This window comes from Rhea americana, unplaced genomic scaffold (genome assembly GCF_003343005.1).
Source record: "Rhea americana isolate MKP2758 unplaced genomic scaffold, rheAme1 scaffold_28, whole genome shotgun sequence".
Taxonomy (NCBI): domain Eukaryota; kingdom Metazoa; phylum Chordata; class Aves; order Rheiformes; family Rheidae; genus Rhea; species Rhea americana.
Window position 1 is genome coordinate 5631056 of NW_028186401.1, and position 70998 is coordinate 5702053.

Here is a 70998-nt window from a genome sequence, read left to right on the forward strand (position 1 = left end):
GTGAAGGTGAAGGCACCACCTGTATTTTCAATCTTTGGATAAAAGATTTCTCAGTCCTTAATTCTCTACCCTRGCTAGGACAACCAAGTCATAGGAGGCCCACCACTCCACCCTACATGGTGACTCTAATGCCCTGTGGCCACTGACGTCTTGTGGACCTTCATCTAGGTCTTTGACTGTTCCCAGATCCATGAACAGGCCTTCCTACCACCAGAAGACTGGTCTCAGTAGGGTCAATAGCCCCAYTGAATTTTTCCCAGGAACCTTCCTGATGCCAATGGGTAAAAAGAGGATTCCTCTGAGGTGGTCCTTAGCATAAGCCCATATAACCTCCACCAAACCTGGTGAAAACAATGTGGGGAAAGTCAGTGCTCATCTCTTGGAACTTAGAACCAGTTCAATGCTTTGAAACCAAAACTGAGGAAATAGTTCCATCTTTGGGCATAGTTCCATCTTTGGGCATAGTTCCATCTCATATAAGTGCTTCATCTTTCATAAAAGAACTTCTCTATGAATTACCCAGCAATGAACCATGTGAGACATCAGGTGGTCACCAGAGAAACGTTTAGACTAAATGTAGGCTCTCCAGTGAGTCAGTAGCAAAGTAGGTGAGAAAAAAAAATGCTTTTAAAGAAAGTGAGACATTCTGAGAGGAAAAAAAAAAAAGGGTATTAAAGCATATATTTAATAACACAGCCACAAAAGAGTGGACTGAAAAGGGGGCATGAAATAACAGGATTAGTGCATTTTGTTTTCTAATTTTTGAAACACCATCCCTTCTGGGACCCATTAACATATATGAGGGAGTCTGCATGAGCATACCTAACCTAGGTAATCAGCCAGATATCCACATTGCTATCTTCATCCCCTTAGTCCTTTCTCAAATATCCCCCAGAGCATCCTATCCACAAATGATGCTTCTCCAAACCCAGGATGCATCAACGTGGGGATGCTGATTGGAAGAGTAGCAATGGTTCAAGATGGCTCATTCTTGCTATTCCCAAATAGCTACCTCTGCGTAGACACTCTTTCTGGGAGAAGAGAGATTTCAATTCCAGAATAATTACTCTACTCTGCTTGGAAGCACACTAATTAGCCCAGAACAAAGTGACTTGAGTGTCCACATGGGGAGCTATTGTGGAATAGCTTATTCTGTCAGAGCTATTCTAGGCAATTTCCTCTCACAAACAGGCCATGAGATTTAATTTTCCTTCTTGCTACAAACAGGTGAAAGGTCTTTGCTAATCAATCCCAAATCATCCCAGCCTTCCTTGCCATGTGTACTTCCCAGTACTAGGTAGAAACTGTCCCAAATTCTTCTCATTCTGGGACTCTCTAAATTTCATTTTAGGGGGAGACATAAATCAGAAGATTTACGTCACCAGAACTCCGGACCCATTCCGAAGAGGAAGGCCTAGCCCAGCATAAATTAACCCACGTGATGGCAAGCGAAGGCGACGTTCTGAGCACCCCCTGAACGCACACAGGATGTGTGTTACACGATACGTGTTTATAAGACAAAGGAAAAGGCAGAGAGAAAAAATCCAAGTATCTATGTATAGAAAAGAACTCCTTCTTAAATCAGATTGCTATTATTTCCAGAAATGAATTATGCATTTAATTAGTCAGTAATTAAATGCACCTTTTCCAGGCAATTGAGATGAGAATGAAAAAGAGAAAGGAAGGCAGATACTGGGGCAAAAGAGAATTAAAGCCTGCACTGCCCATGGGACTGGAACAGCCTGGAAGGTTATAGGGCAGGAGGATTTGGGGGGTTTTGTAAAGCCCTTARCACCCAACTACCTCAAATGATGCGCAAATTGTTGAAAATCAAGATAGACCCACCTTTAGCAGTACCCCAGGCTCCARAACACCATCACATCCTGCTCTTTTGGCATCTTCTTGGCCTGTTTCATTTTCTTCATCTCCTTCTGCGCACAACAGGTCCCATAGAAACGGAGAGCAAAGCAGAAACACAACAACCACTTTGCAACAAAGCAAGAGAGATGTCAGAAGGACCCAGATCAGCTGCTTTGAGAGGCAAAGTGACTTCAGCTGTGAGTCTGGAAGGGCAAAGGGACCAGGCTGAGATAACKGGGAGGACACCTAGGCATTTCCAGTAACCCACCTGCAGTACTTCACCTGGTGACTCAGGGATGGCAGAGATCAGCTTGTGCAGGTGTGAAATAGAGCAGTAACAGGCGCGTTGAAGGGCTTTGGAGAGCAGAAGACAGACAGTTCACTTCTGTCTTAGTAAAAGCATCACCACTTTGGTTTTACTTGTACCTGATCTTCTCAACATCTATTCCACTTTATGACAGCTCCCTTATTTAAAAATAAATCCTTGCCAAAACAACAACAACAAAACCTCAACAACTCTGCAATTTGTTCCTCCAAGCCAGGCTGCCTTTCTGGCTCTGATTTTATCACAGTGGAGACAGGCTGTCCTTGCAGAATGATTTTACCATCTTGAAAATGATTACAGAACTGCACAATGCCTTCAGCTTGCCATGTAACAATATTTTTATATACTGTCTCATTAGAACACCGCCCGGGTTGAGGATGTTTTCAAACATTGTCTCTTCATGGTCGACATACTGCAGTACCGGGAATAGAGTGATGAATTGGAGGCAGTTCAGAGGGCAGTGGCAATAATCAGAAATCTGATTTACAAGGAAACACTAAGAAAACTGAATCCATTTTGTTTGGCTAGAGCGGGGAACTGAGCATCCACCCACAAAGATCTGGAAGGACAAGAGACAGGCATTGGGGAATGTGGTACCTGCTGTATAAGTAGAGAAACACTTATCCAATGAAAAACTATAGGTGCAGTCTCCAGAATATTTCATTTAGAGCAGACCTKCTACGGATTCCTGTCTTGCAGGACAGAATGGAAGGCTCACTGCTGGAGGCATAAAAACTAGGCTGGAAATATTAGGAAAAACTACCCACAGGGGAATAGTTCTGCCTAGGCAGAGATGTAGATCACACAACTTTCTGGGTCTGCTTCATCTCTAACCTCTCTGGTTCCTAAAACAGCTGTTAAATGGCAATGACAGTGAGTCATTAGTGACCCAGACTGTAGCTGAACCTATATTCAAAAGGTGACAGATTTCGGATCTCATTCTCACCTCTCAGAGCCACCCAGGCCCCCATGCCCCTGCCTTCGTAGGTCACATTGCGTGCCCAAATGAACTCACATTATCCCTGTAAATAGAGTTCATGGTGTGTTGCACACTTTTTCTTTATAAATGCATGTGCTATAGCATGACTGCACTCTGTGAACCAAGGGTGTGAGCAGCCTGTGATTAGTAGAGAATGAAATGCTGATCATGGGTTAATTAGCTAGGCTAATAAACTGCCTGCAGCTTCTTCTAGGAGAAAAAATGTATTTCATCAAACACAAAACATTGCAAAACATGGAAGAGAAGAGTTTTGCTTAGAAAGATTAAATTCAGCCTCTGAGAGGGAGGGAGGGATTGGGAGGGGGGGACTGGATAGGCAACAGTTGGCAGAGGCCTGGGCGCATACCCTGCTCCTGGGAAAGGCCAGTGTGGCCCGGCTGCAAGGTCAGGCCCACGCTGGTGGCAAGGCTGAGAGGGAGAGCGGCAGGTGGAAGAAAGCGTGGGCAGGGTCAGGGACAGACTGAAGCCTTGTAAGACATGCACYGCAGAGAAACGTTAACCCCAGACATGGATTTAACCACCCTGGAAGCCCTTTTGCAGTCAAAGGCAGGTTGTGGGGGTCACAGGACAGGCAGGGAGAGCATCTCCACAGAAGAGGGGTTGGGGGAACCCTCGCRGGAGCTCCGGTGAGGGCAGGAGCTGGCAGGCAGAGCAGTTTAGTTTGGCTRCCAGAGAAATGTAAGCGGTTTAGCTGAACTGAACCAGAGAAGTGGAGTGTGTGAGAATGCAGAAAGAAGCAGTTATGCCCGGGGGAAGGATCTACAGTGTGYACGTAAACCAGTTGTTTCCATTTCTCTTCTCCCTAAATCAGAAATTTAGAGCTTTATCTGGAGCTGCTTCACTTTCCTTCTTTCTTTTTTGGTGGAGAGGAGAAGGAGAGCTAGAAAACCCAGCACATGCCTTTCACCTGCAGTTTCCAACCCTTCCTGATGACGTTTCTACCACTAGATCTCGCCAGAACAACCAAATGCCCTTGGGAAAGGCACACCGACTTCCCCAGGCTCCTCCCAGGAACCTGGGCCCCAACTAACCTAGTGCCGTGTGAACCACGACCCCTCTGATGCTGCTTTCACTAACTCAGCACCTTGGGCCATAGCTCAGCCAAAATTTGGGAAGGAGGATGAAGCTGATCCTTCCCTTTCTGTGCAAGTGCTTGGGCAACGTTCCTGTTTCTCCAGGCGGGTTTGTTGAGTGTTTTGATGTTCTCAGACACATASAGTCACTTTTTCCAAGCAGCCGGTGTTTAGACAACGCCACGTCATTAGCTCCAGCCCAAGAACGCACCAGGCAGGGACCAAAAGCAATGTACCGAGTAATGAAACCRTCTCAGATCTGCTTTGTGTCTGACGGCACGAGGAGAACGATYGGTGTATTCACCACCGTCCTGTCTGCTCTGTGCTTACAGAGGCGGCCGGCGGAGCCTGTTCCCTCTTTTATCCTGTCGTGATGGGAGCGTGTGTGTGAGCCTCCAGTATAAAAATAAATCCTCTCCTGTCACATTCCAGCGTATTAATAACAGCACTTAATAACTTCTGCTTAATAGCCTCCATATTTATGTGGGAAACCGTGATGCTGAGGACTGGACATGCTTCCTCGGCACAYGCAGTGCAGTCATCCCATATGCCATGCAGCTTGTGAAAGAGGACAGGGAGAAACAAACAGCACTCCAGGAAAAAAAATGTAACTTTTAATTGAATTTAATGTTGCCAGTAAAAATKAAGTTGACAGCTTTGGAGACCACGGTCTTCTCTTTCTGTACAGAGCCCCAAATGTTCACAAATATGGACAAATCCTACTTTGGAGAAACTTTGCTGAGGGTTTGAGAGGATTTCTGCTACTRTGCATCATTTCACTGCCATCCTTCAGACATGAATGCTGTAAGTACCAGSAAAAGGGCCAGAGTTACCTAAGAATGCCCAGACGTTGAGGGCTGTGCCTCTAGCAGTGCCCAAGCCGTGCTTGCTGTTTTGTTTGCTCTAAGTATGYACAACAAATCTGATCTTAAAGGCAGCCAAAGTGCATCCCTCAAGGGGCAGCCTAAACATACCGTGCGAGTCTAATGAGTCCATTAGCAAGCTGGACAGCCACCAGATAACCTCCTGTGACATTGTTTTTAGGATCACACATAGACAAGGGGGATCTGGGCATAACCCCAGAGGTGTTTCTCTCTACAAGAATGGGAGACCTCAGTCTCTCCCGAGGGCAGTGCTCGTGGCCCCAGCTGGCCTGTCAGGAGGTGAAYGCTCGTGAGGTACGTAGGCACAGTGAGAGATGGGCCTCCTGCGAGGAGCTCAGGTGAAGAGCAGGGTCTTCATGCTGTAGGCAGGAGACCTCACAGAGGTCCCCCCAGTTTGCAGCCTTACTCCTCCTGACTGGATTTCAGGCATGCGTTATATTTCTGGCTATGCTCACTGAGTAATTAAAAACATTCATTTAAAACAGAGCAAAAATAAACAAACTGCAAATCAGTCAAACCTCATAATCAAGACTGCTTAGAAGCAATCAGCAACTATAACCACAAAAAAGCTTTGATTCCCAGCCCATCACCCTAAGTTTGGAGCAAAGGAGAATCACCTTCCCCAYGTAGAAGAGGCTACTGTTAAAACTATTTTGCAGTCAAAGGCTCCTTTTGTCAGAGCTGTACAAATTCCAATGTGTTTTATGGTAGCAGCAAGGGAGAAACAATCCCACGGTGACTCACAGATCTTCACAGCCCAGAGAAGGCCACCCCACAAGACCACACTGCTACTTTTCACCCAGCTTTAATGGTCTTGGGGAGAACTTCGTCACCTAAACCCTACACAGGGGACTTAAACCACTTAAATCTCCTTCCTGTACAATAAAGATGAGGCTAGAAATAAAAGCAATGTAACAAGGGAGGGGGGGAAAAGGAGAAATTCAGACATGGTGATTCACAGGTCTTCAAAATCCTTCTAATTGGGCATTTACCTAAGCTGCATTCCCTGCTGCACAAAGCCATTGCTTAAAGCAGTGCATGCAGTGAGGCAATTGCTTTTTTATTTTTGCTGGTTATTATCCCTCACTGGAAAGGAAGAAAAGAAAAAGCTATCACTCTGGATTTTTTTTATCAGGTTTCAGCCACTCTGGCTGATGTTCAATAAAAGAAAAGCTATCTCTATTAAGAGATGAGTAGCCCTTTACAGAACAGTCATTGCCTACAAAGTAACCTTTAAGCACCTGGCTCTCTTAAGTTAATGCAGGTAGAGGATAGAGAGGAAGTTAGTCACTTCTGTATGTTTGAAAAATGCAGCTATTTCTCTTAAAATTCAGCAGCCATACACACTGATTGGTTTTCTTGATGTTGTTCTCAGTTTTCCTGAAATCACTATCTGTCACCTTTCTCCCACCCAGCTCACTCACCTGGGCCTTCATGCTGATAGGAGGAGAGAAGCAAAGCCAGCTCAYGCTTAGGAGATCCAACATCTTGTCCTGTTCCCATGGCTGATGCTCGGAGTGGACAGTCCCTGAAGCATCCTCCTTATCAGCTCTTTCAGGAGAGCCCAAAAGGAGCCAGAAGGTCCAAAGCAATGGTTTCAGAGGCAAAGACAGCGCAGTCAGCAGTGAGAGCTGATTTTTCCACTGAAGTTGCACCCTGCTCACTGAGCAGCTGGGGAGTGGGGCAGATGAAACCTCAGCAGTGTCTCAGCTCTCCCCATCACAGGRGGCATTTGCCTGGGAGGACAAGGAATAGCTGGGATATTCATTAGTGTGACCACTGTGCTCTATCCACATACTGCTGAATTTGACCATGGCAGCTAGAAGTGGTTTGGGGCTGTCATACCATATCCTTGTGCAACACATCACTGGACAATTTGGTCCTGCCAGGAGGGAGATCCAGACCGCTGTGTGCCAAGATCTGCAGATGCACCCCACACCTTTCCCCAGGTTTCTGTGGCTGTTAGCCCTCTGAGGGGACACTCCTACAAYCATCAGTCCAAAAAGACAGGTTCATAACTAGGCTTGTTTGCACGGGGAGGGATTCCTAGGTCTTTATGAGGTGCCACGTTAAGGCCTTCAGTATAGTGCAATGGGGACTCTGCAGGTTTGAGCAGACAGATTCAGCAGAGGGCCTTTGAGGTGGCTGGGGAATGTGTGAATGCTCTACAGTTACCCAAGGCAGGTACAGGAGGACTTACTGTACACACAATTTGCCTAAGGAAAGCCAGACCCTGCAGAACGGTTAAAGTGGGAGCCTGTGGCCTTGGTTTGGGTGATGGGGGGGTTTAAGATGGCCCCCCTGTGTGGAGTCTTGCTGCAGCACCTGCCTCCTTTGGGGACCACCATCAGCTCAAGAAGAGCAGCCCCAAGATGAAGGACTCCAGGCCTTGGCCAAGCAAGGAAACGCTTATCTCGCCCACTGCCTCCCTCCACCTACCTCCACCCCCAGCAGCTCTGAGCTATGTCAGCATGGGAGAAAAGCCCCAGCAGCTTTGCTGGCTTTGCTCTACAGACAGGGATGGCAGATCCTGGACACCAAATACACACGTGCCCAAGGAAACATAAGCCCTCCCCAGGCGACCTGCTCATGGCTGTGGCCTGTGTTAAGAGGTTCAGGATTTAAGACACCCTTGGCACCTACTGCATAAGTGACAAGCAGCTGTCAGCAGCTTACGGGGGTCTCCAAATGCCTGCAAATTTCCGCATTAAAGCCGTAAGCGCTCATGCCTCACTTGAGACCAATAAAACAGCATAGGGTAGAGGCTGTCATGATAAATGGGGCATAAATCACATCTCCCCCTTCTCCTTTCCCTTCCTTGGGGGGAGGTGGTGCTGCCAGAGCCTTCACAGGCCCTGCTTCAATATGCTCAGACAGGTCCTCTTCTGACTGTGCAGTCAATTAGAACTTCATCAGAAATCAATTTGCGAGGCCCAGCTGAGATGTACCTATAGATCAGGCAATGCCAAGTGATTATTACACTAATGGAATATTCCATTGATTAATTGAATATTTAAGTCCTGAAACGTAAGCCCCACTGTCTTGTGCACAGCTTGTTACGGAGCCGAGCAGCAGACATTTCACAAGCACGAGGGGCTAACCTTGATCCTTGTTCTCTTGGGGTGAAAGGCAGAGATTCTAGTCCCAGTCAGGCAGGGGACATTTTTGCCTCACCCACCCTGAGACACTCCTCTTCCCTGTGGCAAGGGGCRGRAGGGGSAAGGGGGAGAAGAAAAAGTCCTATCTGTTTGATAAGGAGGACGAGGACTTGGATGCTTGTCCTGACTTGGATGTTCTGGCTGATGAGTGAAGTCTGGGCAAAATAACCCGTGTATCAACAAACACAAAGAATAAATAATAAAATGGAAAATAGCGCTGGCTTCATTCCCCGAACTGTCTGTGATTGCCCCTCATTCACAGGGCTCAGCTGCTCTCCTCTGCAAAGCAACACCTACCACACCAAYCACTTTCTCCCATGCAGAGCTATTTGCTCCAGAAGCTCAGCTTTTCCATGCCTCTTGCTTAGAGCTAGCTTTGACAGCTCAAACTCATCCCAGGGTTAGCAGTGCTAATGTTCCCCAAGCCCAGGAAGGAAATCCTAAGTGATTTATTTTCCTTTTGCACACAAGCAGACATCAGGACTGCAGACCATAGCTAGTGGGTCAGGAGAGCATTCCAAAGATTTTCCTAATTAYTCTACCCACATACCTAATGCTTTTCCACACCACTAAAGTCCCAGGTGCATGGAGGGCAAAGGTGGCCAGATGTCTCCTGCCTTAGGCTTCCAAATTTGCCACATGGAGAGGGCCAAGTTACTTGTTCAGTAAAACACCTGTTTAAGTGCTTTGTTGGACAAAGGCCATAATGACCAAGAGAGAGAGAAACAAGATAGACATGGGGAAGAAGGGGGTGACAACGTCAGCAGCTGGAAGAGAGGTGTGCTGCAGCTGGTGTGATCATCACTTAAGGGCCCAGCAGCAGCTTCAGGAATATTACCACCAAACTRTATTGTAAGAGTAACTCAGTGGAGCACCATTAAGCACATGAGCAAGAGGGAGAACTACAGGCCTCTCCATAGAGCTCTTACTCCCGCACTAGATGATGAGGCCTTCTTCTTCAACCTGAAGGGCATCGACTGCCCACATCCAAACCCTAAAAGCTAGCTCCTGGAGAAACTGACAGCTATATGCAGAAAAGTAATCATCATGGCAGATGTCCAAAGGACTGAAGAACCTTTTGCTTTACTCACAGTGGAGATACAAACATTCCCTTGAAGAGTCCTTCCAGGATGGCAGTAGAGGCTGCAGCAGCAATCGCTCTTTCCGTCGTTACAGTGATGAACCTTGACCCTTGATTCCACTTGATACTTATCTGTAAAGCCTAACGTGATAGCTCTAATACACCTGTAAACAGCAGGATGCCCATAAGTCCCCCCAGACTCCCTGTTATTCCCACCTTCTCAAATTCTTATGCCCAGAATCTGCCCTTCCTCCTACCTCTAGATATTGGAGAAGATCTGCAAGCCACTCCCAATCTCCATCATTGTCCCACAATGGACAGCTGGAGGGTCTAACACTGCCTTTGGCCTGAGCTCTGGTAACAGATCCTGATTAGCCAGTCATGGGAAGCATTTTTTTTTTCTTCTTCCTTGTGTATGGCTTTTTGGACAAGAAGGTAAAAATAAACCGAGAGGAAAAACAAGTATTGATGGAACAGCTAGAAAGGAGAAGAAAGCTTTTTCTTTCACTAAGAGACCTGACCTTTCAGTGGTAGATTCAAGAAACCTCAAGCAAATGTGCTTTACTGGCATTTGCTGCAGGTGAATCATTGGGAGTTTTCATCTCCTCTCTCAGGAGATAATGTTTTGATTTATTAACTTGTTAGCACTGGGTGCCTTGGAGACCTGAGAACCTAGAAACACCCAGGATCATGTCACCTGCCCAGTGGGAACAGTCTGCCTGGCAGAACCACTTAAAGGCAAGGCAGCCTGCAGGAAGGTTCTGACCATGAGGAAGAATTGTGAAGAAACCACAGCCTGGCTCTCTGCAAAGGATGATGGACAGGATCAGGACAGGGAACATCATTTCCAGATGAACAGTCAGCCATGGATACTGCTGTGCCTGGGCTCTCAGGATCCATCTGCAGCTCTTGAGAATAGGCTCTGAGAAGTGGTCTGAAGCTGTGATTCTCAGCTTTTTTTCAAGCTGTGGATCCTTGTGAAATATGGCATTTCTCCTGCTCAGCAGACTCTCTTGCCCCCATTTGCTGCTAACAATGCTGCAGCGGAATGCAGTTCTGGGCTCATGGACTGCTTGTGGTCTGCAAACCACCCTTTAGCTACAAAACACAACAGGGTCATAAAATCATCGTGAGAAACTGGGCCAGAAATGAAATATGTTCATTGAGTTTGGGTCTGCTTTTGCAAAAGAGACAAGAGAAATTAATCTGCGGTAGCACAGCCCCTTCTCTTCTATAGCAATGATGACCAAACAGTCCAGACTGCCTTCCTCATAGGCGAGGTAGGAGACCAGTGTTTTTGCAAGACTCTGTACAGTCCTAGGAGGCCTCAGCGAACTGCTAGCCAGGGACTAGGAGAGACAGAGGCAGAGGGAAATTTGGCAGCATCCCCAGAAAATCAGTTCRAGGACATCGAGACCCCATCAGGACTCTTAACTTGCCTTTGGCAGGTCCCAGTCATTATTGTTAATGGGAGGAATCAAGAGAGGAGCTGGAGGCCTTGAGTTCCTTTAACCTTTCCTTAACCAGAAGGATGTGGGAGGCTCATGGTGGAGATATTACGGCAGCAGTAGCCRAACACATACTGGGGGAGGCATGCAATCCATCCAGACGCAGGCCTCCATCTCCCGCTGTGCGCCAATGAGAAATCTCTTTGGTAAGCCCTGAAATATGGCCCCTGGGGCGGAAGAGAGCAGTAGCTTCACAGGGTACAGCAACACAGCAGGTTAGCGCCATGCAGAATACCATAGCCGGTTCAAATAGCGGTCGCTGCCTGCGTATTTGTGGGGGGAAGAGAGAAAATCGCTTGTACTGGATTTACTTCCCCCTAAGCAGTGCAGAGGTCAATGCTGTCCCAATGGCCTCTGCCTCCCACACAGCTTTCTATTGCCAGGGCTGAGATACCGCGAGAGCACCGAACAGCAGGCCCTCCCGCAGGCTGCACCCTAAGGGGCGTGCAGGGTTTGTGTTACGGCCTCCGAGTGCTCATAAACACACGCACCACCTCTGATTTTCTTCTGCAAAGAGCACATTGATCCAACAAGTAGAACCCTCGGGCCTCTCCTCAGAGACATTTGTACGAAGGTAAAGCAGCCAGGGTGGCTTTCTCGTGCTGCTGGGCCCGCTGGCCCCTTGGCAGGTAAAGCGGAGCAGCAACCACGCTCCTGTCTCTGCCCTGCCTGGGTACCAGCCCTCTGCATCCCACMGTGGGGGGGCTGCAGGGCTCATCGCTGGGGGCTGAGGAAGCTGCTGACAAGCAGGTGCAATGACTGTTATCGCTCGCACAGCACCAGGGTCACACCAGTGCCACTGTCCCAGCCCTGAACCTCGCTGGAAAAGGCACAGCAGAGAGAAAGGAGACAGAGACTTAGGCGAGACCCATCAGACTGGGATCAGAGCCACAGTCCTACTTGCTGCAGCCCCTCCAGAGAGCTGAACTTTCTCCTGCCCAGGGACCCTTAGTGTCAGAGTTGGAAGGTGGGGAGAAAAATGGAATTATCAAACATGACATGAATCACAGGGAGATTTTGGACTGATAAATATTTCAGACTGACAACTATTCCTGTCTCTGAGAGTTCATTTATCAAATTCTCAGCAAGGCCTCCACATCCCAGGACCATAAATACTGAGACCTATTTTAATAATCTACTTTCAGCGTGGCTAATACCAAAGCATAGAAAATGGTTACAGTTCAACACATGCACTTACATATTTCAGTGTAATTTAATACACTTAAAAAGGACATACTCAAACATATTTCTGTGGTAATTACAATGCCTGATAATGTGTGCCAATTTGTGAGCTGATTGTACCTTGTTTTGAAATGATTCTACATAGTGATGACAATTTCAAAACAAGGAATTAGTACGTCGGTAAGATAAAAAGGCTCTGTCACACACTCAGGAAGAATGCGTATTTTTTTCTCTCCACAAACAGATAGTTTGTGGAGAGAAACTTTGATCCAAAATCAGTAAAAACAATTTTCCACCRGGAGAACTGTAAAGTTGGAAGCTGATAGCTCGGATCCTCTCGGGCTGGCACAGCCTCTGCGGGTGATGGTCCATCAGCTCCTCCCTGACACCTGGCAGGGCTGTCACGAAGCAGGCAGCCGTGCGTCTGGCTCCCAACTTTCTGCAAGCCTCAGACCTTGCTTGARAGACCAAATTTGGGGGAAAATGAGGGTTTTTTTTTAAATCAACCCTGAAACATCTGGCTGCCCAGATGCTCCTCATGTGGCTGACAAGCCCCAGTGACACACCAGGAGTCTTTCTCAGCACCTCTGTTGTTCAGGAGCTGGGGACACAGCGCTATCCTGCTCTCCCAGGGCCAGGACCACTGCTGCCTCTCCTACGTGCACATAGGTGCACACACACACASAGAGGACAACATGAACAYGCATTTCAGCCTGGGGAAAGTGCCAAAGAGAAAAAGGCAGGGTGGAAAACTTCTCTGAGAGAGAGCAGGGTGGGTCTCTCGCTCCAGGCCAGCTCCCTGGAGGCTGGACAAAGATGCTGCCTATGTTTACACGGTCACAGCGTGTTATTCCACTTCCTCTCTGGCATACCAGATGCATGTCACTGCAGGGCAGACAGGCTGATTTATGAAGGGCTGGAGGTGAACTGGGGATGCTTATACCTGTTCCAGATAGTACCCAGTYCACGCAAACTTGAGTTCCTACTGAATGTCTCAGCAGACAGGAAACCACACAGCTGCTCATTAGAAGACAATCGCTCCCTATCAGCAATGGCACACCACGGTAAACTTCCCATGTGCCTGTCTGTCCCATGAATAAATGTAGCACCCCACSCAGATCTTTATGTTAGCCCCTGACTATGACAGCCCAGTGCTAAATACTGGATAGGCTTCTCAGTTCCCACCTCCAAGTACCATCTTGTCTACAAGCTCTTTAAATAGAGCCTTTGCCTACCGGGCACTCTTAAAGCACATTTCATTCATGAATTAAGTCCCTGACAGCCCATATCTCTATGATCAATATGTTTGTTTATTAGCAGCAGCTGCTGTGTTTTAGCAAAACTGGAGGGCTCCTGCAGGAGCAGCATACTCCAACCGCAGATAGGGCTTGGACTGGGGAGAAGGACCTCCTGCAAATGGGAGCTGGGCTGGATAAGATTTCACACTAATGACTCTTTAATTGAAATCACTTCTCAGGACAGATTGCTCATCTCAGGGATATTTGCACTGATGGCTCCCGGTTYGTCCACTCCTGAGATGAGTCCATTAACTCAGCAGAGGAGAACAAAGGCAAACAAGGGGGATAGTAAGAGGACATCCATCCCCAGCGTAGCTGATGTGCATGTTCAAGGAACTCCAAGTCAGCAGCTGATGTAAAGGAGACCTGGGCAAAGGGAGGCCTGGGGAAGTGCAGATTGCTGAATCTCATGCTTTTGCTGAGCTGTGCTAGGACTGGCAACCCAGGCTTGATGTGGTCCACACTGTCTCATTCTCTGAGCAGGTATGGCCCCGTGTTCCCCAGGAATGGGAATCAGGACATCTAAGTTTCATTCCTAGCTCATGGTGTGACCTTAGCTTTTGCTTCACCTGGTTCTCAGACTCACTGCATGTCTAGTGCAAGGTAGCAATATTTGTCCACTCTAATGCAGCACCTRCATCCTAGGCAGAGAGATGTTTGCACTGGAGAAGAACTGGAGCTGGAGAGAAATGAAAATCCTGGTCTCCTATTCCGTATTCTTGCACCACACARGCCAGTGGCAAAGCAAATTCCCTCCCGGAGACCCCTTCCCACCTCCCCTTGCCCTGCCTAGGCAGCAACAGCAGCCTCACACAGGAGCAGGCAGAGCTGGTCCTCTCCTGCCAACRCTGGCACCTGCAAACTCTCTCTTTAGTTCTTGTAAAGCCTCTTTGGGCTCCCTCAGTGTGGCACATCAAGGCTATGGCCAAAATGTCGTAGATTAAAAGGCCTAGGTGTGYGTAAACACACACAAATGCCCCAAATATCCATCTGTTTTTTTCAGGTGCAAGGTTTTGCACAGTCCCAGCCGTACACCTGAGCAAGTGTTTGCAGTTCCTGGGTGGGCTTGACAGAGAGCTGCCAGAGCTGGTGCAGGGACCTCCCTGCTGTCCCATGCCCAAGGGGGCTACTGGTCTTCTGGGATGCTCCGTGCTGTCTGGACATCCAAGCATGCATGGTGCCACCCTGCTCCTGCCAGCAGCTGAGGATGAGGGTAAGCCGTACTCATGTTCACCCTGCTATGAGGAGTGGARTATGAACGTGAGTCTGTGCCCAAGCACCTGTCCTATATCCTATAAACCTAACACTATTCCCCATCAGCTATGCTGCAGGTAAAAGGGAGAACATAAATTTCTCCCTGTGGTAGCTGGGGAGATGCAATGAGAAACTCATAGCCAGCACAAGGTCCTCAATGGCCACAGAGCTACTCTGMGATATCGTCCCTGCTCTGTGCATCAGCCTCATTCCCAGGCAAGAGGGAACCTCCCTTCCCCTGGGGATCCTTTGTGTCGGAAGGTTTATTATGGGCCAGAGAGTGCTAATGAAACCCGGGCTTGTTAGACTTAGGCAGCTCTTTTGGGCCTGTTTTGCAAGTGGAAATGTTGATGCGTGTCTCTTGCAATGCAAAGGGAAGCCTGAGTGCACAGAAAGGAGGGTTACGAACCTGCTTTGAATGCATTTATTATTCCCATTAATTACTATGCCTGCTAAAGAGGACCAGCTGTTCTAGGAGGCTGTGGTACCAATTTATCAGGAGAAGATTCCAACAGAAGTTGAAGAGACTTTTCCTCTGAACTTGGGAGGATGGAGATGGAGGTTTTTTAATTAGAACTTGTTATTAATGGGAACGTAGCAAATTAAAAATAGTCTCCCTCCTCCCCTCCCTATTATATGAAGCTCTAATCTCAATTAGAAAGATCAGGGACTAACCATTGAATGGGAATTACTGAGATGAAAATTGATTGAAAGACAAAAGCTAAAGACAGAGGCATCACAGGGAGAGAATGGAGACAGGGAGCAGCAGGACCAGGAAACAATGAGCAGAGGCTGGCGGAGGCTGCGTGCAGCTGCTCAGTGTCAGCAGCACAGCCAAGAGCTGGTGGCTTTCTGCTTTCCCCTGCAGCGAGGACACCCTCCCAGGGCTGCTATTAGCATGACCCTGTCCCATCTCGAACGACAGTCTTTCCCCCATCGGCGTGGCYCTGCTCAGGTTGGGGTTTCGGACATTACTGCTGCTGGCCGTCTTTCGTTTGACAGCTTTGCAGGCTCAACAGAGTGGGACCACAGGGTCTAGCCTCTGTGGACACTTCCGTAGTCCCTGTTCTCAARCCCAGACTCCTCTTCCATCCACATCATTTCTATGCCAGCCTGCTGCTGGGTACTGGTTCCTGTGCATCTGGGGAGGACTGGCTGCTGCAAAGGTGTCCTCCACAGAACTCTTACCTCACCCTCATTCATTAATCCTCCTTAAATCTCAYCCACTATCCCAGTGTGGCCCTGCCACCTGCAGCCAGCACCCTGAAGTTACCTCACTCAACCCAAGGGTCCTCATCCCTAGGCTCTGCCCACATGGAGGATGTGGGCAAGACTATGTAACGTGCAGATAACCAGCTCAGTGCTCTTGTCCTGCTGGTTCCCCAAATCTGGTAACAACTCTGGCTGTCAGGACATGAGGATGCCTTGGAGTTGCCAAGTTCTCTGCAAGAAACAGGCAAATTGGTCCTCAGCCCCCCCTCCGCTGCAGGAGCTGCCCAAGGTTAAAGGGGGACCTGGCGATGGGATCAGTTCCTGTAGTATCTGGGCAGCCTGGAGGCAGACAAGGAAGCTGGTAAAACAGTAAGGCATGGGCTGAGCTGGGTTCTGTATTTTGTTTTTGTTTTGCGAATCTGAGTCATTCTAGGTTGGGGAACATGCGGTCAAGAGTCAAACTAGGGTGGCATGAAGGGACAGCTGGGTCCTAACAAGACCCATCTCCTGCATGCCACTCCATGAAAAACTGGGTTAATGACTTCTTAATGAGAACCTCATCTGCTAGTTTCTCTGGTCACCTACGGACCGAGGCCTCTGTCTTCCTTCCAGCAGATAATCCATGCCATATTCTAAGGCAGGCAGGGACCTTAGGCTGAAATTACAGCCTTGCTTACTAATTGCTGCATATTCTCTCTCCATAGGTATATCATTGCCAGCAATTAGCACAGAATCCTTTCCCACTCTTGTTAAGTTCCTGTGCTGTAGTTAAATACTCCCAGATCCCATTTAAGTGATTTCAAATGCAATTCATTCTGGCTCGTTAAATAATTCCACAGCAGTGTTTGTCGTCTTCTCTCTCTGTTTTCCAACAGCAGCTTTCTCCCAGAAAGAATATGAAGACTGAAGAATGGAGAAAAGGGGGGTAGAGAAGACACATGAAAACAGAAAAATAGGGGGTTCATTCTCTCCATCCTTATTTTCATCTCTTTTCTCCCTCTYTTTTCCAGTTGAGGCTTCTCCAGGTAGCTGGATTTTGAGACCTTATGGCCCAGGGAAATCAGGTCATTCCAGGGCTCTGCCTGTGGGRTTCTGCACCATGTAACCAACCACACCAAACTGTCAGCAAAATTTGGCTGGGGGTATCTTTCCTTGCACAATAGGATGTTTTTCCCTCTTAGTCTAGGGCTGAGGATGAGCAAGGCTGAGACCTAGAGCTACCGCAAATGGCTTCTCATATCAGATTGAGCTTGCTCACAGAAGCTGTGCACATTGCCTTGCGGACATGGCATGGCCTCCTCCATGTGTGTCTCTACACTGAGSTATAGCTCTTCCTCCCTCATCTCCTCTTTTCCTTCCTTCCAGGCAGCCTCTCTCCCAGCATCCCCATATCACTGGTCCAATATCCCAAGGRTACTTACAGTATTTACTTTTGGGGACACCTCACTGAGAAGACGTTGTCTTTATGTTTACCTCTACATTAAGTGAAGATGTGGCAGAGTGGGAAGAGGCTAGGATTGGCTTATGTCTAAGCCTGCTTCAGTGATTACTGGCTGATGTGACATCCCACAGCATTAGACTATCCCAAGACATATGACACGGTCACAATCACAGAGTCCTGCTCTTAGACCAGGATTGTGTATGCTCCTCAAATACAATCCTTATGTTGTYCTTCCTGACAAGGCTGTATGACATCATTTTTGGTTTCATCTYCTGGCAGCATTGCCAGGTCTCATGAGTACACTGCAAACTTCCTGATGCTGGGTATTTTCCTCAAAGATCTCATTCCTGGAGACAAGTGATTCAGCAAGACTCTCAGCTTTCAGTTTATGACGRGAGCAGAAATGTTCTAGTTCTTGTGGCTGGGGGGAAAAATAAATAAAGGCTTTGAGTGTTATTTGAGAGTAACCTACTGGTTCCAGACCCAGAAGGCAAGCAAAAAGAGATCAACATTTAATATTTTTGTTTGAATTTGGAGAGCAGACTCATAAGCTCTGAATGTCTGGGGTCAGCAATACCACATCTGTTCTGCTTCTCAGCTGGAAAYGATGTGAAGGAGCCAGGTTTGTCTCCTTAGGCAGCTTTTTGTGGATCCACAGCCAGGGCTCAGCTCACCATGAGGAAAGATTTTACTGCAGAGAACAGCTCCCCATCTCTGTCAAGAATATCCAAATTTCCACTGCAGTGTCAGTATCTTCTTATYTCCTCCTATATCTGCATGAAATTTTGCCACTCGCAAAATTTAATTCTCACCCAGAGAAGTTAGATGAAGCGTTCTTCATATGTAGTTTGATAAGTTAGTGACTTTCAAACTGTGGTCCTTGAGGCCTGAGGGTCTGTCAACTACTTGCATAGACTCATGAAAAGGTTACAAAGAAAAGTAATTTCCTTTCTGCCATTCAACACTCTTCAGCTGTGTTGCTGTTGGAAAAGTTGTAGTGGTCCTTGAGTTCATGACGCTAAAAGCCACTGTGCTAAATGCATTAATGGTTGTTCAGGATGAATCGTGCAAGAGATCTCACTGTCAACAGGAGGGCATCTCCCAGACCTCCTGTCCAAGGAATGAAGAAAAGTACATGTAGTCAGAGCAGTTCACAGGAATCAAGACCTGACTTCGTATTTTTTTATTTGTTTGTTTTAATATCAGAATGAGTTCTGGCTGAGGTGCATGGATGAACACCTCAAGCCACTTTGTTTCCAGAGCAGGAGTTTGTGATACTGAATGCTCATAGCTAATGAACCTCCTGAACTGCTTTGATGAAAAGCATGAATTTGGTTGGAAAGGAAGTAGACAGCGAAAGAAATGAAAGCAAATTTCAGAAATATTCACAACAGTGTTTGCATAGAAAAGTTTTCTACTGAAAATTAACTCAGTTGGCCCCAAACCTAAGAACATTCCAATGCAAGAATGTTCCTGAGAAAAAATGTCTCTGATATAAATGGAGGAAYGTAAGGAAGATCTCTATATGTTTTGAAAAATGTGTGTCCCAATCTGTTAAACAATATTCAGGTACTCCTGCATTTATACTTCCTCCAGATTTATGCAGCAATGACTTTCGAAGACAGATTGTCTATGAGAAGAACAGATGGAGAGAACAATCCTCCCATCCAAACTTTGCACCAAAACTACAGTAGTTTGTGATCTACTTCTTGGTTTACAAAGCCAAGGCTTCAAACTAAGCCCCCTGTGGTCTGACCCTTGGGTAGCTCCAGAACCCATGGTGGAACTGTTTCATTTCTACAATTACYGGTACTTTTCTGTGGTTTTTCCCATTAGGGGCTACTTTGTGAATGCAACGACAGTGTCAGGAAYGTTCTCTTCATGTGCATCTATAAGACCCATGGTGAAGCTAAACAACATGGGCCAAAGATAACAGGGCAACTGAGTCCAAATTTCCTTCCTTCTCATAGATGTGCGAGCATTTTTTTCAAGTGTCTGTGTCTGTTTCCCAARCTTCATGACAAACTGACGAGCAAAGTCTCCCCAGGCTGTCAGTCCACACTCCTTAATTTTTTATCAGCACAAAATTTGCTGTAACATGGGAAAAAAATGTTTTCTTGAAAGCAAAATAATACTCAGTCAAATCAGCGTCTTAGCTCCCAATCTTTCTGGTTTTGGTATCTTTGTGGATGTTCAAAGGAAAACAATGTGATTTTTAATTTCACAGTGTTTTGAAGGCATGAAAGAAACCATCTTAGTGCTAGAGCCAGACGGAGGCACGAAAGCTGAAAATACGATGTGCACCTTACTACTTTAAAAGGCAGGAAGTTCTGTTGTAATTAAAGCTGATGCAATCATTTTAACAGATACAAGGTGGAACCATTACTTTTTTAGCTTCCCAATTGCCTGTTTTCTACCTATTGAGTTTTACTTTGGACTAGGTGCAAAATGCTGAAACGCCAAGGTAGTGTTTTGCATTTCAAAGTTAATGGATGAATGCTATTCTGATTCATCAGTTACCTGTCAATGCATTGGGGTTCCAGGTTTCCCAGGTAAATCAGCACATTTAATGAAAGTTGGTACTTTGTTACATTCATCTTCTGCTGGCACATTCAAGGAGCAGGGTAAATAGAAACAAAAGGACCAGCTGAAGTCTGACAACTCCAGCTTGAATGGGAAGAAAAATGGAGCTGAAGCTTGGTGTAACAGTTAATGTTAAAAACAGTCATTTTCCATCAGTCCCCCAGTCATCTTCTCAAAGATTTTCTTAATCCTTTAATGATTCAGCCCAGCTTGGGAAAGTAATTGCAACAGCCCAATGGAGTATGGGATGAAAGACAAGTACACAGCTGAAAACACAAAAGAGAGTCTACAGGCAACGTATGTATAAGGTAAAATGAATACACAAGGCATGGAAGGAAGCAAGCACAATACCGCAGTGGATACCAGTCAAGGCAGGAACAGGCTCAGAYGCTCACACACATATTACACACCAGCCAGAGACAGAGGGTTCACAGCAGAGAGCCAGGTGTCAGGCACACACCAGCTGTAAAGCAGTAGCTCACAGTGAAGGGATAGCCAGAAGGTCCCAGGACCAGCCTCGYGCACAAGGCATGCTGGATTGCATGCTCATTGCTCACTTCCCAGCACAAGGTCCCATCTGAGCAGGATCGCCCTTCCCCAACCCCACCTGGGTGGGCAGGGGGAAATGGGGAGGATGGTGGCGCACATCAAGACAGGCTGAAGTGTTAGGTGGGAGGGAGAAAGGGGAAGCAAGGCATGAAAGCCAGATGATGAAAAGCCAGATGATGAAAGCCACATTAGATGCCCCAGCCCAAAGCCTACTGTGCCTACCAAGCCACAGCATGCTGCTGGTGCCACCTCTGACTGCCTGGGTCTCGCCGTTGACAGCACCAGGAACAAAAATGATCAATTCCTCAGGGCCAGAGCTTTACRTCTACTGGTTTGTACTTCCACTCACCTTGAAAACAGGGCAGCTTTGCTGTTTAACGGAGGAAGGCAGCCTGCCTTCACCTGCAGACTGGGCTACAGCTAATTTGTAAGGAAGGAGATGGTGAAACTAAGCATTTGTGRTAACTCTGTCCTCTGATCTGCTGCCCACACACTCCACTGAGTTGGAAGAAGTTGKAAACAGTTGATAGGAAGGTGGCTGGCAAACACAGCACATCACAGATCTGAGCTGTTACTCCATCCTTCTCAGTCAAGACACACACCAGTCCTGGGCTGGGTGGAGAGAGACTGTAGTCACTGTAGAGTGAGTCTACCAGAGGATACCTCCAGGCTGACCTTTCCACAAGTCCCTGAAAAGAGCTTAGAGAAGGCAAAGGGAGGTGAACCCATTAAAGACCTGCAGGATGCCAGGACAGCAACAGGAAAGCAGAAATGCTGGTGTGCACATTGCCTCATAGGGCTCCCTGCAAGGATGCTCCCAGCAGGACTCCTCAYGTCTTGGAAGCTACCAGAAGGCAAATATCCCTGTGCTCAGCCCTGCTCTGTTCCCCTTAGGCCCCCYAAAAGGGCTCCTATCCTCCATGCAACTGCCTTTTTCTGCCCCTGCTCAGGTTTCTTGCCCATATCCATCGTTTAGCCAAACTGCTCAGGTGCTTTGCTCTCCCATCTCCAGTCCCCAGCTCCTCCAGCTTTAGCAACTTACCCTCAAACTCTTTCACACTCAGGTCCTCCTCCCCCCAAAAAGGGATGCTCAGCAATGCTGCTGTTCCATTCCCAGGGGAAACACCAGCTCATGGCTCTGCCTCTCAGAGCCTGCCTGCCAGGGCCAGCTTTAGTCACGCACCCTACGTCATTGGTCACAGAGCTCCTGTGCAGTCCAGTCCTGTTCCTCCCTGGGGGCTGCAATGCCCCTGGCATGTTTTTTCCTCCTCCACAGGAGTCCTGCCGGCATCAYTCCCCACTACCCTCCACCTCCACAAGCTCTTCACCTGCTCCCAACTCCCCAGTCAGAACACACTGCTTGGTCCAAATCAAGTGGTGCAATTAGTCCCCTCACYTGGTCCCAGTGTTTGGCTGTCAGGGGAGGGGATGTCAACAGCAACACCATGCACAAGCTGGTGGCTGCCCCTCTGGGCTGTGGTCTTGCTCTGCACTGTGCCTGTGTGCCTCCTCCTCTGCTTGCAACCTTCCTCCTACAGGGAACCAGTGACTAATGTTAATCGCGCACGCTCCTCTCTGGCATGCATCATCTCAGCACGTGTGGGTGTGCGAGGGTGAGAGAGAGCGCATGCGGAGGAGGGGGAGAGAGCGCATTTGCAAGACTGTTAGATGGTCTGCAAGAGCTGGCGTGTGATGGTGGGAGAGCAAGAGCACCCAAGGGAGAGACAGCCAGGGGACATGTGGGCCAGGAGGCTGCAAGGGCTGTGAGGCTTCCTGGTACCCTGTAGTTGGAGCAGGGGGTGCAAAAGGGATGTCCAGGCAGCAGGAAGAGGTGACACTTTCTACCTAGGCATTGCTCCTTGGATCTTGCTTATGTAGGAGAAAGTGGGGTCACAAATGGGAAGGAGTTGGAAATGTTGGGCACTCTGGGAGAGTCATAACTCCTGGGCTCCTTTATTGGCCTCCCTCAAGAATAGGAGACTGGGAGACCAGACAGAAAAGTTGAGACCTTTAGGACAAGTTATAGCCTAGCTCTACGTCTCAGTTTCCCCATTAGTAAATGAATGATGCTTATTATTGTCGTARCCATTATTTCTATTAGGTGTCCTGGAGCTGCTGTTCTCTCATTGGTATGGTAGAGCTCCAGAGTCAGACTCCCAGGAGAAGGAGCTGCTCTGGCACAGTACCACAGGGGACCCTCTTCCTTGTGCTGGCAGTCCGGCCAGCCTCCTCCTCATCTCTTTTCTTCTGTGGGCACCAGCTAGTGGCTCCTTGGGTATGCAGGATGCCTCAGGACACAGGAGGCAGCCCCAGGGAGCCAGGTCCATGTAAACTCTTGCCCCCTCTGCGTAAAGTGTATTGAATTAAGGTCTTTTCTCACACACTGTGGTGTGGCCAGCCTTGTGTGTCTACATGTGTTTTATCCAAACCTTCATGGAGGTCTTGGATACTGCTCCCAAAGGCTGTGGGACCGTTGTTCTGCAGGACTACACAACCGGTTCCTGTGGCCAGGATGCTCTGGTGGTCTTAGGCTTTGGCTGCAGGATAGGCACCAGCATTCAGACCATCAGATCTGGTCAAATCCCACCTCCAGAGCCTGCACCAAGGTCCTCACAGCCTCGTTGTCCCCTCAGACCCCCCATGCGCGCGCGCGCACACACGCACACACACACACACACACACACACACACACACACACACTTCAAGCAGTCATGAAGTGGTGCTGGGCCTAGAGTCATATCTGCCCAGTTCCAATCCCCCTGCCAAATGCCTGGGCACCCGTGTATCATGGGACAGCCTGGTCCCTTCTTCTCACCCTATGCACCTCTCCTAGCCAAGCACTGGGAGCCAAAGCGAGACTGGGAGCCTGCAGCAAGCTCCAAGAAGGCAGCCTCGGCGGGGATGCTGCAGGTGGGAGGCAAAGCAGTGCTTTTAAACAAGACAGTTAAACATGGCTCTGTTTTCCAAGCACACCAGTGTGTTTTGTCACAAGCCCACTTAAGAGCGGAGGAGGGTACGAGCTGTTGGCCGCCGCCAGCATCCCAGCGGGTTCAGGCGCCCCGTACTGCTGACCGCAGTCCTGCAAGCCTCGTGTAATGGCCTCAGGAGCAGCAAAGAGTCAGCAGCAGCCTGCTAATGCAAGCTGAGCAGACAGAGCCACTGGTGGGCCCCTCGCCCCCCTCCTCCTCCTCCTCCTCCTCCTTCCTTTGCCAGAGCCCATTGCAGACAGCAAGCCCTAGGAGCTGCATTTGCCTGCTCTCTCATCACAAGGCCCCAGGGAGGGCTGGGAGGGGACACAGAACCAGGCTAGCACCCGAGGAAGCCTCTCTTCCCACCTCATAGTACACAGGGGCTTCCTCCAGCTTCGTCCTCAGGGCCAGCCTCTGCTTTCTGCAGCTCACACTCCCTTGCCCACATCCTGCCAGGTCCAGRCAAGGCTGAGGGACATGGAGACCGGGTGGATATATAACAGGAAAAGCTGTCACTACAAGTTTGGGTAGCAAWATAATGCAGGAAGTACCAATGGAAACCGTATCTCATACCTGCCATTCTGCACACTAGTGCAAGCCATTGGTGTGAGCCGTTGACCCTCTTGCATCCTTCCTCCTGTAAACCAGGCATGTGACACACCACAAGACCTCCTGAACAGACCCTATACAGGACTGGAAACTGCCATGGCTTCCAGGCCAGATATTTTGGTACTTTTCAAGACTAGATGGGATGCTAGAAGCAGGTAGTTAATGAACAGGTAACCCTCGCTATAGAAGAGGAACCATTTTGTAGGGCGGCTTGTTTGACAAGGAATGAAGTGGCAGCTGTTTACAGCTGATGGCAGACTGGCCTGGGTCCAAGGGAGCTGGTTTATTAGGCAGAAGGCAGACGCAATGGTCAAAGCCTTGATTCTCCCATTTATCAGTTACCTTCAGAGGGGACAAGGATGGATCCAGAGCACAGAGAGCAAGCTGGAGATCCCTTGCCCAGATCCTGACAAGATCTCACTAAAGAATGTGCTACAGGATAATGAGGAGAGCTTTACAGCATAGCAGAGATCCTGGAAGAGTTTAAGCTGCTGTTTGTAACATTTCAACGAGCAGCAGTCAGGCACATGTTAATGCAGCAGACCAAGCATCTTAGAAGCTTTCTTAAGACCTCAAGAATCCCTTCCAAAGCCCTGAGACCTTAGGGCCCATCATTTTCTTTAACAGGTAGGTTTCATTACATAGCAGTGAGRTAATTTGTCATACAAACTTTTTCCRTTGGCAGCAGGATGCACTCCAACCACCGCGTTTCACAAAGGGGGCTGAGCAGCTTTTAGGCCTGTTGTATCCAGAAGCACAATCCCTACAGGCACCTCCAACCATAAAACCCACTGCACTGAATGGGAAGCAACAAACACTCAGTCCACAACAGCATGAAAACAACCACAAAGGATAAACAAGTTCACCTCAGCCCAGRTAGCGAGGCTAGAGAGCGGTGCCAGTGTGGACCTCCCCTGGCTTCCTCCAGCATGTCTGCTCATGCACCYAGACTCACCAAGACCTGCCTTTCCCAGAACAGCCCCATCCTGGCTGCCTCACGCTTCCACCCATTGCATTAAGGACATAATTCCCTTCATCTCTCATCAGGAAGGATCAAGGCTTTTGGCAGATGCAACGCACACAAAGTATTCTGCCTGCTCCTACACGAACTTTTCCATTGCAGGAGAAGCTATATACACCAGGCAGTGGTTTAGGCATCGAAATCAGGGTACACACAGGCTGGAAAATACTGCCTGCCAGTTCAGCAGTGCTACAGAAGAGCTCCTCGGAGGGGGTTGTTGCAAGCAGAGAGCTGGCCAAATCCTGCCTATCAGATGAGATCTACCAATATCCCTGTTCACAGTGGTCTTACTGCAGGGTTTTTTGTCAGCTGATGCTATAAGGCTGAAATGAAGACAAACGAGAGCAGAGGGGAAAAAAAAGAAATCCGTCATCGAAACACATTTGAACTCAAGATAAGAAGCAGCTCAGCTGCAAGTTTTTTGTTTTCTGTTTTTTTTTCTYCCCAAACTTTGGGAACTCAAATGTGGGTGTGAATATCACTTTAAAGATTTATAAAATGACACACGGCCTCACCTGTCAGCATGCCAAAATCTGAATGTCGGTTTTAATTACACTGAATATTTTACTTTCTTATGCAGAGGCATAATCAATTATCTTATTTAAAGGCATTACGATAATGTGTGTGTAAAATGGAGCCATTCCCTGTATTGCATTAGATTCTCTAATTATAGGAGAATGTTTGGAGCTAAAATGTCAGCCTGTCATCTGGCGGGTGTGTAATTCATGATCTGCATTCGCCGGCGCGGATGGAACTGACAAAAATTGCATTCGTTCCCTTCCGCGGCTTTGGCCTCAAATTTGCTTGGTCTGGAGGTGACAAACCCCTCGCCGTCCTCTTCCCCCGCGCGCAGCCAGTCCCAGCCTGTCCCGTCCGTGGCGSATGGTGCTGCCGAGGGTTGAGTTTGACAAAGTGCTTTCTGCTTGTGGGTGTTTATCAGTTAAACCTCGGCGTGCCCGGAGATCAAGCGTGGGAATACGTATGAAGCTGTTGGACAGTGCAGGGCTGTTACGGTTTGGCCGCGGGCACGGCGAGCGGCTGCCTTGCCGTCCTGCCTCGTGGCAGGAGGCTGAGGCAGGCGGAGCGAGCAGAGCGAGAGGTGACACACACGTGACTAGAAAATCATCAGGGACTTTTAAAAACACCCTCATCCCCGTTACTAATAAYGAAACCCCTCCACCTCCTTGTTATTGAAGCAGAGGGATTAGATAAAAATAGTGCTTGTTTCATGTTAGCTTCGTTCTTTGCTCTGAGCGTTGAACAAGTGAAGCCAGCCTAGATGATTCTACGGCCTGTGTCTTTCTAGTTGCGTTTTGCAGGACGGTTCGTGATCTTAGCGACGCGGTGGRCGCGTCGCGCTGCCTGCGCCTGCCAGCCTGGCCCACGCGCGCAGCCCCGCGGCTCCTCCCGGCCAGCCTCCAGCAGAGCCAGGGGCCGGTGCGCAGCGCCGTGGGCTGGGCACGGTTTCGAGCAGGGCTAATTCACATCAGGAAGAGCCAAAATCTGGAACTGCTGTGACAGCATCGATCTGGGGGGTCGCGCTGCCCGCAGAGCGAGGCGCGGCGAAAGCGTCACCCTGGACGCGAGACCTCACCGACGGCGGCCGCAAAGAGGACGGTCCTAACAAGGCATAGCTGGTGTTTTAGCGAGTGATCGAGAGAAATCGCATCGGGGAGCAGCGTTGGTTTGTCCAGCTCTGGGCAAGGCCGTTCCCCCAGCGGTATCTACCAAGTCACAGCTCTGCAAAGGGGCACTGTAGGACCTGATGCGCCCCAAAACCTGCCACAGCACGTGGGGATGTCGATTGTGGACAGTGCACACAACCAGCATCTCTCGGCCTCCCCTTTYGAACGCGTCGCGGCTTTCACCTTCCGGATTTTCTGGTGTGAGCTGGATCTGCTCTTTGCATCATGAAAACACGCATCCTCCCTGGTCTGTAGAGCAATCTCCACCCTGAAGGATCCCACCGTGCTGCACGCAGTGCTTCCACTCCCTTGCTGAAACACTGCTGAAACATGCCCAGTGCCTGCACGGCTGCAGGCTCCAACTTCGGCTGCGCTATCGGGACGGGGCCGGATGCTGAATGCGGCCTCCTTCAGCCCCGTGTGTGGTTTCCCAGCCCTACTCAAGGAACCACCCCTTGCCTGGCCCCTGCCAGGCAGATGGACCTAGCCTCCCCCAYGCAGCAGAGGAGGACACAGGGTCACCCCTGAGCATTTTGCATTGCCACCTGCCTCTCAAACCCTCCGGTTCCCAGCACTGCTTCCCTACCCTGCGCTCGCTGCGGCACTAGGGTAGCCTAATGGAGGCATCCCAAAGCTGCCAAGGATCCACACGATGCCATTAAGAGGCTTATTAAAAAGTGATGCTCCAATTTAACACGTATTAGTGAGCACGATGCCCTTTAGCTGCGCAGGGGAACCTGCAAATGGAGGCCCCAGCTCCCAGCAGAACTCTAAGTGGACGAGTTTAACTTTATGGCACCAATTAGAGGAATACTAAAGCAGCACCAGCGCTGCGAATTTATTAACACTCATCCGATCCSCAGATCGCTGCTTGCCAATGCTCGAAGTACGCACAAGTAGGTGCTTTGYGGGCCAGACTCGGGGCCTGGCAGGGGCCCAGTGTTTCAAGCAGCGGTGAGGACGCCCCGTGTGCCTTCGCTCCGTCTGTCTGCATGCCCTTCAGGGCTTTGASGCAAGCTTCCAGCCTACGCTCAGCCTGGGGGGGATCAGAGGTAGCTGAAGGTGGTGTACCGACAGAGCCTGTCCCCATGGATTTCCCCAGATCCCCTTTGCTATTCCTCCCTTCCCTGTGAGATCTGAAGTCTGGGATGTAGCTGTGAGAGGGCAGGGATGYCCCTTCCCTGAGCAGCACGGTTTTAGGAAAAGGAGGATTTCTGCAGGGAGGAGATGCCCCTGATGTAGCTGAGACCAAAGCAAGTCACCATCCGCCAGGGCCTGTCTCACCGAAGCGAGACCCCTCTGCGAGGAAAGTGCTGTTCTCAGCAACGTCTCACTTCCAAAAGAGCGTTTTGAAAAACGGAGAAATCCCGACTGCAAAAAGAGCACAAAGGGTGACGAATATCTCTTAGAAGGTTGCCCTTGTCTGCCAACCCGGGCTACTACTCACAGTATAAGGAGGGAAACTGAGGCATAGAGCGGCTGAAGGAGTCAACCAAGGTCACAGGGGGAAACTCAGTGGAAATTACCAAAGCGCGCAATGGCTGCCTGAGTCCTCGGGCCAACCCYGCAGTCCTCTGGTGGGGGACAACACTGCTAGGGCTCCACGAACTGAACACCCTGCAAGTGCTCTGACCTCACCGACCAGAAAGGTATTAAGGCAAAACAGGGGAAACTCTCCCCTGGTCACACCTCTTCATTTGATTTGGATGACCATGCCGAGGTGTATTCCTCAGGCAAAGGGTTTTCCAGACAGTCTTTGCTCTGCCCACGTGTCCCCATGCCTCCGTCGTTCATGCACACCATGGTCTGACCCTTGTGAAGTGCAGAGGCTCTGGACAAAACCCCTCCAGGCCATGGGTTGGTAGAAATGTAGCAGGCAGCAATGGAGCCTACATTTCACCAAGCTGCRACTGTGCCTATCTGCAATGACCCTCTTGCCCAGCACTTACAACAGACCCTACAATAACAAGGTGGGCAGCACAGCCTACCTAAATTCACAGCAATAAAACTTCGTGGGTGCAGCCAGARATGATTTCTGGGAGGGAAATCTGTAGTTTTACATTTCTACCTGCAGACTGGAGATCCAGCTACACCTCTTACACATTGGTCAGAGCTAAGCACCAGCTAGGTCTAGGAAATGGCCAGAAGTGGAGGTCAGAGAGGGGCAAGGGGCTATGTACTGGTCTGGGGAGCTAAGGAAAACTCCTGCCCCTCCTGGAGCTTCAGAGCAGCAAGCCAGAGTATGGGCACTAAAAAGCCAGTCACTAAAACTCTCCACATCCTCCTGGGGCTGGATCAGCTGTGTGCTTGCAGTCTGAATCCYTTGGCCAAATGACCAAAGCAACCCCTAAAACCACTGGTCTTTGAGTAGCCAAATCTGAGACCCACTGCCCGAGTCCCCCAGGGCGCATTTGTCCATGCTCCCCTTGGCTGGTGCTTTCTGTTTCCCTGGAGCAGGTCCCACTGCCTGGCATGGCATGGGGACCGTGAAGTCTCCACGGGAGAGGCAGGCACCCTGGGGCAGCGAGCTCCTGGCCTGCCTGGCCAAGGTGCGCTGCTGCCRAGAGCGGCAGGGACAGCAGCTTCTTCATGCACAATCTGGTGTTGTTTAAAAAGCATGTTTATTCCAGGAGGTTTATAGGCTGCCTTTGCCTAATAAAGTAATTTTTTAGCATCTCACATCACCCTAATTACTTGTCATAATAATGTGAGACAGCTCCTGTGCGCTGTGCTCCCCAGCCTGTCTCAGGGCAGGTACAGCCAGCAGATGAGAGGCAGTTAAATATTGCAGCTCATTTGCTCGTGCGCCGGGTTCCCACGGACACAGCCACACACACACACACACGCACATCACCTGCCTTCACCACTGGATCACACATCACTGCCACAGCCATAAACACCTCACACAAGCCCCTGCAGCCCCCTGCTTCCTGTGAGGGGACTTCACACCATCTGATGCCCAGAAATCCCAAGGGCTCTGTGGCCACAAGCATGCCCCGATCTGCACCTTTACCCTGCCTGCTAGCACCCCATGGACACCCTCCGCTTCCCAAAACCCCCCAAGCACCTGTGCATCCCCCCAGAGACGTTCCTCAGCCTTCCTGCTTCGTCCAACCCCAAGCCTTGCAGCGGCACGTCCCTGCAGGGCTGTGCCCRTGCACCCCTGGCACCGGGCAGTCCTGGGCCTGTGTCCCCTTTGGGGGACGAGACCAGCTCACTGTCACAGTGTGGGAGGTGGTAAAGGGAGTTGGAGAGTTTGAAGCAGAGTGGTGCAAGCCTGCTTGGAGGACTGACACTTGGCATCATCCAAATCCCACCCCCTCTGAGCCCCAACACTCGCAGTGATTTTCCCCATGCACCTGTAATTTCCCCATTCCCTCACCCAGCTCTGTAAAGTGGCTTTCCCAGCACCTCATACAAGTCCCTTGATGTGCTGTAGCACCTTTCACAGGACCTCCTGGCTGCCTTCAGCTTCTCTGATGGCTGGGGTRGAAGCAGGAGGGGAGATGAAATGTGCATCCTTGGCATGCGACACCTGAAATCACCCTGCCACTATAACCTGCTCCTCAGCCCCAAAAGCTCTGCCAAATTTCATCTTCCAGCCTCTAGAGGCCTCCAAAAGGCAATGGGGCACCATAGTCACATGGGGCTGATGGTTCCAGGATGGAAGGGCTTCCCTGGCTCCAAGCATCTTGGGCAAGCACACAGCACAAACTCCTGCAGAGAAGAGCCGGGCTCCCCACACCTCCCTGCAGGCCAGCTTTTGGTCCCAGCAGCCTGATGTGGTGGTCCCTGCTGAGCAATGATCCTAGTGGTAGCAGCTGAAATTTGTGGCTTTGCCACGGCAACCCGGATGAATTGCTCTGGGTGTGCATCTGTCGGACCGCGGCTGCCGGCAGACGGGAATTTGCTGCGCAGGGCTGGAGCGAGCGGCTGCCGTGGGTGTTTCTATAGGAACTGCAATCCAGCAGCGCTCRCGAGGGGCACCTGGAGCTRCCTCCAGAGCTCATCTCCAGCACARAATGAGAGGCAGCAAAGAGGATTGCYTTCAAGGGGCATGGGGACGCTCTGGCAGAAGGCACGATCCAGCCAGCAGGCTTGCGGGAAAGCTCCYGCGGTGGTGGACACGGTCTGACACCCTCCCTGAAAGGCTCCCAAAGGCTTGTCCCCCCGGCAGCTCCCACACGGCTGCCCATGCCGGCAAGCCCTGCACAGCAGCTCCCCAGCGGGGCCGAGCCCCCAGGCCCCACCAAACGGCTGCTAGAATTCAAAATGGATTTTCTTGCAGCAATTTTCTCCCCGTCCCACTGCCTGCTCGTTACCCGGCGTGCCCCCGCCAGCACATGCTGTCATTTCCTCACTGCAAATAACAGCTAACAGCTCTTTCTCCCTCCTCATCCAGACAAGCAGACAAATAAACAAACGAACCAACAAACTGGGGCCTTCAAAACAAGGGGAAAATTAGTAGCAGGTGAAAGCAGATTTTAATGAGACCAAACTGCTGCTAATGTAGCCCAGAAACAGCACTTAATTCCTCTCCCTCATGCTGTTCTGTGGTTGGAGTTGGCAAAAAGCAAAATAGCACGGGGAACACTTGGGCACTGCCTGAGCAAGGTACCTGCCTGGGGAGGGTGTCCCACGCACCCGTGTGTCCCYGTCCTCACACCCATTGGCCACACGTCCTCCCGGCTCGAGCCCAACCTGTGCTCCCGTCCTCATGCCCATCAGCTGYGAGTCCTCCCAGCTCTCACTGGACCTTCACTCTGGGAAAAAAATAAAAAAAAAATAAAAAAAATCATTTTCACCTGAAATACCTTGTTTTACTCTCAGGTTGTTTAACCTGCTTTTTTTTAAGCTTTTAAAACACATGGAAGATCAACTTCAAACCAAAAATCCTCAACATTTGGGAAAAGAAAAGTCCAAAGTTCGGGTTCCAGACCAGATAACAAAGTGTCCGGACATGGCACACGTTTGCCAGGAAACACTGCATCTCCGAGCCAAAGTTAACTGCTGTATTTGACTTTAATCCATTAGCAGCTTTTTATTCCCCCAATACTATTTTTACTAAAATTCATTTACACCAAAAAAACTGCCCCTTCCCATTCTCTAGCTCTCCTCACTTATTAGGAGGAGCATCACAGGTATATTTATGGCTCAACTGAGCTCGCTAAATTCTTTCTTCCAGGAAAATAGTTAATCAAACTATCCATTCTGGCTCTTCCTTTAATCTCTACTGCCCATCTGTTGTCGGGCGGCCGCAGGGCCGGGAACGTATGCCGGACGTTGCTGGCATCAGCTCGCTGGGCTTCTCCAGATCGTGCGGCCCCTGTCAATAACCCCTTCTGAACCACCAGCGTGCCTCGAGGAAGGGAAAAAGCCAGCGTGAAATGGTCATGGGGYGCGTTAAACACGCCTGCAAGCGGCCCCGACAGCCCCGCCGCCTGCCTAAAAGCTCCTCCGCTCCGATTTCTCTTGATATATACGAGGAAAACATCTGAGATCATTGTGTTTTTTATTGTCCGATTTGGCAACCTCTTCGTACTTGCTTGGATTGAGATATAAATTGAATTTGGTTTTCTCCCGCTGACTCAGTTATTTGTTATAGGAATAAGTATGTGGTAATGGATTAGACAGGGGAAGGAGATTTCTCTTTCAGGCGTGTGCGAGGTGGGATTTGTTGTGCTCTATCTCATGTTTTACTGGGGCAGTTTTGCACCGCAGACGACTTCGCAGGCTTCCCTTCGACACCCATCCAYGGCCACAGCCGGCTGTGGAATTATTTTTGTGGGGGACTTGCTTTTTTTCCCCAAGCTCTGCAACATTTTAGTGCAGAGGAAATTTAACCAACAATGAAATCATTTTCTAAATCTGCTCCCCACCCGTAGCCCTTCCCCATCCCCCAGACCCTGTCAGTCACTTGGCTGGAAACAGGGCAGAGCATCTCAGGAGCTTCTGCAGCAGTCTCCTCGCTGGGTGATCCTTTGGGCTCCTTCCCATTGCCCGCTCAGCTGCGCTGGACACGGCAGCACAGGATGCCCCCCCCAACCTTTCCTTATCTTCTCCCAGATGTCTGAATTTGGGATCCTGAGCATCAAGGACAAACAGTAGAAAGGAAATGAAGATCTAACACAGGCTCAGTGTAGGAGGTCCCACTGGGGCAGTTCTGAGGGACCTTGTTGTGTGACATCCTCAGCAGCCCCTGTGCTGTATGAGCCCAAGGGACTGCCGCGCCACACCACAGCTCCCACGTTTCTCCTCGCCGTCTGCATGCTCTCAGCCCCAGCACTACTACCTCGCCCAGGGCCTGGCACCCCCACGCCTTGCATCACTACCACGCACCCAGCTTGCCCAAGGAGCGACCAGCCGCAGATACRGCTCCTCCAAACCCAGCGCTGCCCTAGATGCGCTGGAGAAGGAGTGGCCAGCTGTGCCCCAAGGCACTCAGCGCCCAAGCACCCCTCTGCCATGATGCACTCACCAGCAAATTTTCATGCAAATAACAAGAAACCCTCCTGTCCCTGGCACTTGACCGGGGCTGCAGGTCCTCAGAGCATCGCTGAAGCCACAGCACACCCTGCAGGCACTCACACCAAAGCACCAGCCCCACACGTCCACCGAGACCCCCGCGCCTGGGAGCGGCCGCCAGCCGGGAGCYGATCTCACGGCTGTATTTAGCGCTCTTCCCTCTGCATGCGCGGGCAGGCAAAGGCAGCGCAAGGCATCAGACGGAGCCTTCAGCACTCACACCTGCCTCCACGACCCGCTCGGGTCGCAGCCTTTGCCTGCAGTTCGTGGGAGCCCTTGCACGCAGAAGAGGGCAACTTTGGGCATCCAACAGCTGGATCACTGAGCTGCCCTTGACAGAGAGAGCAAGGCTCAGGGAGGTGAGACCCGCAGAAGAGGCTTGGGAGGCGAGAGGCAGGGAAGAAGAGATGAAAGGTGCAGAAATGCAATGAAGAAACCGCCACRAAGCTTTGTTGCTGCCGACACCCTGGCTACCACCTCAAAAATGCCAGGCATTGGGAAATCAGCCCCAGGGAGAAGGAGCCCYGTGCCCAGGGGAGCCCAGCAGGCAGAGGAGCCAGAGTGGCCAGCAGCATGCAGGAGAAAAGCAGCAGACCCCATGCGCATCCTCAGAGGTATCCGACGCTGCCACCAGAGCCAGGCAAGAGCCATGCAATATTGATGAGAGCACTGCAATTACCCACCGTGCTCTGCAGRAAGCCAGGATGTCTCTTCTGACAGCGTGGGGGCTGCCGGCAGGAGGAGGCAAGGCCTGGGGGCCACAGACCTGCCCCACAGCCACAGGCTGGCTCCGAGCCAGGAGATCAAGGCAAGCACAAGCACACCATCCCTGGGGCCAGCCTCAAGGCAGCCTCTTTCTTTTGCAGCCTCTTTCGGCTGGACAGGGTGCCCGCCTTGGGGTGGGAGAGGCTGCCTGTATGTCAGTCAGTTGAAGGTCCCTCAGAGTTTATCACCCTCAAGCTCCCCTCCTCTACCTTCTCTTTTCCAGCTGGGAAAACCAAGCAAACCGTGGGACAAGACCTGCCAACAGTAAACCAGCACATGCAGCCTTCCTGCAAGGCAGAGCCTGCAACACGCTCAGAAACCAATAGAGAGGTAGCAAAGGGGCAATGAAGCCCTTGGGGAGAGGCACATTTTGATGTGCAGCTTCTGGGGGAGCAGCACGGACTAAAAAGATTAAAAGCACCAGCTCTGCCCAGGCCCCAGGAAACAAGCTTTCAGAGCAGCCTCTGCCCAAGGCGTCCTGCCTCCCCAGTGAGGGAGGATGACGAGGGGCTCCCACACTAAGGCACCACRGAAGCAGGCAGAACAGGAGACTGGGCAAAGCAGCAGAATGGAGACAACCTTGGTAGCTCTCTGAAAGCCAGAAGGACAGAGGTAAAGCAACACTCATGGTCAGTTCTGGTAGAAGAACCATGCCATAGGTGCAGGCACAGGGAACCAGAAGGGAATATTCCCAGATTTTCAGGCTTGCATTAATGCCTGCACTAATTGCCCATTGCTTCCACCTGCAGAGCTCTAACTCCATGCCCCTGCACCCCACAGCCCTCTGGCTTGTCTGGATGCTGCTGCCAGGSGCACCCAGTAACCTGCCAGGGCAGCACAGCAGGCAGAGCATGTGGCCCAGAAGCCCACAGTGTCCTGTTCTGATGCTCATTCTCTCCACACATTTCCTGCCTTGTCAAAGCCCAACTTTCCCTCTGGAAACCACAGTCCCAGAGTGGCAGTTTGCAAACCACCAGGTGTTGCTGCCTCCAGCTCCCCCCTGCAGCAGGACTGAGCCCAGCTGCAGCAGAGCCTTTGAGCATTCTGCCCTGCAAAAGGCCCGCAGGGCTCCAGCACAGCGATATCGATGGCACCACTAATTCTATCACCATAAACATAGTTTATGGTGATGCAGCTGYTTGTCAGGGCCATGTCTCAACATCTCTAGATCACTCTGCACTGGGGTCCTAGAGTCCCTTTCCAGAGCATCAGTCTCTTGACCTACCTTCTCCCAGCACTAAAGGTGCTGGAGAGCCCCCTCAGAGCAAAGAACATGAAGCGAAGGCTTGCAAAGGGCTGTCTGCYGGGGCAGGCAGGATCCGCTGAGAAYAGCCTCCAGCAAGGAAATCTCCAGGCAGCCCAGAGAGAGCAGGTCAGCCAGCTTTGCTCACTGTCCTCCATGCTCCCAGGGCTAGGGGAGGCACAGGCAAGAGGATGTCCTGAGAAGAAGAAAGCTACTGTGTAACATAGGCCCCTCCATCTCAAACCCCAGAAAACCTTGGCTAGCTTCCCCAGGGGTTTTTGTACCCCTGCCCACCCTGGGACACACTGAATGCCTGCTCTCTGCCCCACAGCRCAAACATCGCATTGAAAGGGCCCACATTAGGCCAGCTGACTCCCACCTTGGGAGACAAATACTCAAAAGAGGGAGCAGCTTCGGCTCCCGACCACCTTCTCAGACTCAAAAAGCTGCTATGTCCGTGGCTCCTCATGCAAAAAACACACCTGGTCTGTATGAGACCATCATGGACCACCTTCACCAGGAAGCTAAACACCAGGATCTTCTGTGGAGCTGGGGAGGTAGTACTGAGGGAGTCCTCTCCTCTAGAGCCTCATTGCTTGAATCAGGAGTGATCCAGCAAGAGCCTACTACCAAAGGGCATCTGGCTGGGATGGGCAGACACCATTTCCCCAGCTCCTGGGGACTTCTTGTGTCTCAGTGCCACATGCCTCCATGCAGGTGAGGAGGCCAGAGGTTGCTGGAAAGCAGCAGCAATTTCTGAGCAGAGCTCCCTGTCCTTCCCCAGGTGATGCTAAAAAAAAACCTCAACACTCCTTCCCAGGAGGAAAGGTAGCTGCAAGGCAGGTGGGATCTCTCAGCCATCAAGGCACTGCAGTAAAGGCTGCTGAGTGCTGTCCATGATGCTTGTAAACAGCATCCAGCAAACTTTATAGAAGGAAATCTGCTGCTGAAGCCCTGTGTGGTGGTGCTGCATTCCCTGCCAGTGAAGCTGATTGCAGGAAAGCCAGTGTGGTAGGAGAAGGGGCTGAGTTCAGCCACTGAACTGCCTACAGTCACAGCAGGGACAGGCCTGGACCCTTCACACCTGTACAGGAGCAGCCTAACAGGGGTGATAATGTCACACAGCTTCTAGGTGACAGGTAGTGATGGTATGAGCTGGAGGAGGAGGCTCTGYAGGCTGGGGGGGCTGCTGCTGACAAGCCTGTGCACAGTTGCATTTGGAGGTGGTCCCTGGAGGCAACGTGGCTGCCACAAGCTCTGGGGAGCAGGGTGCTGGGGAAGCACGTCCAGAGCAAGGCAGCTTGTGGCCAGGCAGGATGCATGGGACCTGAGCCTTCAGACACACACGCATGCACGCACACACACACAGGGACAAAACATTTGCTGCCACTCACCATCAGGGAGGACCAGCTCCTCTGGGCTGCTGTCTTCCCCACRAGCAACACACTCCACTCCATGCTGAGAGGACAAGCCTGGCATCYTCCCCCTTGCAGCCCTCGTTGCCTAACGCTCTGCACATTTCATGAYGCATTGGGGAAATTTGCCTCAGGTGTGAAAACTAAACAGGTGAACCAGCAAGTTTCAGCCCCTTGTGGATTTTGTTTAAAAGGCTGCTGGGCAGCATGGAGTAATCTCAGCTGGACTCGTCTGCCACTCTTMTCTCAGCTGAAGTTGCCCTCCCTGTCAAGCACATGTGCCTCTCACAAGTATTTAAAAATAGAAGGAATAACAATCTTTTTTTTTCTCTTTTCTGCCTGGTTGAAGAAATAGCTTAATTAGTTAATAAGGGGGGTTAATTTGTTGCATAGCTGTGTGAAGAACTTACCGAGGGTGAGCTAAGGCAGTAAGTCAAAGAAATGAGCCTCAGAGGTAGCCTAAGGAGTGGAGGGGAGGATAGAGCTTTGTGTGCCACACGGGAAAGCACCCCGTGCCCTGCGGGGACCTGCCACCAACTTCAGGGAGAACTTCCAGTCTGGGCCTGAGGAGCTTTTCTCAGTGGTCAAATGGTTGTGTCCCCACAGGAAAGTTTTCAATGTTGGGACAAATCAAYGTTTTCTGTTTTGATGAGCAATTTCTTTCAGCTCTAGCTGGATGTAACAGCAGCAGGGTCTCAAGCAAGCTGCTTCTTTCGGTCCCAGCTGAAGGGCTGTCCAGCATCTCCCCTCGGGGAAGGAGGGGTATCATTATCCCGTGAAAACAGGGATGAGAGAGTGAGAGACAGTGCCYGTCTCCCGAGTGCACAGCACACGCGGTGTCGGTCGCCTTTTATCCTCCTGCGCAATTTAGAAGGGGAAAGCGCAGCCTCGTGCAGCACGCGGTCAGCCTCCGCCGTCAGCCTTGCTGTAYGTGTCGCAGCGTGCCCGAATCATTTTCGGCATTGGGATGTTGTGCTCCATGAGGTGAACGTTCACACTGAAATGCAGAGATGTCCACATGTATCAACATATGGCCTCACGTCTCCTTTGAGCGTCCTGTTGCTGGAGAAAAGAGCTTTGCCTACCGCCAGACCTTGCATTGCTGGGTGATRGTCCTTGGAAATCTTTAACTCTGCCCATGCCTCTAAGCAGCCAGCTGCTAACTTCCTAAAAAATGTGACAGAAGCATCACKCTTGCTTGGTTGCAAACACCCAGCCAAAAACACCCAGCACTTACTTGTATAGGCACCTCTCTTTTACCCTTCTCTGTACCAAGATGTTGGGCTCCCAGTATCTCTCCCCAGTACTGAGGAAAGTGAGAGAGGTGTCTAGAAGGAAATTTTTTGTTCCTATGGGCTCAAACCAGATGGTAACTAGGTCGCCAATTCCTCAATATACATTTCATAGTCTTTCTCTCCAAGTGCACTGGAATTGTACCCCCAGGGAGGCTCCTTATCATCTCCCATTCGTCTTTCCCATGCTGCAGCTGCAAGACCTGCTCCTTTGATGTCCAGCCTTTTCAGCAAAACTAGTCAGCCAGCTACCATCTGGRGCCTATATTGTCTCAGCAGGCCTTTACCTGTTCCAAAGTAGCCTGTTAATTAGCATTTATCCATAAAAACATTTAAAATGGTGTGAAATGTGTATTTACTCAGGATCACCTCCACGGCACAGAAAAAGCTTCAGTGCTTCCGATCTCCATGCCATTGGTGAAGGGGACAAGGTCCCCAGAGATGAGGGGGAGACTGGGGCTGGACTGGCAGTTGGACCAGGGCACATGGKTGGACTCACTGTTTTGGGTCCACCAAGAGCTGAATGGGAGAAGCCAGAGGAGAGCCAAAGGATCTCCCCTGCCAGGARCAAGCCAGGAAAAGCCATGGCAAATTTGTCTTTCCTTTCCCACATCCCAGCACAGCCAGCTTTCTGCATCCGTTTGGGTGTCCTTATAGGTAGTTCCCTGCTTGACGTCTCATCAGAGCTGGGGRAGGGAGACACCCTTTCAAGAAAAGACAAAAGGGCTCTTTCTTCATCACCATTAACCTCAGGCAGCTCTCGAGAAAAATTCTGGGCAATTAGTGGAGCATGAGAAGATTTATAATTGAAATTTAGTTTGTAGCACTACAGGCGGCTCCCTCGAAAGACATTTTTCACAGACAAAAAAAAAAGTGGAGGAAAGAATAGAGAGAGACAGAGGAGGAGAGAGAACTAGTTAGAGTTTTAAAATCTCTCCGAAAACTCCATTTAGCTTAACATTGTATGATAGCTTTCATAATTCAGAACAAAGTGCAAAGCTCTTTAATGAGGCCATTAATGACCCTTTAATTTACTCCACCAGGGCTGAATTCATAAAACATTTATGTTCCATTTACATAGGATTTTCCTGAGACTCTTTGGGGCAAGGCACCATCACAGAGCAGGTGGGATGAAACAGAAGACTTTGCTCTTCTGTTCTCTCTGCTTTTCTCTCTTCTTCACTCTCTCACTAAAACTCTGTGTGTGTCTTTTAATTCTGGTAGAGAAGCTGCAGGGACCCTGAAGGGAGAAGAGCCATTTTTGACCCTTTTGCACAGTAAATAGATGCAGTGCACTGACTTGTATTTTTGTTTTAGGAACAATGAAATGCTTTCTAAGATCTAGCTGGGATACCCAAAGCAAGCCTCAAAAAAGAAAAAAAAAAGGAAAAAAAGGGAAAAAAAAGGAAAAAGAAAAAAGAAAAAAAAAATTACCATCCAGTTCCACTTCATTACTTGCCTGCCCTCTGGGACAGCTGTCTATTGCAAAATCAAATTTGCTTCTGGTATAGCTTTGTTGATCTCAGAGCATGTGGGGGGAATGTGTCCCACCAGATTTCCAGGCTGCTCCCCACCATTTTGGGTGGCGATACAGGATAGGAGAAGGGAACAGGGGAGGCTTGAAGGATGCAGGTACATGAGTGGGCACCCACGGCTGCTTTTCCAAATACTGGGGAGGGAGGGATGAACTAAGAGCTGCTGCCAGCCTCAGCAGGGGTGTTTGCACGGCTGCTGCTTGAGGTAGTAGCTGAGGTGGTCTCTTAGCATCTCCGTATTTCTTGTTCTGGCAGATCTGAGCTCAAGGAGAGCTGTCAAGATGCACATGGGGCAGTTTCCTTCAGTGAGAACATGGCTAGTTTACTGCTCTCATTCAGACCTCAYTGAAGATCATACATGAGTTTCAGGTGATGGTTCAATTTGGTTGTCTCTTGATCCAAACTGAGCTATTTATCTCTAACTAGATTTTCTTCTGTTACAGATTTCAAGCAGGGAGAGCTATATAGAACTGTGTCGTTGCTTTTTTGCTGAATTTTTTTTTAAACACTCTTCCTAGTTTGCTATAAAGACCTCACTTTCATTTCTTCAGAAAAATGTCAGTTTCTAGGCATCTTGAGATAAAAGGAGCCATTAATCATCACAACTGCTTGTTTTTTTTTTTGACCTAGGGATGGTTTCTTACGCCAGCAGTCACAGTATTCTTGGCAAATCAGACTTCTGTAGGTACTGTACTTCGAAAAACAAAAATTAGGACCTGCATTCGCCTGAGAACTGTTTTTAGAGGGAATTCTTTTACACTAACCAGGGTAAAGCTACCTGCATCTCTTCCCTTCAGTAAAACGATTATCTGGACAACTTTGTTCTTCTTGGGGCTCTGCCCACAGAAGGACATTCAGGCATTTTCTTGGACTATTGTATCCAGACAGCAAATGCATATCACAGCAGTGCATCATCCKGAGGGTTAAGCATGTATGAGGCCAACCTGATCCCAAGCAGCTCACAGTCTTTTGCTGGGAGCTGGCAGCTTGTGTGGTGCTACCAAAGAGTGAAGAGACACATATCCAGCTCCCAAGGACCTCACACCAAGGCAGACGGGAAAACCTAACCTTCCAGGCCATGCCTKGGAGAGCCGTATCCTAACAGGGCAGGTACTCTGGTATTAGATGATATCCGGGCTGTCTAGTGGGTCTTGAAGGCTTAAGGAAAAGGTGGAGGAAAAGGAGGAAAAGGAGAGGAGATCCTGAGGAGGGGAGTAAGAAGAGGATCCTGCTGGATGTGTCAGAGGAGGGACTGCTGGGGTGAAAGGGTGGCACTAGAAGCCAGAGGGTTGAATAGGACCTCAGAGGAGGGATTTGAAGAGACAGACCTGCCCAAGGGTCACACTAGGAAGTCTCAGACCACTCAGGGTTTGGCCCCAATCAGTCATTCCCYTGCTGATAGAAAAACCCTACAGGAGGTGGGCCTGTGGCCCAGCATCTCAGGCTCAGAAGAACCAGCATCTCTGGGAAACCTTGGCTGCATATCCCTGACCTACTGCCTCCCTGCATTTGTCTTCTACCAGAGTCTGTCACTGCTGGAGCTTTCAGACAACTCCTCCTTCTTTCTCACTCCCCGAAACCCTGATTAGAGCTGCTTGCCCACCTCATGCTGCCCGTTCAGCAGATGGTCCCACTTTGCATGTCAATATTTCTGAACCCCACCATCAGCACTGCAGTCTTCTCTCTCCCAGGCCACCAGCCCCAGGGAGCTTCCTCAGCACAGGAGAACACTGATCTCAGCCTGCAAAGCACAGACAATCAGTCATCCAAAACCCACCACAGAGAACAGCAGCGAAGATGCTCTCAAACTATTGGCAGAGGAAAAAATTAAGGGCCATTGAAGAGCATGTCAAGAGTCAAAATTTTTAGTATCTCTAAATGACAGTAATAGGAACAGTCCATGCTTGAAGGTCTATGAAGGCGGTTCTCCCAGCAGGACATGTCTCATAATGAGTGGGGMCAGAGTCTCTCAGGGAGTTTTATTTTCTGTATCACTTGCACCATTCCCCCAAATTCAGGTTTTGTTGTCATTCTCATTTACTTTTTCACCCTTGATTTTGCTGACGCAGGTTAGAAACCTGATGGACCATCAAGGTACTGACACCACTTGCGTCTGTATGGTTCATGAGTCATCCTCCTCACTTCACAGTTAAAAGGACTGCTGATGCTGATGCCCTCAGAAAGGACRTATCAGCAGGAACATCAATACTTTCGAAGCCATGTCAGTGCTCATCAGTAATGGGCTGTGTACACGAGTTAGTTATTGTAGGGTCTCTCGAATGCRCCAGGTTCTATATGCGCTGGGTTTCTTATTGTAGGGTCATCTTTTTCTTCAGGGAAAGGGCACCAGAAAGGGAGATTGCTTGACCTACCTGGATTATTTGTGCAGAGCTGCATTGCAATACAGGATCAACTTTGTCAGAACACTTCGATCTCAAAAGCCTATCATGAAAAGAAATTTTAAAAATGGATTGGAAAAAATAGAGATAAACGCTATAATGGGGAGAAAAATAGGACAGCATTTTCCAAATATTCTAAGTGATTTGGGAATCTTGTATTCAAAAGTGATTTAGGCACTGAAAGTGTCAGACCCCTGACAGGAGAAAAAGGGTAACCATTCCCAAAGTGTTCAAGTCTGAAGTGCCCAGTACCAGTAACCCAGCTGCAACTGCACAAGATTAGTGAATGGATAAGGAGGGAGCCCATGATGGGAAACTGAGGCAAAATTGAAAGGGCCTGCTCAAGAAATTAGAGCATCAGACAGTATTCTCTTACAGACATTTGGTATGGCACATCAAGACACATGCACTCAGACTTGCTAGGGTAAGGCTATTCATTTTCCATCTTCACTGATTATTTTAGGATCATTTCAAATTTCTAGGGACACTGGAGTCACGTGCAGACTAAAGCAAAGAGAATTCTGTTCAGCACAGGAAAGGGAACGTGCAGCTGTTAGTCAATCCCAAATTCAGAATGAAGCTGGTTGTCCTAGCAAGGCTGGTCACAGAGAAAGACAAACTTTGAGCTGGAAATCTAATCTAATTGTAGGTGTTATAACTATGTCTTAGCTATTTGGCCAGAAAAAGTGTATCACGTGATCCTTTAGTGATCTGTGGACTGAGCTCCTCTGAGCAGTCCAAGATCTTTTCTCACTCCACCGCCACAGCCCATTGCACATATACCTGAGGATCTGTATATGACCATTTTCTTTCTGCTGCTCTTAAAACTCCAGGAGAGGCCACAGGTGAAACATTTAAAGCCTGTTCCCTCAACAGGTGATCAAAATCCTCCTGGACATGGGGCTAACGCTCAGAGTGTCTGCATTACTGGTAGTGTTGATCTTATCTGATAAGCAGGGTGGTTTGACAGCCAATCATGAGCTAAAAAAAGACAGGACCAGCAGGCCTGTGGAAAAGTCCCTGCACRACTGTTTTCCTTAGTACAGCCATTGAATCTTATAATCAAGACTATCTGATATACTGATGCCACGCTAGTAATGATATAACTCGATATCAACCTAATGGCACAATGGATTTACAAAGGGAGCAGTATACACAGAAACATGCATTCATTCTTGCTAATCCCTCATAAGCCTGTAATCCTGATTCTTTTTTTCCAAATAATAAGTGCAGATCTATTAAGACTCTATCACTAGCTGCATGTGAAATTCTCTTTTTTCCCTGCTTAGGATCTGCTGTGTATCCTACAYGTAGTAGGGGCATGGCAGAGACACAGCAATCCTGCTGTGCGGGGAATGCCATCCCTTGGCAGTGCTTGTCCCCTTATGGTGATGRCTGTGATCATGCACGCTTGTAAACCCCGCTCCGTAGTTTGCCCCTTAGCCATAGCACAGAGAGCACGCCGAAGCTGCTGCAGCCTTTCTGCAAGGCCTGCCRGGAACAGCTCTGACGAAGAGGCCTGCTGGACAGGTTGAGGGTACGGATCATGGGTTTGTGGGACGGCCTCGCGCCATGATTTCTGTGCCCTGAAGACAGTTGTGACAGGTATCCTTCACCTGCGTCTTCTCTGCTGAGCAGGGAGGTTGGCACCTGCCTCGCAGTGAAACATGAAGCTGCATTTAATCACAGTCATGCAAGTAAGCAAGGGGACGCCCGTTGGCATTCAGCAGCCTCCTCAAGCCAGCCCTGGCAGTGTTTCTCTCACCCTTCCTGCAGGCAGTATCTCAGCACTGCCAAATCCCCACCTCCACCAAACCCACAGCCACAGACAGGGATTTCCAGGGAGTCTTGATAGCAAATAGCATTTCATAAAGCATTCCTAAGCCATTGCATGCATACAACCTGGAAATAACCTTTCCAGGAGTGACAAAGTAATAGTCACTAATTACACAATTAATTTATTCTTTGGTACTAATAAAAATAAAAAAGAATTTGAGTTACAAAGGAAAGAAAACAGTTTAAAGATTTGTTTAATTAAAACTACAATGTACTGAAAAATCAAGTAATTTTAATGATACAGACAATGCTGTGATTGTATAATTAGTAATTAGTTACCTACAGAAATGACACTTTCGTTTCTTTAGAACTATTAATTTTTTTCCTCTTAATTTTTTTTCTTTCTTCCTCTTGAATGTAACTGTCTTCATAGCACACAAATCATGATAGTAAATTGCTGCATGGTGCAATAGCTACTGAACTGACTGTACGTGTGATTCCTTGCCTTCCCCATCAAGGAACRGCCACAGTGCCACTGACCTTGCTCCCCAGCCTCCATCAGCCTTGCTGTCCCCGTAATATCCATCTTATGCACTAAAAGCAGAGTGCATATAGGCAGCAGTGCAAATTGCGACTCCAGCCACAAAGCGCTGCCGGGACAGAGCCGACAGGCAGCAGAGGCTATGGCCTTCTGAAGAGGGAGTCAAGGAACAGTTAGCCCAGTGCTATATATCATGCTTATATGTCTTGATGTTAACCAATGTTATATATATATATTTTATATATATAAAGTATTCATATATTCGTAGCTATAAAGGCCTTTTCTCTATTTGAACTAGATTGTACAGCCATGACCTACTGTCCCAGAAGGCTCTTTATTCACGTTAAACGGGTACTGAGATTATAASGTTCCTTGGTAGTGGGTGCAGAAGCGTTCCAGAGGAGACAGAAGATGATGAATGATCTTATCTGAAGCTCAGCAAAGAGGACAAAGAAACTTTCACTGAAAACAAGAGAACCGAGGGGCTCTGCAGTATGCCAGGCTTCACATCCGACAAACAAGCTAGGGAGAGCAATACTCGGGAGAGCAGGGAGGAGGGAACTGCCGCTCCTCTCAGCATGTTCTGGAGCCAGGGCAGGGGAAGCAGCGGCTGGACCACCAGGAAAGTCCCGGGGACAGTCAGGGTTACCCAGTGCCCAGGCTTGGGGAGGCCGATGGCCAAGCTTGGACAGAATCGTGGGAGGGAAAAAGGGGCCAGCTAAGACCTTCGCTACTGTGGGTCTGTGGCCAGGGCTGACCACAGCATGGCTGTTATTCCTCACAAGTGAYGCCATAGCCTCGTGAGCCACCAGGACAGCACAGTTCCCACTGTGACCCTGCAAGACCAATCCACTGTCTGTCCTCCTGGACTTGCAGCATGACCCAGTTCCCAGCCCAGTGCCAGATCTCCCTCTGCCACAGGGGCAGCTTTACAGGCAAGATGAGATCCCAGACAGGGTCTGGAGATRAGTCCAGCCCTGCTCCACTGAGGTCAGCAGCAGTGTTTGCACCTTCATCACCCACCTGCTTTCAAATGGGGAGGGAGCTACAGGCTGCAGACATCTCTTCATCACATCTCAAGGCAGTACCCTCAGARGCAAGGGACTAAAGTCAGCATCTCTCAGTAAGGCGCTGCTCCTGACTCTGGAAAGGAGTCCTCCCTCAGGAATAACCCAGGTGCACATGCAGCAGTGAGCAGCCTCACTTATCCAAGGAGCTGGCAGCCCCCAAATGCCTCATCCTCTTCCTCACACCCAGGGCCGGAGCTCTGCAAGGTTCAACAAGGATGAACAAGAGAAAGGAAGGTGATTTACCGCATGAGATTGCACAGTGTGCAGCTCTGCTTGGCTAGTTAAATGCTCCCATCACTTCACTCACCACTTGCTGGCCTTGGTCAGCGTTGGCAACATGCCTACCAGGCAGCACACATGGGGGAGAGCCCACTCAGCAGCAGAAGCCATCTTCGGGGGGCAGGCAACTCATTTCTAGAAGAAAAGCTCAAGGGGTGTTATGGGGCCTCATCCCCTCCCCAGGAAGGTGACAACTGTACCTGTGGCATGCRGGGACACCAGCACCCAGTCCACACACACACCAACACACTCACACATCCCAAGTCTGGAAGCTCCGACCTTTCAGGTGGTCTCTGACCACTCACACTCCTGTCTGTTCCTCCATCTACAAAACAGGGAGACTGTCCCCTGGGAGAGAAACAAGTGTCTTGGACTTCTCTGAAGGAGGGAAGAGGCCTTGTACTTTATACAGGCATTGATCTGTTCCTTCTGTGCTTTTTCCACTGGGGACTTGCTGCCTCTGGATCTCATCTGCCTCCCTTTTGGAGGGAACAAATTAAAGGGTTTGTACACTGATGCCTTTCTCACATCCAGCTTGCCATGCCCTATACTTTTTCCCTAGTACCCTCTAAGTACCCCCCTACTGGCCCCTGACAGTGTCAAATGCTGGGCAAGATAGACCCTTTGCTGGATATGAAATAAGAACTGTATTTCATGGAATCAAAGAAGAACATCTGGTACCTTCCATTTTTCCTTTCTTCGCTCATTCTCTGCCCCAGAGGAGGAAGATGGTGACATCCTTGAGATCATTCTCCCACAGATGCTGTCAACATCATACAGACAGCTGGGTTGAGTGTTAGAAGAACAGCYGAAAAAGCTATTCAGCTCTGCCACTTCACCTCTAGCCCAGGAAGTCATGACCCAGATCTTCCAAAACCAAGTCAGTTCCCTCCAGATGGGGTTTTGGTGGAGGAAATAGAAGCACAGGGCTGGGGTGAGGCTGGTGCAAAATTCTAGGACAGAAGTCTCCCCTATTGTAGGGCCAGGGAGCTGGAAATTGAAAGATTTCCCCATCAGCGCCATCACCCATGAGTGCAGCACCTGCAGTTATGAAGCAKGTCATAGTCCTTGGCTCACAGTCACAAGCACAGTCAACAGGCTGTGAAAATATGGGYGGAGTTAATCTCCACTGGTAAGGCTCTGCTGTGAGAAGGCATTAGAGGATGCCAGCTCTGAGCCAGGTAAGTGATCAGAGCAACAAATCCCACGCAAGAGATTCATCAGTAAGGGACTGGCAAATGCAGCATAGCTCCAGGGCATGCTGGCAGCTCCAAGGCCAGAAGATGCTCGGCCTCAAATCCAAATCCTGGGTTTAAGGTCAACAGTAGCTCGGGGCTGAATAAGAACTAGGATCTCCATTAGTAAGTAAACACACAGTCCAGCTCAGAGCACAGGCTAGTTTGCAACACTGGATGATAAAAGACCTTACCTCTTTCCTGCAGAGCGAAACAGCTCCAAAATAATGGAAGTGCCATGAACRGAGGCGAGAAAGGCTCGGAGCAGAGCTGTACTTCCCAATTAGTATTCATAGGGAAACACAACCTCTTTGCAAAACCTCTGCATCAGCGTCCTGCAAGGAGCCCCTGACCCCTTGGTCCTCTCTTCCCAGCCAGGAGATCACTACAAATCACGTTAGCGAGGAGGGAACTGGTTGCGGAGATTAGCCAGTTCCTTGCTCAGATATTAACCTTTCTGTGAGGTCTGGAAGTATCTCTGGTTGCTGGCTTTGAGTCCCATGGTCACAGAGGCACAGGCAGTGAGATGTTCCAGTCCACTTATTCATCCCCAACCCATGCTGGGAAGAGCCACCAGCCATCCCCTGTCCTGGCCATGCCAGCTCTTCTCCCTTAGAACATCTTGCTTTCCCCCGTGGGCCTTCTCAGGGCACCAGGCTGTCCCCCCTTCACTGTGACATGGAGACAATTCATCTTGGAAAGGAATAGGTGGAGAGGAAAAATCCAGATCCCTTTTCCCTCCCATAGCCACCAAGGAGTCAGGAAGAAAGGGAAGAAGCACCAGCTGGACCCCTCAGGGAAAAATTCTGCCATTTCCTCAGAGAATTGTGGCTTCTAGGCCTTGATTACCTCTGAGCTGCCTTGGGAAGAAATCAGGACAGGGCTGGCCTGGGTGCTGGTGGCCAGGGCATGCGGTGGTGGCCAGGGATGCTGGTGTCTCTCTGTTGGCTCTGGCACTCCAGCAGGGTGGAAGCGGCAGCAAGCTGGCTGCTGGCTGTTACGCTGGTGCCAGATGGTGGATGAGATTAAAAGAATTTGATTTTCAAATAATCCATAAACCTGGCTGAGCTAATGTCGTTTCATATGCATTATMTTGTAATCCCAGGGAAGAGAACATTTCAGAGCAAAGAGCCTTATTCTTCCTCCCTGCAAGRACTCTAACAAGCTATAGATAATCCCCTTTTTGTTGGAAGGTGCTTACAGGGGACCTACAACAGCCCTGTGCTTGGATGGGGGGGTGCAGCGTGGTTCTGCGCCTGTGCCTGGGAAGGGAGACAACCACGCATCCTGCAACTGCAGCCTGTGGTCTGTCTTGCCCTAAGCTTCACATGGGTGGGAGTAGCAGGTATCAAGGCCCAAGGACACCTGTCTGGACAGAGTCTGTCTGCTGGTAAGGACACAGCTGTGGGGATGCACAGAACGGACACTGAGGGCTGCTGGGGCTCCCCAAGGTGGTGTCCAACTAGTGTGCAGAAGCTCCCGAGTCCAGCCACAGAAGCACGGGACAAAGTCATGCTCCTGAGCAACTGGGGTGGCTGTCCTCTCCCTTAGGGAGGGGCAGTGTGGGCTGGCTAGGAGGAGACTTGGCTCTGCTTGCTAGTGGTGGGGACAAACTTCGAGGACAGAGCTGAGGCCAAACCTCTCCTGGCAATACAAATCTCGGCACCCCAAGTTTCTCACTGACAACCCTTCAGGAGCAGAACACACCTCTTRGAGGGTGCAGTGCCCTCAGTGCTATCCCCACTGAGACCCTGTAGCCATCTCCAACATGGGATCCTGAATGGGAACTTGAACTCAGACCCCTAGGAGCTAAYCATCCCACTTGCCTGATTCCTAATGCCAACCTCGGTCTGCCTAGCAGCATTTTCTGTTCTCTCCATACTATCTCCAGAGCTGTCTCAGTTGTGTGGGAAGGGAAGGGGATCCCTACCTGGGCTAGAAAGGAGAATTTTCTGCTCTCACTCGCTCACATTGCATGGGAGCCCATGCTGCCTTACTCAGCGTCGGGGGAGATGCATTCCCTTTTGCAGGTAAAACTGCTCTTGACTCCCGAAAGCCCAACCCAGGTGAATCAAGTGCACACTGCRCTGTGCTGGGGACAGGACCAGGCCCCCACTGGTGACTGACCCCTAAAGCCAGGCCCCTGGCAACCACACTCCCTCCTGCAAGGGGAAGAATAGCACATGGCTGAAAACTGCCACTGAACACAAGCAGAAAAATCCCACACTGCCTTCTCCAAAACGAACGTCTCACAACAAGGCCACAGGAAATCAACGTTCAGGGATTTGTTGACTTCTACCCGCCTGTGCAACCATTCTTTCACCCCCACCTCTACCCCACACATACGCAATCCCCTCTGCACACTCACTCCTCACCCCCTGCCCACAGCCCCTCAGGCAGTCCTAAGCATCTGCTCTCCATCCTCAGATGCTGACAGACCATTCCCCTGCTCGAGCTCCCTCGCCAGCTCACCCCACGGAGTCTCCAGACTGCTCCGGCCCTCAGACACTACAAGTGAAGCCCTGCAGGACCCCTCAGCAACCCCCAGCAGTGACAGGGAGCACGTCTCTGCCTCAGCCTTTTTTCTCAGGCTAACCCTGCACCAGTAAGGCTCAAGCCACCTAGAGACTCCTTTGAGCCTCAGGCTGCTCATCAACCCTCTGTGGTGCAAACACAACCCTAAGCCCATCCCTGGGATCCTTCAAGGCACRAGTCAGAAGGACTGGGTATAGCTGGGAAAAACCAGTGACCCTACTCAATGGTTCCATGYTGGACTGGACCTAAGGGTAGAGCAAGAAGTGATTTTGAGGGGGAAGGGAAAGAGAACTCCATGGACGGGATTTCCCAGTCACTGCCTGCCATCTAGTGCCTAGTGCTTGCTGCTGTTTTATAAGCAGTAAGCAGCATCTGACTCCATCCTCGAAGGAATTTAGCTCTTAAATTAGAGACAGTGACATTTGCTTATCAGTGTCCCAGTGCTGAGAGTTCCCCACTATGCTCTTCACTCTGTGCCAAGGCCAGGGAAAGGGTTTTGGAGGCAAATAGCTCAAATCCTGTTGGCATCAGTCAGGGGAAACAGTTCAGGAGCTGGGGGAGGTGATGCTGCATGCACGCACTGACAGCACCCAGTGCTGAAARCAGGCCAGGGAGAGAGGCACCTCACCAGTGGGTTGCAAACACAATGCCCAGCTGCAGCAGACTAACTAAACAATACATCTTGCTTCGCCACGCGCAGTTACCTTCAAGGTCGTATCATCGCTGTCAGTAGCTCCTAGCAAAACAGTACATGAACGCATTGTGCAAATAACGCCACAAAGGCTAAAAATAGGGAGACAAATGGAAGCGTGAGGGAAAGGTATGAAGGGTGAAGCTTGGCAACTGTGCAGAAGATTGTCCATCTATAGAAAAATCTGAAAACAAAAAACCTATCAAAAAAGAAACACTGACTTCATGACTCAGATATTCTCGCTCTCAAAGACACTATTAAAAYGTTTCCTACCCAGTTCAATCCCTGGGCAACCGTGACGGTAGAAATGTGGTCCCTCCAACTGACTCACAGGCTTTGGGTAAGCGTCAACAGCAGGTACCCTGGCAGGATGGCATGGTGCTGGAGCTTGTGTCAATGCGCAGAGGGCCAAGAACCCCATCCTACATCACCTGTATCCCTCTCCATCCTTCCGCGGGGGGGTCACACCAGCATGGACCCAAGAACACAACTGAGAGTACAGGCTTGTGCAGGAACAAGCAGGAGGAAAGCTTTGGCTGCACAAAGTCATCCTAATCCTACACAGGGCCAGGATCTAGCTCACTCCTTGCTCCCTGRGCCCACAGGACAAGGTGACTGGGCCACTGTCCTGATGACTGCAGGTGATTTAGAGTCTTTCATTRGTCTTCAGGCAGTTGGTAGGGCTAATGCTCTTCCTCTGTCTTCAGTAAGGGCATCTCTGTGTTTCACCTCAGGAGCTGGTCATCTGTCAGCTTCTTGCCCTCTGAAAGGGTTGTGACATTTACCCACAAAGGCAGGAGAGAGCAGCCAGCAAAGYTGAGTCACCACAGTCCTGTTTCCAGGCAGAAGAAATTAAGGGMGCTGAAAGGCAGGAGGGTCCCTCTCTCCCGACCTCACCTTGTATCAGTTAGCTACCTGCTCTCCATCATACCCCAGTGCTTTCTTAAAGCTCCTCTAACGTTCACACGCTGTGCCATTTGCTAACACCACGGATCAGGAAACGATTGCTACTTCACAGAGGGGCACACCGGTGTCTGGCACAAATGGGCTCCACTAGTCACTCGGCAAAGCAAGCCAGGGCAGGGCAGCAGCTTACAAACACGCAGAACCAGATTTACTGATGAGCACATGGCTCGGATTTCCTCCAATACTTCCAAAAAAGCAATAGGCAACATTAACAAAAGGATTACTCAGAATTCAAAAGCAAATGGGATTTGTGACCCATTATATTAACCAGGGACCAGAGAAAGCTCTGCAGAGAATGAACGCTGCCAGTAGGTCACCAAACCAATTATTAAGAGCTCACAGATCACGAAGCTAGATATATACACACATCAAGATAAATTTCTATTTGCCTGGAGAAGCAGGATGCTGGCTGAGCCACCCTCCCAACTCAGCGTGCTTTCCTTCCATGTGCCCATTAAACCTGGATTATATCTAGTTACTTTCCCCAATAATTCACTTCTCCCACAGGTTTAATGCTGAAGAATAACATTTTGGAGGSTAAAACCTGAAAGGAGAAATTTAATGTGCATAATTACTTTGATAGTCGAGAGCGAGCAGAAAGCAGGCAGGCAGCACGTGGAAGGAGCAGGCCAGCCACACACACGCTCAGGCTAACAGCCGTCACCATCCTCCCCGCACCACCRGTGGGCTGCGCCTTGGGCCACCAAAGTCCCAGTTTCCCTCTGCCCACATGTTTGAGGGGGAGAACAGCCCYTAGCCACAAGATAACCTGCCTACATTAGCTGTCACCCTAATCTCCAATAGAGGCCATCTTAGGCTGGAGATTGTGCACTGTCATACATTTTCCTAAACTTTTGCCTTTTTTAATTATAAGGCTGGACATTCTTGACAGCCATTTAAATGTCCAGTTCCTGTTAGCACTCTGCCCAGCCCCTGACACAGACCCCTAAAGCCTTGTATGTGCTGCATAAATGCTTTATTGCCTTGCCTGGGTTCTGAACAAGCTTTATTTTAATGTTGCTGAGAATCCCCTCATATTCTGATTGAGAAATGCCCTTGCATCTTCAAGTACTGCCTACGAAATCCTGCCAAAGATCTGTTAGGAAGAAGTAGCCTTGACAGGAAAGCCGTATCCAAAACAACTTGAAGGCTACCTGCTGTCAATGTTTTGTACTCACATCACAAACTCCTGGCTTTGCTTTTCGAGGGCGTGGTGTTAAGGACCGAGTATTACAGCAAAGCTTTTGGAGCAATTTTCCCCAAGTTTAAGTTTCCCAGTAAGCCACCCTTCCTTTATATCAGTCTTGACCTCTCCAGAGGTTCACCCCAGCACTGCCCTCTACCTACCCTACTCGGTATCCTTGAARCCTGTGGGTTATGTTAATACACAGGGAGGGCTTCACTAGAAAGGGAAAGAAAAAAACATCCCAAGACAGGAGGATAAGACCTAATCAACTCACGCCACTAGTAACCTCAACCAGATYTTCCAAGCCATTTTCTTCTGGGCCTCCTGGCTGTCACAAGCAGAGTTTGTTTCAGAGCACCCCACGCTGCTTCCCCTGCAGACTGCTGTGCAGGGCAGGAATGGGCAGCTCTCATGGAAACCCTGGAAAACACCAGAGAAACACCTGCTGAAGAGAYGCATCCCCCCAACACAAACACTCCTACGCCTAAGCCAGCTCACTCGTTTCCCTGGCAGGGAGGCACAGTGCTCCTTGCTCTGCCAAGCTCGTGGCTTCATTTGGGAGCAAGAACATTTCTCCTTGTTTGGGTTTTCAGAGAGCAGGAAAACCTATTGCCCATGGTTACACTTGCCTCTCCTGGCTCTGTGTATATCTAGCTTCAAAATGTTGGTGGTTTTGTTAATTGGAGCCAGCCAGGAGCAACAGCTTTCTAATATATGGGAAAGCATGCAGTTCTGAACAGTTCACAGTGTTACTGTATCACAGTGTACATAACTGGGGATCTGCTTAAAGAATGCCAATACCTACCTGAAACTCCTGCAGACAAGGGGATATCCGTTATGGAAGATATTTTGTAGGGAAAGTAGAGGAAATCTGTATCTGTAAAGCTGAAAAGTGGTTTTATTAGGAGTTGTTATCTCTCCTTTGCTGGAGGGGAGTGCTAGCATCCAATTTGTCACAAAGAAAAACTTCATCTCACTCTTCTGACACAGTGGCCCAAGCAATAACTTAGGTGCTAGCATCCAATTTGTCACAAAGAAAAACTTCATCTCACTCTTCTGACACAGTGGCCCAAGCAATAACTTAGGTGCAGGAGTTTTAAACTGCAGTTGAGCCTTCCATTCATTTCTGCTTCTTGRGGCTTTTAGCAATGGCAGCCAGACTGCATTGCACCACAGAGAGGTCATCTAGATTTGTCTCCTTCCCTCTTTGAGTGAGAAATTATCCGTCTTTTGTGAATCACCCTCACAAATAGAAGTGCTCTATACTGAAAAAGTTTAAAGAGCAGAAAGCCTTTGCAGTCTGACCATCAGTGCTCTCCCAGTTCCTCCCCAGGTTGTCCTGTCTGGGGAAGATAAACCCTGGTTATCCTAGCACCTGCAGCACTTACCTTGTTTTGGACTTCTCCATGCTGTGCTTCTCAGAAACTGAGGAGTTCTAGGCCCTTTGCAAAACATCTCTCTGCCCATACTTCAAGTGAGAAGTCTCCAGCTGTTCCGACTGTGCTTTGCAGCAGAGAATCACAGCAAACTTGATGCCTTCGAGCTACTCACTATTTCAGGTTCTTATGTAGACATCTCATGTGATGAGGTCTTTGCCAAGATGAGAAACACACTTTAGGCTTTGGGGACAAACTGGTGCCAGAACATCTAGGCAACGAACACTCGTACAATCCACCATCACATTTGCAAGGCAGGAGTTTTGTATTTTGTGCTCAATGCAACTGAAATCAAAGCCTCAATGACCTACTGCAGGACCTCTGGGAGTAGAGAAAAAACAAGGAGATGCAAGACCATCCTCTCTCCTAGAAGACCRGCAGAACATCCTTCTGCCTTTCCCGTTAGAGGCCAAGGTGACAGGCAGCAGGCCACACAGGACAAGAAGTGAGCAAAAGCACCTGAGTCAGAGGATCCAGGACTGTTTGCAGAAACTGGCTGAAGCTTGGCAAATAAAATAAACAGCAGGGGGGCAGACACTGCTCATACACAGGTTGGAAGCAGGAAATTCTATTTTAGGTGCTGRAAAAAAAAAAGAGTATTGCAAGTTCCAGATAAGGCCAAGTTCCTTGCACACCTGCTRCCTTTAAGAACAAGGGTATGAGTCTGAGGAAAAACAAAATAAAATAAAATAATTTTTAAAGAAAGGCTGTTGATTCTGGCCTTTCCRTCACTGGAAGGAGCTACCCGTCTTTCAGCACAGACAGTGCCCATAGGCTTATTGCTTGAGTAAAACAGAGAATAAGAACTGTCTGGATTTGAAGACCAGTAAGTTTTCAGCTCAGCCCTTTCTCTCTCTTGTGCTCCTRGTTTTGAAGGCAAACAAGCACTGTTTAAATAGCATTTTACATGCTTTGAAAGTCCAACTCCAGCGACACAGAATCTGCCTTTGGTATAGGGAATGTGGTACAGACCTTGGCAAGGGGCCTGTCCTAAGCCTTGCCCACACAGCTCCGCTTGGAGACTGAACGCTACAACCTGGATCAGTGGGGCCAAGRAAAGTCTCTCCAAAACTGATTGCATCTACTGCCCTGAGCCAGCTGGGGACACAAGGGTCACAGTGGTGACAGAAGGTACTCATTTCTCCCCTCTGCAGGAGCTTTCAGTCACAGAGAAGGCAAGAGTCTCACCTTCAACAGTGCTGGCCTCAGACAGGAGCCAAAAGAAATCTGTAGCTCTGCAGGCACATATCCTGCTCCACATTTATTTCCTCTTTGCAAATGCTTTTTCAGCACAGGCACAGCCTCCTTGCCAGGTCTGCAAGGGCATTTCAAGAAACCAAGTTTTGTTTTGTTTGTAATTTATTGCAAGCCTGCAGCTCCTAAACTGTCCAGCATTAGAAAATAGAAGGCTGCTGTGCTACCCCTCACCCCAGTGGTTGTGGAGTGATTAAGGATAGCTTTAATTTGAGGCCTGCAGCTCAACAGCTCCCAAAGGATTGATAAAATATATATAGCAATCTCCAGTTCCACCTCTGGAGGCTGAACTCTCACTGGATGATTAACGACAGCTATTTCCTCCATCTCTCTGCCTGCCACTGAAGAAGGCTGATTCTCTGCAAGGTCCTACCAGCACTGGCCCACACTCTGACTAGCAAACAGCAACATTTACAATCAGAAAAACACCCCAAGAAATAGAACCAGCCCGAAGGAGGTGAGGTAGCACCACACAACCACAGGAGARTGCTTTTAATAAATAAATTGGGGTAAATAGGGTCAGGCTCCTTGAAGCAGGCCCTGCTTGGCTGCRTTAGCAGCACTGGCCTAACACAGTGGGAATGGAGCTAAGAACTGGGAACTCCTCAATGCAGCCTCCACAACYGTCCCAAGAGCAGCAATGCTGAGAGCAGCTTTCCCAACGCAAGCAAAAACTAGCATCTCAACATAGAAACAGAGCTGCTGGTCAGTTGTTACTCTCGTTTTCTGCCTGTTGCTGCAGCTTCAGGTTCAGAAAGACTGCAGCATGGCTGGAAAAACAGCAGACATTTTTATATTAAAGAAAGAGCTGCATGAGGAAYAGGCAGCAGCTGTGTCCTCTGTGGCCACCACTTACCAGAGGCTCTTGGGTCAGAGGCAGCTCCARAACAGTTGAAATGTAATTTTCAATCCACAGGTACAACACACAAACAGCAACAAGGCTGTAACACAGAGCTGTGAACAACCTGCAAGAACACAAAACAGTTCCCCAGAAACCTGCCTTCCCCAGCCTTGTGGGCCCTCATCTGCTGCCCAGGATCTTTGTAGAGGTCCCACACTCTGCAGGTATGTGGTTTCTGGTTACTGAAAAAAGAAAGTTCAGCCACGGCAGACAGGGTAAGGAAAAYTGGACTCCCTTTTAGTGAGCTGGGCAAATGAACAAGTTGCTTCTAGAGAGCCCAGCCACAGATGCAATTTGCATCCTAAGAGATCAAAGTATGGCTGGAAAAGCTCATSAGGCTGCTCCAGGCCAGCAAGAGCTAATTCTGATTGCTGCTCTGCTGCACACTGCGATGTGCATTTCCTCCCAAGAGAGGTCACAACAATTCAAAGAAAAACTATAGTCTTAGGAGTTGAGGTGGTGCTTAAAAAACAGAAATACTTCAACTTGGTCCCTTGCTAGGTCTCCCAATGCAGCTAGCTGGCTGGCAAGTCCCCCTCTTATACCTAGGAGGGCTTATTCCCACCTGGACACACAGGTAACTCTCCAGTGCTGCTCTTAGTAAAGAGCAGGTGCCAGGAACACAAGCATTAGCTGTTATTTAAAAGAAACTGTTTGAGCTCTAAACTATGACAGGAATCTGGTGAGGACAGGCAGCCTCTTAGGTACCACAGCCCTAGGGAATGGCCCACTCAGGAGAGGAAAAGGAAGTTGCAACATGCATTTCCAGAGGAGGTGGAACTCCCTAAGGAGAGCTTCACCGAGGAGTGTAAGTTTTAATATTTATTTAGTACAGGCCTGAGGAAGAGACCTGGAAAATAAGGCAAAGGCAAATTATCCTCCAGAGCCCAATTCAGCATCTCGTACACACAGACCATGGAAAGCAGCAGCTGTGCTTCTCCCCAGAGCCAAGCTCCACATCTTCCTCATCTGCTGGAGCACAGCCTAGCACTTATAAGTCCAGAAGGAATCGACTGACTTTCTTCAGGTATTCTGTCTTCAAGTAATCTCCCAGCTCGTCCTTTGTGACCCACAGGTAATCTTCTTTCAGTTCTGCCTGGGACAAATCATTGCTCTGGAGGAAGGCTTTGAAGAAGAATACTTTGGCTCCCACGTTATCCTCAGTCCTGATGGCCCTTGGGAATTTGTACTTGTAAAGCCCGTATGGCGCATTCCCCAGGAACTTGGCTTGGATATGATCTCCTGCAAGACCCCAGCAATGCAAGAAAACAASACATAAGAACACAAAGCAACAGCAACTGCTTTCCTAAAGTAACAGGAAGGGAACAGGACACTCCCAATGTCTGGCTCAGACTGACTGCTCCTTCTTCCCAGCAGAGATATTACCAATCATAAAATTTCATGGGTTTATTTCATGGAAAACCTCTCTCTCCTAGAGTCCTGCAAGTTGCCTAAAAGTGAGAGAGGTAGAGAGCGAGCATCAAGCTCTGCCAACCCATAGTGGAAAAAAAAGGACACACAGATTTGCTAACACCATTTGCCACAAAAGCTGCTACAGAGTGACAAGAAGGAAAGTGAAGCTGTACCTAGAGCAACCTTAGACCATTCAGGAGGTAGTTAGACCTCAGACTGTGGGCCAGTCTTGGCACTCAGTTGCCAGCCCAGTTAGCCCCTCACATGCAGCACAACAGCTGAGCTGAGCGTAGTGCTGTTCTAGTCACTCTGCAACAATGCAGTTACAGAGCAGCTTATGCAGCCTTCACAGCTCTTGCCAGAAACCTCACCACATTTAGCTCAGTTCCATTGCCATAAAATCCCTTTTCCCAGCAGACAGGAGGAAATTTTACTACAGAGGATTTCAAAATATCCTTAAGTTAGGGCAAGGAATGAAAACAACTAGGACAAAGAGGAGAAGAGGGCCAGGTACACAGAAGGCTACATACCCAAAAAGGTAGCCATAGCTCGCTCAGCTGTGCTTCGCAGTGTCTCTCCAGGCTGCCATTCTGCTTGAGGCAGGAGCCACAGCTCCTGGTTACCAATTTTCTGTTTCACCAGAAGCATCAGGTTACTGTCCARCTTTCTGTTCAGTGATGTTCGAATGTTGTTTTTGTCAGCATCTGCCAAAAAAAAATACATACTGAAAACAAAGTCTCTCAGCAGCACTGGTCTGATCACTACAATTCATCACTTGTCTCCTTCTGATGCTTTTCCAGTAACAATACACACACGATACTGATACATGCAACGAGACCAAAATTGAGACCAAACACTATCAGTCACTCTAGGAACTGATGCAGGGTTTAAGTGAAATCCACTGCTACACTGCATTCTACTTATTTCATTTTCAAACGAAATCAGAATAAGCAGTTTAGACTTTCAATTTGACAAAAATCAGCCACAGCTCTAAGCAAGTTTGTGAATCAAGCTATCCGAAGTTTTTCTTATAAGAAAATCTATTTGCATCATTTTGTAAAGCTGTGTTAACAAGCACATGGGGACAGAGCTTCCTTTCTAAGCTAGGTAATTCCTCTGCCAACCGTGCTGCCACACAGCCAAGACCCTCCTTAAAAATTCAGCAAATGCCTTCATTCAGCACTCAGTTGTGTTCCGCAGACTATCAAGGTGTTCTCCTCCACCACGATACAACAAAAACTTCAGTCTGTACCTGTTATCCGTGGAGCAGCTTTGAACTGCAGTAACTTCTGTTCCCACTTGTCCTCAAGGTCTTGAGCCATGACAACAGTTTTGCCAGGTCCTTCATCATCATCATCATACATGCTTTCCTTCCTCCTCTTCAGCTGCTCTTCCTCCTCCAGCTTGCGAATTTCATGGTCCGAATAGTGGCTTTTCTCCAACTCTATCTGMAGAGCACCACAGAGAACCGTTACGCCCTGCAGTGCTGCCACTACAGCTGCACAGGGCTGCGGGCTGCACAGGGGTGGGCAACGGAGCACACGGCCAATCTCCGGGGCTGCGGCCTGGCTTCTCCGCTCGCAGCGGGTCCCCACCGGGGGCGGTGGCAAACCCAGCTCCGGAGGCGACAACCTGACCCGGCACCGGCACCGAGTCCCGGCCGCAGGCGGCACGGCCGGCACCTCCGCGTCACCCGAGCGAGGCCTCCCGAGGCGCTCCCCGCCCGGCCCCCTCGGGCTGAGCGGACCCGCCGCCCCCTCGCCGCTGCCCCCGGCAGCTCCGTGGGTCCCCGCGGCCGCCACCTTCCCCGCCGGAGGGGTCGCCACTACCTGCCCCATGAGGGCCGCCATCTCCTCCTCCTCCCGCCTCAGCGGCTGCGTGATCCTGGGCAGCCGCAGCAAGCAGAGCGCGCCGAAGAGCCGCCACGGCCGGGGCGCGACCGCCGCCGCCGCCGTGCACAGCCGCTGCCCGAGCGCCGCCATCGCGCTCCCGCCCGGCCCACAATGCCGCGCGGCGGGCGTCGCCATCTTTCCTCCCAGCGCCCGTCGTGCCTCGCGGTGACCCGGCCGCCGCGGCCGGTCGGACGCTGCGGCACCCGGGACGGCGCGCGCGCTACGGAGAGCCGGAGGGGCCGAGGCATGAGCGCGGCGCTGGCGGTTGCCTGGCAACGGCTGCTGGGCGCGGCGCGGGGGTGAGCGGGGGGCGCCGCGGCCCGGCCCGGCCCGGCCCGGCCCGGCCGCGCGGGGGGCCCAACGCGGCTCCCGGGGCCCCGCTCCGTCCGCCGCGCTGGCGCGGGCCCCGGCCTCCGCCTCGGCAGCAGCCCCCGGCCCTTCCCTTTGAGCTCCCCGCGGAGCAGGGGGCTGCCCGGACCCCGAACTCGCTGCGGCCAGGTTCGCCGCCCGCGGCGGGGCCGTGGGTCCTGCCCGCTCCGCCGCTGCCCCCCGCTGGCCTGCGGCGCTCTCTCGGGCGCAGGCCGGAAGCCCCTGGGCAGAGGTGCGCTCGGGACGCCCGCTCCGTGCGGATCCCGATCTCTTCCTTCCATTTCTTTCACGCAGGGGCTGTAACGCTGCCCTGCGCCATGGCGTACACACCGGTGCCTGGAGACTGCAGGAGCTTACGGAGAAGGTTGCCGCTAAGGAGCCGGAGAGCCAAAGCTTGACTGACCTTGGGTGAGACGGCCACGCTGTGCCGTGAAGTCTCTTCTATTTGCCTCTCGCTGGGAGGCTTATCACCTCTACTGTTTTTCGGTGAAGGAAAGAAAGCAAGTGATTGGAGTCAATCACAAACACAGCTTGTGTGTTTCTGAGACCAGACATTGCTGGATCCCTTCCCCCCCCCCAGATTTCCAGAGCATACAAAATAAGATTTTGCAAAAGTTAAAGAGTAAGTGATATCTCGTTTTGCTTCTCAGCCCTTTAATCCTGCAAAGGAACTCCATGAGATGGGATGGAAAGACATACGAAGAGATCCCAATAGYTCACATCAAAGCTACATACAACAAGTAAGCAAACAAGCTTCTCCGTGCCTATTTTCACGTAAAATAAGTTACAGTGTACCTAGGTTATGGCTAGTCATCATTTCAATTGAAAAACTTAAAGGAAARAAGTCAGGGAAGCAGTGTTCATGACTGGGAACATAACAACACTGWACCCAAACCTTAGTGCTGTTCAGGAAGCATAACCGTCTTTATATTATCTCAAACGGGAATAATAGTGTTATTACACATTTTGACTACATTCTGATATGAATAATTAGACGCTGACAGCTTTTAATGTCAGGTTCATTCCTGCCCTCAGTTCTAGCAGTACTGGTGTACAGCAATCGAAAYTGAAAGAGCTGTCGTATTATCCTCAGGAGGTGGTTGGGTTTCATTAGCAATCCCTAGTACAGTATTTTACCATCTCTTAAAGCTCTCTGAAGATCTAAAAATGTTCTGTGTAGTTTTTTAATAAACAGAAGAGGTAAAATGCTCACAATAGGAGGTGATTCTGAAAGAGTTAAACCTTATCTGAGGAATAGCTAGCAGGAGAGAATTATCCAGAAAGGTTTTACCATCTGACTCTGATTCTCCAGGATAACCTAGAGGTTCTCTGCTCAAAGCTCTGCAGCTRGTTAGTGTAACTGAGATAGTTAAAGTGCTGAGTTAAGATGGCTTTGAGAAGGGAGACAAGAGTGGTAAGCCTTGCAAGTTAAGCAGAATGAGAAGAGACTGGTCTTGTTCTAGCTTATTCCTTCCTTTTTCTCCTCTCCTATAGCACCCACATCCAAGTTGTCAGCTTTGACAATAGGCCGTTTGCCCGTACATCCTGTGGCACAGAAGGCTTCCAGAACGCCAAGAAGGGAACTGCCATCGCAGCACAGACTGCAGGCATAGCAGCAGCAGTGGTGAGTCTGTATTGGTTATTCCCACTGTCAGAGAGGAGAGCTGATTGCAGAACGCACTACCAGGGTATTTGGAGTTRTTTTCAGTGGGATAGAGAAGGGAGAATAAATTTTGCTTCTCTTTAATATTGCTGTCCCTTGCTCATGGGTAGCAGTCCAGACCTCTGTTCCTCAGAGCCTGAGCAGCACMCTGCCATTTGCAGGTTGTTTCCCTAGCTTCATCAGGCACCGTGAACATCTTGACACAGAGCGGATCTGAAACAGCAGTTAGAAATGCCCAGGTGGTGAGCTTAGCTGYGCAAGCTGTGATTGGGAAATGTAAGCTGTAACTTATCCTCTTCTGCTCCAGTTTGCATAGCTTCTTTTTCTAAGTGAACATATCTCAGTCATTTTGTGAGGGAAATGTTGCCCKTCAATCAGCAGTTTTTCAATTTTTGCACTGTAAAGGACTGAGAAGTGGCTGTAATTACTGGCTGCGGGTTTTATATACGCTGTGTCACAGGAGAACCGAGCTGCTGCGAGCAGTTCCTGTCAAGAGAAGGTGATGTCCTTGCATATGTAGTTTCCAGATCCATGCAGTGTCCTGTAATCATTTCTTAAAATAAAAAAAACACACACACGGGCTTCCAGATGGCAGGAGAAGATGAGACTGTCTGTGTCATGGCCCTCATTATAGCAGAATGAGGCAAGRTGAAACTGAAAATCCGTACCCTAAATTAGGTGGAACTCATTCTAACCTTTTAGATCAGAGGTATTCAGGGCCACTGCTGGCTAACAGCTTATTGTGGTTGGCTCAGAGGAARAGAAGAACATTTTTGCTATTAATCTTTGCTCATTGGAGTCTCAGAACAGCTGTATAACTGTGCTTGGCCAGATTTGTTCCTGTACCTGTTAAAGTCATTAGCAGATTAAATGCACTGGAATATAGGAGAGAGATCCAGAAGGGCTCCACTTGGTGGCACTGCTGCCACACTTTACAGCAGGTGTTTTTCATCTTCAATTTCCAAGCCCCTAGAATTTTTGTACTGAAGGTGCRGACTCCTGCACAGCAAATCTAAAGTTTCCTTGCTGTTCTCATTTACCTTCTAGAAAGAATCCACTCATCACAGGATAGAAGTCACTGTGTTAGACAAGGGAAAACGGCATGGAATTAGCCCTTGCTAGTCCCTGTACAGTTTAGTCACGGATCAGGGATRTGTCATTTTCTGTCCTGACTTTAGGTTGCAGAAAGTTTGATCTTAAAGCTTTMTCTGTATGCGAAGTTGACAACCTAACACCTAACAGAAGTTCTTCTGAAACTACCACTGATTTTTCTAAGCCTCCTTTTTTTTCTGCTAAAGTCTCGCTTTGTGTAGTGATCCCACTATTTGTCTTCTGTATCCATCCATTAATACGTACCTTTTATTTTTACTTAAAGCATACCATAATAGTGGATCAAAAGAGAAAGAAAGACTACAGGGGAGCTAGAGCAGCAGTGGATATATCAAAAACACTAACCAGTTCTTCTTTCCTCAGAAAGCACGTGGGAAAGGTGTATTGCATGTACGAGTCATGGTGAAAGGACTGGGACCAGGACGCAAAGTAAGYGTCTGAATTTCTTTCCGTATTTTTCTTTCCCTTAAGAAAAAAAAAAAAAAAATCAGGCTGGGCTCATGACTGTACCTGTTGAGCTCATCTTTCTGAAGGCAGTACAAGGAATTCGTCACTCAAGTGCTTTTTCCTTTCTCCTCAGAAACAATCCAGTCACAAGAAGAATGCATCTTAGTAGTGAAATTTTAGAACAGAATAGAAACTATGGAAGTTTCTTCCAACTAAAGTAGTATAACTGRTAGGAAATGTGATAAAAGGACTGGAAAGGAAGGAAGGTTTGAAATGGATTTTCTAATACTAATTGATTATTTTTAAGATAATTGCAAAGTGGAAGCATTGGTTACTTCTAAAATCAGCTCGTTCCAAACTGTTTTCCCCTGAGCTGCTKCTCCTTCTTCCACTCTGCACCATGCTGGTAACAGTACATCATCTGTCATCTTGCTCTTCCAGGCTGCCATCAAGGGTTTGACTATGGGAGGTTTGGAAGTTATCTCCATCACGGACAGCACCCCAGTCCCACACAATGGCTGTCGTCCCCGGAAAGCCAGGCGAATGTGAAAGAGAAGTGGAAGAGATGCAGCTGCATTCACTCTTAGCTGGTGCAACATGGACTGGGTGACTGGGTTGAGGGTTGCTCTTGTGACAGATCCTGGAAAGCCATCTTCCATAGAAGTGTTTGCTGAGAGAAACTTGGAGAAGAGAGACCTCGGCCTGGTGGTAGAAGCACGGATACGTTTACTTTCTTAATGGGAACCCTCTTGTGTACAAAACCTGTTGATTAAAATGTTGATCTTTTGACAGCCATTCCTGCTGTGTTCAGAGAAGTATTTTGGATTATTACTGCCTCTCAACTGCTCTCTTCCTCTCGCCACAGTAGGTGGCTCTTGTCTAGCCCTCAGTGGTATTACTGCCCTTGTTATGTGGAAGAGGAGCTTTGGGAACGTTAAGAATCAGTCATTCCTTTCCAGTCATCTGTTACAAAAAGAGCCCCATAGGATCACTATTGTCCTCGCTCTTTTTCCCGTATATTCTCTCCTTGCAAATATTTGGAAGCTAGACCTGGGGGTAACTCTTTCCCTTTCATCTAGCTTGYAGAGCTCAGTGTGCTGTGCAAGAAGCAACTCCCCCTCTGTTTGCACAGCACAGAGCGCTGTAGTCTGAACTCATTATTGTCAAAGATCTGTTGTGGTGCTTTGTTTTGCCTAAGCTGTAGCTGACCTGTCAGTGTTATTGGCAAATAGAAAATGCCAGTCCTTCTACAGGGGCTGGTATCTTGCCAGTTCTGATGCTTGCAGTCTCTTTGGTCGTGTCCTGTGCACCACAGACTGAATTTGCTGGGACTCCTGGAGAAAGCAAGCAAGGGGTTAGTAGGCCTGAGGAACAAAGAAACACTGCTAAAGAGATTTAAAACACTTAAGACTTGAACTGCACCTCTGTATACCCACAGGCAGCACAGGCTGTGTCATAGCTTTATAATATATTACTGCTGTTCCAGTTCCATCCAGAGAGAATTTCTGCCAAGCAAATATGTCTGTGTCTCTCTAGAGCATTAACTAGAGGAGGTAACAGCACCAACTGACTACAGCATTGATTTCCTGGGTGGCACAGGCACAATGCCTAGCAAAGGGCAGCGTCTCAAGACGCCCGCTGCCAGAGAGAACTGTTGAATATACACAGCATATGCTGGGAAAATACTTCTGTAAATAAGACTGTCTTCTGCTGCAGCCACCAGTCTTATCACAAACCCAGAATCTTCCCTTCTATAATTTCTTTCTGTGGTTCCTCCTTAGTATCTTAAATTGCATAATTAACTCTTCCTCTTTAGTGAAAGGGTACCATGGCAACAAAGCAGTGAACCTCCTTCATGGGGCTGAAAGGCATGCAGAAGATTTTGAAAGAAAGAAGTCTGCTTGTAAGAGCCTGGTGAGGTACTTTTGACAGAAGAGAATACAAGACTCAGATGAATGCCCTACCRTACTCCAACCCAGTGTCTGAATTTGAATATAGGATAGGTTGTCTAGGGAAGTTCCTTGAATTGTCAGATCTGACAGCAAGAAAGAGAGGTTCTTCCACAGATGCAAACATCTAAAGGACTGGAAGAATTTCCCCTTACTCCAGAAACATGACTGAGCTTCCAGTGAATTCAGATTACTCTTTTTAAAGAGAAGATATCAGGATAGCTATAAATCACAAAAGATTACCTCGGAGTATCTGGGCAGCTGTTTGAGAAAAGCCATGTGCAGACACTGCTGAGCCTTACAGCAAGGCTTGACCGGTTTCGGCGACGGGCGCTGTGACTAGCCGCGACGGAGTGCCGTTCAGTACTGGCAGACCTGTCAGTGACATACTGCACAGCACCCGCTGGAGAAGACAAAACCTTCTCTACCGCAAGCTGCTCACTGCACCAATGCAGCAGAAACGCTGTGTTTAAGATAAAGACAATAGAACAGATTGAAAAACGAGATGGAGAAGAGAGCTGTGGTCCTTCTGAAATTCAGGAAAGAGTAGGCGGCATGACTCTAGAGTCAGAAAGCAACTAGAATAAATCTTTGTCTTACCCGGACTTAGGATCAAGGCTATGCCCCTTTTAAAGACTGCTCTTTAACACCTTTGGTTTCTGAGCATTTACAAACATACAAATCTACCAGTACACTGTCACTGTCTAAAAAATAGGAAGTTTTCTCTCTCTTTCTGCTCTGTCCAGTTCTAGAACCTTTCCCTACTTCGTCCTCAAACTCAAATGTATACAGCACACTGATCTGGCCAGAAGAGGTTGGTGTTATTTTTCCCGTAGTTCAGTGCCTGGATCTGTACAATATCCTGCAGTATTTGGTTGTTTTCTAGTCCCCCAGATCCACACACCTTTCCATCACTTTTAAGTACAGTGCCTCGGTTGCACAGCTTTTCATTGAAGTTACATTTCCCCCCATCTTCTCTCTTATCCTGAAGGAGGATCCCCAAAGCTGAGCCCTAAGTACGTACTCAGCCGGAGCTGTTTACTCTGCAGCAAACCTCAGGCCTTCGTGGCAGCTCTCAGTGATGGAGGTGAGCACAGCTACACAAAGGGGGCTTCTCCTCCCTTGTGCAAGGACTTATACCCCCCGACATACACACCCTACTGCAAAAGACGACTCTTAAAACTCTCTGTTGTTCCTCTTGCAGGGAATTAATAGATACCAATAGCACTTAATGATTTCCTTACCTTTCAAATTGAACTATTAATTAAAGACCTGGCTTTAGTCAGCCACTGGTATTTACCAGGTTTAATTGCTTTCCTTGGCGCCTGGGTGGAATACTGTTTTATACCAGCTCACATCCCTCCTGAGCAGCARTTACTTCAGTTGTCAGTAGCACAGCCACAGCATTAGCACATCTGTGAAGTTCAGATCCTTCCTTTTGGGGCTTCTCCCTTTGCTTTGGGACATTTTTCACTATATCCCCTCCTCCCCCTCCTAATTTTGACTCCTTACCCTCAAACMAGCCTTTCTTCTGAACATCAGGTCAGAATTTTCTACTGACCACAACACCACTGCTCCTCAACCCAGTTCCAACCCTGGCCTTTCTAGGTTTTYCCTCTTCCATTTAAAATATCTTTCTCCATCATCTGGAGGCTGAAATAAAGAAACAGTTCCGAGTTACAGAAAATACACTGCCTCAGGTCTGTTTACTCCTTAATGAGCGTAAGGTCTGACATATCACATTCAGGATCTAACTCCATTGTCCCACTCTTGGCCATGGATGATACCAGGTGGTTTGGGGGGGTGGGGAAAAGAGAAAAGAAAAAGAAAAGCTCCTACATTTATTCCCAGTAGTGTGTTATTCTGCAAAGAGGAATTGCTTTCCCAACYCCTGCAATAAGGGGTTTCTATTTAGAGCCATAACTTTATTTGCTGAATTGGTGATTTACTATTTCCTGTGCGCGCATCTTAGTGACAAGAGTCAGGCAGCCAATTTCGATCCCTTTGTGAGATTCAATTAAACCATTAATTAAGTGATGTCAGTGTCCTTTACCAGCTGACTGTGTATACAAGTAAGCAAGGAAAAGGAGACAGACCCTGCAGTGCCAATAACCATAGCAGCAGGGGTGGATTGCCATAGCCCAGCAGCTGTGAGCAACATCTGTGCAGGTTTTGCTGGCTTTCCCCCTGGTGCGGGAATACCTGGCTCTAGAGCCACACAAAGCAGGTCTGTGCCTAGGTGTTTATAACTCCAGAGYGCCCCATGGGAGCCTCAGAGGTAACAGTCCAAACAAGGTGGTGTTCTGCACTCAGGCTTTGACAGATAATCAGCAGTCTGCAAAGTTGCCACTTCCATCCCCAGAAGCCCTGCTCAGCCCCTCTTCTCCTTGCAGCTGCCCCTCCAACCTCAGCCCATGACCTCTCAGATTAGAACGAGATCAAGGACCCTCAGATTGTTTCTGTGCTTTTACAATGTTCTCCTCTCCCTCAAGAGGCATTAATAGGTACTTAACAGCAGTGGGAGCCACTCAGAGGTTTTACTAATGAACTGACTAATAGCATCCAAGTCCCCATGCTGACAGTGAAGTTGGGCTGCACGCTCCTCTTAGGGAGGAAGCAGCAAGTGAGCCAGGCAAACAACATCTCATTACTATTTCCTTCTTTTCAAACCACTCATGCTTCCTCCGCTGTGTTCCCCCAGCTTCCCTTGTACTAGTGCCACTTTGCAGGGTCCTTTTGTTTCTCTGGAGCTCACAAACCTCTTGCAAGRCCCCACATCTACTGATAGTCAGAGACCGTGCACAGATCTGGGACCTGGACTGAAAGCTCTCAGCAGCCAGGGAGCCCTAACAATCATCAGTTGGGGTAGGTGGCTGCTCCAGGAGCAGTTTCACAGCTTGTTCTCTAGAGAAAGAGGGCAGAAGGGAGAAAGTATTGAGAGTGAGGAGCTGAGCAATAGGCAAGGATGTGGGGAACAAAGCAAACATGGGTCAGAAATGAGAGAGAACACAGAGGCAAAAAATGGAGGCAGAGGTGGTCACATTTTGTCAAACAGCACAAGCCTTTCTTAAGGCTAAAAATTCCCAGTTCACTGTTCAGGACTCTGTACAGTATTAGGAAGAGAATTCAGGAAAGGGCGCTGCAGCAAGAGGGTCACTTCATGACCAYGCTTGATCCACACCCCTTTCCTCTCCTCCCAGTCAAGGCCTCCCCATCAGAAGCACTGGGCAGCCTTTCTTTGGAGTCTTCCTCCGTCAACAAGGTCAGCTCTTTGGAGCTTTCACTGAATCACTCTAAAGGAGGCTTGAAGAGCCTCCAGGAGCTATATCTACAAACTTCTCCAAAGCATCTCCAAGCAGCAATAAGTCTTCAAAAACTTCCTTTCCCTTCCAGGTAAGGTCTGAAATCCCTCTACAGTGCTTCACTATTTCATGATTCATTTTGGAAAGCCAAACTAAGCCACAGTGGCTCAGGTTGACAACTGCAATGCCTCCCAGCCACATCAGCGAATGCTTCTCCTTTTGGTCTGTTCTCCCTCTGTTTGCTTCTCTGTGCAAGAATAGACTAGGCTTCCCCCCCACCACAGGCAGGACTTCAGAAACATGGAAAGCTTGGGGCTAGGCAGGAGTAAAACACATTCTCCCCCCTCTCCCCTGCTACTCATCACCAGTTCCTTCAGCAGGTCCCAGGATGCAGTGGTGAAATACGACTCTGAYCTCTTTACCAGCCTGGAGGTAAACAACTTCCCATAATTGCCAGGAATAGCCATCACACCACACCTTGCAAAGTCTGGCTCTTTCAGAATTCACAGCAGAAAAAGTACCCACTGACTGAGCCATCAGGACCAAAGGCCACCAGTAAAGCCTTGGGTACATAGTAAGAAGAAGAAGAAGAAGTTTAGATGGTGGTGTGAAAGACAACAGGAAAAACAGCCTGTTTCAGCACTGGCAGATGCACCRAAACAATCTGTCCTAGGACACATTTAAAAATACAAAACAAAACGAAAATATAAAACAAAACAAAACAGATTCCCCCTCAACAGCATCCATCTCAGCTCATTGCCAGGATCATGGCCGAGAGCAGCAATGCTGCCACTGAACAGCCAGGGTGAGACTGGGACAAACCCAGCTGGGTTTCGATAAGCCCAGATCCTTCAGCTTGGAGCCCCCTCTCCAGCGTGGGCAGAGCCATTGTCCAGGGATGAGGGGTAAGRGAGAGATTAACTCTGACCTTGCTGCCCATAGCCAGGCAGGCCGCGCGGCACCATCGCGCTGTCAACGCGACATTCGTCTGCCCTGTGTTACAAAAGACCTTGCTTGGCTGCCAGCTGCTCCTGCTCCCTTACAAAGAAGCATTTTCCCAACATTAAGGACTCAGCAGGCAGGGCTGTTACAGTGACCCAGCTACGCCACCGCGGGTATCGGCGCAGCTAATCTGGACCCTGCCCTGACCTTGAGATTAGCCAAAAAATAGGACAGTGGTGAAAAAAAAAGAGAAAACCACCCTTTGTGGCGGAAGAGGCAGAAAGCACATGGCAGATCCCTAACGGAGGTGATGCTGGTGTTTAACCCGGGGTCTCCCGTGCGTGGGGACGGCATCACCTTCTGCCAGGTGCTGCACCGGCCTCGCAACGTTCCCCGCTGCTGCCGAGGGCCAGGCTGCCAGCTGGCCGCCTGCTCCTCCCCAAACTTGCCGTTTGGACCATTTTTCCCCAGTCTCACTGGCAGCAAGGACGTTTCCATGTGGACGGCTGTCTCTCCCCGTTGCCACGGCAACGTGCTCAGCACCAGCAGGGCCGGAGGCGGGAGGGCGAGCGCCGTATCTCCCCGGCGCTCACCAAGGGCAGCGGGTACAGCTAATCCTGGCATCGCTCCACTTTACGCCTCGGAGGAGCACTGAGGTGCTATCAAATGACCGGCATGGTGGCTGCAACCAGGCACGCCGAGGGGAYGCAGCACAGCCCTCTTCTCCTATTAACACCCGAAATCACGTCCAAGGGTGGACGGGCTGCCCTGCGAGGGCCAACCGCCTCCCTCCCACCCCATGCTGCGTTTCTGTGGCTACCCTGGGGCTCCACTTGCAGCAGGCACATTCACTAGCCTACGCTCAGCAGCGGTGACACAACTTGCCTGGAGGAAGGAGACTGGTGGATGAACTAGCTGGCTRGAGAGGGTTGGTGCTTCATCAAGGGCAGGGGCACGGGGAGTCCTTCAGGACACAGCTAAGCCTGCTTCAGGMGACGCTCAGCACATCAGGAAGCTGCTGGGGAGAAAAATGGGAAGAGCGACAGCAGAGAAGAAATAACATGTTTCTAGCTCTAAAYAGGATGAATTCAATCCAGTTCCATCACTGACAAAAGTGAACTCTTCCAAAGCCTCTAGTGTGTACCTGGACAAGGCAGAATGCAGAAAATGCTAGAGGCTTTTTAGAATTTTCCCCCTGACTTTCCATTGCAGTTTCTACCTGCGTTTCCCCTCACAGTGAGCAAACCTTCTGCTGTCCCTCCTCCAGGAAGGCTGCCACAGGAGGCACCTCTCCCTGCGGTCCTGCTCCCTCYGCGGTGCCAAGGGCACTGGGCACCTGGCAATCACCTCCCAACCACRCTCACAGTTATCCCACTTCCTCTAAAATCGTCCTCAAATTTTCAGGTGCACTTGACATCCTACGAAAACAGAGGAAAGACAGCAATCGCCACATTAGCAAAGTGCGACAGCCAGAAGGCGTGCAATGAAGGGATCTGGCACGTGCGAGGGAAGAAACAAGATGCACAGTCAGAAGCTAGCACTGCACGTAGACACGGCCTATGGGCCCTTACAACACCCTCGACCACTTGGCAACAAAACAAGGCCAATACGTTACCCAGATGTTGCAGCACAGTCCAAAGCAGCTGGTAYAAGGGGCACTGTACCTCTGTCAGCATGGCCCCCTTTTCAGTTCTCTTCTCATACAAGACCACTGTAATTATCCACAAGTYACCAGTTTCCAAACTGCTAGTCTAATACGCTGTAGTATTTTTGTGTCATAACACCAGAAAAAGCATCTATGCAATTCACACTGTTATTTTTCTAAGAACTCATTTTCGTACCCAGTAAGTACAGCTCCTCCCTGGTTGCTGCTCCGAGAGAAACAAAAGCTAATCAGACCTTAGCCAGAAAACAGCTCTAGCAGGGGATACTGCTGCCTGATGAGCAGTCAGTCGAGTTGGTGGGTAGTGCTAGTCTGTTACTGCTACAATGACTTATTTTCACAGCTCAGCTCAGCCCACATCCCCTGCAGCCCAAGAGCAAGAAAAAAATATATAGATATATACACATATATCACCATTCCCTTCTCATAGGTAGTAGTTGGCTGGAAAAGCTTTTACAGTCATACTAACAAGACTGAGGTACAGTTATTCAGGCATGCTAATGACCTGGACT

General features: G+C 49.4%; 2 protein-coding genes and 1 long non-coding RNA gene across 4 annotated transcripts; 1 reads left to right on the plus strand and 2 right to left on the minus strand.

Moving 5' to 3' along the window:
* Positions 1-14717: 14717 nt before the first annotated feature.
* LOC146593800 (uncharacterized) lies at positions 14718-31755 on the minus strand. 2 transcript variants are annotated; one of them, XR_014896305.1, is made up of 4 exons: positions 31311-31755; positions 21805-21940; positions 19797-20125; positions 14718-18386 (listed from the first exon to the last, which is right to left on the minus strand). It is a non-coding gene; the product is annotated as an uncharacterized LOC146593800 (long non-coding RNA). The 2 variants fall into 2 exon arrangements; XR_014896306.1 differs by lacking the exon at positions 21805-21940.
* A 24788-nt stretch (positions 31756-56543) lies between these two features.
* Positions 56544-59207, minus strand: MRPL46 (mitochondrial ribosomal protein L46). The gene is made up of 4 exons (XM_085308665.1): positions 58979-59207; positions 58402-58597; positions 57680-57853; positions 56544-56978 (listed from the first exon to the last, which is right to left on the minus strand). The coding sequence occupies exons 1-4, from the start codon at positions 59174-59176 to the stop codon at positions 56728-56730; spliced, it is 819 nt and encodes a 272-aa protein (XP_085164791.1). The 5' UTR covers positions 59177-59207; the 3' UTR covers positions 56544-56727.
* MRPS11 (mitochondrial ribosomal protein S11) lies at positions 59182-63425 on the plus strand. Its single transcript, XM_085308664.1, has 6 exons — positions 59182-59340; positions 59705-59818; positions 60061-60150; positions 60905-61034; positions 62547-62612; positions 63072-63425. Exons 1-6 carry the CDS (start codon positions 59288-59290, stop codon positions 63177-63179), a joined length of 561 nt encoding a protein of 186 aa, XP_085164790.1. The 5' UTR covers positions 59182-59287; the 3' UTR covers positions 63180-63425.
* Positions 63426-70998: the final 7573 nt, after the last annotated feature.